At 50.9% G+C, this 69,914-nt stretch overlaps 2 protein-coding genes across 2 annotated transcripts; one reads left to right on the top strand and one right to left on the bottom strand.

Moving 5' to 3' along the window:
• Positions 1–18,918: 18,918 nt before the first annotated feature.
• ZCCHC14 (zinc finger CCHC-type containing 14) lies at positions 18,919–57,741 on the top strand. Its single transcript, XM_049786715.1, has 13 exons — positions 18,919–19,479; positions 39,800–39,923; positions 45,038–45,111; positions 50,205–50,276; positions 51,438–51,547; positions 51,861–51,955; positions 52,025–52,079; positions 52,457–52,736; positions 53,592–53,683; positions 53,772–53,902; positions 54,104–54,241; positions 54,323–55,717; positions 56,833–57,741. The coding sequence occupies exons 1-13, from the start codon at positions 18,919–18,921 to the stop codon at positions 56,886–56,888; spliced, it is 3,183 nt and encodes a 1,060-aa protein (XP_049642672.1). The 3' UTR covers positions 56,889–57,741.
• A 3,798-nt stretch (positions 57,742–61,539) lies between these two features.
• MAP1LC3B (microtubule associated protein 1 light chain 3 beta) lies at positions 61,540–67,643 on the bottom strand. The gene is made up of 4 exons (XM_049786806.1): positions 67,484–67,643; positions 63,900–63,955; positions 62,084–62,190; positions 61,540–61,928 (listed from the first exon to the last, which is right to left on the bottom strand). Exons 1-4 carry the CDS (start codon positions 67,521–67,523, stop codon positions 61,754–61,756), a joined length of 378 nt encoding a protein of 125 aa, XP_049642763.1. The 5' UTR covers positions 67,524–67,643; the 3' UTR covers positions 61,540–61,753.
• Between the last annotated feature and the right edge of the window lie 2,271 nt (positions 67,644–69,914).

Raw genomic sequence — 69,914 nt, 5'->3', positions numbered from 1 at the left:
TGTGACAGGCGCTTTAAAATAGCATCGGACCCTGTCCTGGAGCAGGAGAGGAGGAGGGTGCCATTTCCCTCCCCCCAACAGGCATGTTGAGCCGTACCCTATCTGGAAGGGTACAGCTCCACCAAAGCTGTCTGTGCTCTTTTTATTTTTTTGGTTTTTGGTTTTTGGGCCACACCCAGCGGCGCTCAGGGGTCACTCCTGGCTATCTGCTCAGAAATAGCTCCTGGCAGGCACGGGGGACCATATGGGACTCCCGGATTTGAACCAACCACCTTAGGTCCTGGGTCGGCTGCTTGCAAGGCAAATGCTGCTGTGCTATCTCTCCGACCCTGCTTGTGCTCTTGACCTCTCTCACCCCTGCCCCAAGGTCAGAAGCTTGAAGCCTGCAGCTAGGGGAGTCCAGTTCAGAGGGGAGAGACAGGAGAGACAGCCTCATGTGAGAAACAGCTACAGGTGGGGATCTTGGGGAATCTCCATAATCTGACAGAAGAGCTTGCAGATGTGCTCCTGGTGGGGGGGGGGTGGATTTTAGTTTTTTGGCTACACCTGGCAGTTCCCAGGGTTTACTCCTGGCTCTGTGCTCAGAAATTACTCCTGGATGGGGCCGGAGAGATAGCACAGCGATAGGGCATTTGCCTTGCATGCAAGTGAGACATCCCATATGGTCCCCCAGCCTGCCAGGAACAATTTCTGAGCACAGAGCCAGGAGTAACCCCCCCCCAGCATCTCCGGGTGTGGCTTGAAAACCAATCAATCAATCAATCAAGTTAAAAAAATTATTCCTGGCAGGCTCAAGTGACCATATAAGATGTTGAGAATCAAAGTGGTCAGCTGCCTGTAAGGAAAGTGCCCTCCCTGCTGTTCTATCAGTCTGTCCCCAAGAGGGATTTATTTCTCACACATAACAAGTGTCAAATGCCTGCAGTGTATGCGGCAAATGAGTTCTACAGCAAACCCCACCCCCCACCCCCACACACACAGAGTGCTGCTGGCTGCCAACACAGGGCAAGGTGCCTTCCAAACACTAGTTTTCTGGTCACTAGAGGGAACCCAGGAAGTGACCCCGCTGAGAGCCAAGGCTTCTGTTGAGGCAAAACATTTTGAGCAATGTCCGCTGTGCAGAAGACCCCCTCCAGCTTCCTTTGCCCCAGCCTAGCTTTGAGATTTTGTTGGGGACCAGCTCTCCTGGCCCCAGGCATCTGGCCACTGAGGCCTCCTTGCCAGGTGAGAGGATAAGGATCTATTGATCCCAAGCATGTGCTGGAGTAAATGAGGCGTGAAAGTGCTTTGTCCCAGCATCTCAACCCTTCCAGCTGCCACTGCCAAGCCCTCAGTTCCAGGGGCCTTGGTGGCCTTGGCAAGAGGCCTTGTGACTACCCTTTGGCTATGTCTGCAAAACTCAGTACCCCAGGCTTCTCCACTGTGGAGAGGTGACCCCCAGAGGTTGGCCTCTGGCTACCTTGAAGATTTGTACCATCACTGTCCTCCAGAGCCCATTGGGATATACTTGAGGTCCCACTTGGACCTCACCACCTGGTGGTGCAAACACGCCTCATAGCCACATTGGGGCAGGGACCTCCCCCACCCAGTTTATTTTCTAGGAATAAGAAGGAACCAGTAAAATGATGGCAAGTAAAAGTAAAGGGATCTTCACTCCAAGAAGATTCAGAGATAGAAGCCTTATATATAAAGGCCTTGAGTACAGTTGGCAGCACCGGCCCATATCCTTTCTGTGTTAGCTCCAACTCAGCCTGGATCCACTGAGGGGACAAAGATGAACACACACACACACACACACACACACACACACACACACACACACCTTAAGGGAAAGGATGTGGATACGAACACACCCTAGGTAAAAGTGATTGGCACACATGCTGAGGGAAAGGGTGATAGGCACATACATACCTTGAGGGAAAGGTTGTTGGATACACACACACTGAAATAAAGAATGATGGAAAACACATCCTGAGGGAGGGGTGATGACCATATACATACACACTACACCCTGAGAGAAGAGATAATGGACACACACATACTCTGAGGAAAGGGATGATGGACACAAACACATTGAGGTAAGGATGATGGACACACATACATACCCTGAAGGAAGGAGGGGTGATGGACACACAAATACATAGAGCAGGGCCAGAACAATAAGTAGTACAGCAGTTAGGGCATTTGCCTTGCTCCTGGATGATCTGGATTTGATTTCTGGCATCTTATATAGTGCCGTGAGTCTGCCAGGAGCGATTTCTGAATGCAGAGCCAGGAGTAACCCCTGAGCACTGCCAAGGGTGGCCCCAAAACAATACAACAATAAAAAATACAGAGAGATGGGGCCAGAGCTATAATGTAGTGGTAGTGTGTTTGCCTTGCACACAGTTGACCCACCCAGACTATCCAGGATGGATCTCGGTTCGATCCCCGACGTCCCATATGGCCCCCCAAACCAGGAGCACATAGAGTAAGAGCATCTCTGGGTATGTCCCAGAAACCAAAAAAGAGAAAGAAAAGATAAAGAAAAAAATACAGAGACAAGAGATGCACATATGTACATCAAGGGAAGGGATGATAAACATACAAGGGTGACAGACATATACATGCTGAGATAAATAATAATGAACACACACACTAAAAGAAGGGATGATAGGCTCACACATGCTGAGGTAAGTGATGAACACACATACCTCCTGACATAGGGGTGAAGCCAACATGATAGGATTGGCACTGCCTATGCTGATCTGGTGCCTGTAAGCCGGCCAGTAGTCCAGTGGGCAGGCTCATGTGTGAGAAACCAACACGGTGGAACACAAAGACCACGGAATGCAAATATGGGCCTTTGTGCAGCTGACAGCCCCTTTAAAATTTTTTTTCAGGATGGGGAAATACACAAGCCTTGAGTAGAAATGGTAAAACCCATGGAGCCAAGATATAACACAGGCATAGACTACAAGCGTGAGGCTGTGAATTTAATCCCTGCCACCATCCCACATGGATGAGATTGATCACCCAGCAGCACTGCCATTTTGATCTCCGTGTACCACTACAAATGTATGCTAATCCTACAAATCACCCCAGAAATAATCCAACAAAGTATGTGCAACTGCAACACTGGGCATTGTGACAACAAAGAAAATACATGGGGTTGGGGCTGGAGAGATAGCACAGGGGTGTTTGCCTTGCAAGCAACCGATCCAGGACCTAAGGTGGTTGGTTCAAATCCCAGCATCCCATATGGTCCCCGTGCCTGCCAGGAGCTATTTCTGAGCAGATAGCCAGGAGTAACACCTGAGCGCCGCCGGATCTGGCCCAAAAACCAAAATAAATAAATAAATAAATACATACATACATACATACATACATGGGGTTAAAAATGTGATCATGAAAACCGGGCAAAAAACGAGCAGGCAATTTATTTATTTTATTTTATTATTATTTTTTTTTGTGATTTTTGGGTCACACCCGGCAGTGCTCAGGGGTTATTCCTGGCTCCAGGCTCAGAAATTGCTCCTGGCAGGCATGGGGGACCATATGGGGCTCCGGGATTCGAACGGATGACCTCCTGCATGAAAGGCAAATGCCTTACCTCCATGCTATCTCTCCGGCCCCCTAGCAGGCAATTTATAACACACACACACACACACACACACACATATAAAATGTGGAGCTGGGGGGCCGGAGAGATAGCATGGTGGTAAGGCGTATGCCTTTCATGCAGAAGGTTGGCGGTTCAAATCCTGGCAACCCATATAGTCCCCCGAGCCTGCCAGGAGCGATTTCTGAGCGTAGAGCCAGGAGTAACCCTTGAGCACTGCTGGGTGTGACCCAAAAATCAAAAAAAAAAAAAAAAAAAAAAGAATTCTAAGAATTGAATAGGCATCCTCCATAAAAAAATAAAATAAAATAAAATAAAATAAAATAAAATGTGGGGCTGAACCAATAGTATAGTACAGGGGTGGCAAACAAGTTCGACACATGGGGCCGGGTAGGTGGCGCTGGAGGTAAGGTGTCTGCCTTGCAAGCGCTAGCCAAGGAAGGACCGCAGTTCGATCCCCCGGCGTCCCATATGGTCCCCCCAAGCCAGGGGCGATTTCTGAGCACATAGCCAGGAGTAACCCCTGAGCGTCAAACGGGTGTGGCCCAAAAAAACAAACAAAAAAAAAATGAAAATAAAACAAGTTCGACACAAAGAGCCAAAATTTTAAACTGTGAGAGTCAGAGAGCCACACCACACAGTGATCTGCCAAAACAGACAAACACTCACACAAAAGCATATAATTTTAACACTAATATATTAAACACATATTGCATTTTGCCATTTTGAATGAGGGTCAAAATCTTGCAGTGATGGTGAGGGTGTGCTGCGTCCTCCACACTCAGAACTAACGGCAAGATGTGACACAACATGTGACACATGGGTCCCCCTGCTCGCTGGCCCGTGCAGTTGTTTCCAAGGGATGGGAGATGGGAGGACGCAGCCTGGGGGCAGGACTACGCGCTCAGGAGATCTCTCCTCAGAGGTCCCTCCTTAGAAGCAGCAGAACAAAATTCAAACTTGGCAAAGAGCCACAGTATACAAAATAATGATAAGAGGCAAAGAGCCACATTTATTTTGTCCTGGAGACGCATGTGGCTCAAGAGCCACTTGTTTGCCACCCCTGGTATAGTAGATAGGGAGTTTGCCTTGCTTTATTTGTTTGATCCTTGGCACTCATAAGGTCCCTGAGGCTTGGGTTACACAAACTTCTATGGCCCCTGGACAGTCATAAAGGAGTCTGTCCCATTAAGGGCTGATAAATCAGTTAGGAGAAACCCACCCATAACTGTAATTTAAAGGGCCCCCACCTCAAGTGCGGGAGTAAGGGGTGGCTGCTTCTCCTAGGCTCTGACTATTCCTCCCAACCCCAGTTTCACTGGAAAGTTACTGCTAAACTACTAGAAAAACTGTTTGGTTGGACTGGCTCTTCCTGTTGCTATGTTGCTTCTCCTGCTTTTCTCTTTCTTCTGGTCCTTTTTATTTTTTTTTTGGGCCATACCTGGTGATGTTCAGGGGTTACCCCTGGCTAAGCACTCAGAAATCACTCCTGGCTTGGAGGACCATATGGGACGCCATAGGATCAAACTAGGTTAGCACATGCAAGGAAAGCACCCTACCGCTTGCACCACTGCTCCAGCCCCTTCTCTGGTCCTCTTAATGTTTGACTCCTTACCATGGCCCTAAACTCAGTTCACTTTCCCTTTCCTGGTCTAGGGGTTGGCTGTAAGGCCCTGACTTCCCTACCTTGCCTGTTCCCCTATTAAACCTGGTTTCCTGAAAAACCTGCATTCCCTTCTATACTGACCAAACTTCCACAATTGTAACACCTACCCCAGGTTTGTGGGGTTGTTCTCTTTTTTCTGTCCCCCCACACCCCTATGGAGTGACAATCCCTTGACTAGTGGTTACTCATGCCACATTTTGGGCAATATCCAGGTGGTGGCCTAAAAAATGCAGTTTTGGGGGCCCGGAGAGACAGCACAGCGGTGTTTGCCTTGCTAGCAGCCGATCCAGGACCAAAGGTGGTTGGTTCGAATCCCAGTGTCCCCATATGGTCCCCTGTGCCTGCCAGGAGCTATTTCTGAGCAGACAGCCATGAGTGACCTCTGAGCACTGCCAGGTGTGGCCCCCCAAAAAAATGCAGTTTTGGCAGCGCTCTATAATCTTTGTACAGATAACCTGATCCTCTAACCTGCTTCTGGACTGAATAGGCTTCAAGGGCATTTACACATGTCTGGTAGGAGATAGAACCTACATTCCCGCAAGTCTTCATGTAGCCCATCACATCTTTCTTTTCTTTGATTAGCCATAGAATTAATTGGCAGTCCTCATTTGCATTTTTGAATGCTAGCTGCCTTATTAAGTGTTCCTGGATTTTCTTCTCTTTTATCTGTCTCTGGACTGCATCAGACAGTTTGCCAATGAATTGGTCCATAACCCCTGGAAGACTTTCATAAAATTGTCTTTGAATTTTGCATCTGCATCGATTTTTTTTCCCCCAAGCACCCAGCATTAATTCTCACACATAGATTAAGCTAGTACAAGGTAGGGTAGTCTGCTTTTTAGCTTTTTTGTTTTTGTTTTTGTTTTTGTTTTTTTTGGGCCACACCCAGCAGTGCTCAGGGGTTACTCCTGGTTGTCTGCTCAGAAATAGCTCCTGACAGGCACAGGGGACCATATGGGACACTGGGATTCGAATCAACCACCTTAGGTCCTGGATCAGCTGCTTGCAAGGCAAACACCGCTGTGCTAACTCTCCGGGCCCTTTTTAGCTTTTTCTAATTCACCTTCTCTTAGCAACACATTCAGAATAATTCGGATCCCAGACAGTCTCCTACCAGATAGACCAGGTTGTACAATTTGGCCTTAGCCTCATCATTGTACAACATTCTCCATTGCAGATATTGTGAGGGGCTCAGGCATACTTTGACCATGGTTTGGAAATCTTGTGACATCTAAAAGAGTATTCTAATTCTAACCTGATAGATAATCAGTACAGTATGGAGAAGTGGGCCCATAAGCAGAATAAGCTCTTTCTTCATTCTTTCTTCTTTTCTCCTCCTCCTCCTCTTCCTCCTCCTCCTCCTTCTTCTTTTTTCTTCTTTCTTCCTTCTTCTTCCTCCTCCTCCTCCTCTTCCTTCTCCTCCTCCTCTTCCTCCTCCTCCTCCTTCTTCTTCTTGTTTTAGTTTTTGGGCCCACCTGGCAGCGTTCAGGGGTTACTCCTGGCTCTGTGCTCAGGAATCTCTCCTGGCAGGGTCTGGGGACCATATGGGAAACCAAGAATAGAACCCAGGTTCGTCCTGGGTCGGCCACACTCTAAGGCTATGCTATCCCTCCAGCCCCAGCACAAGCTTTATTTGGTGTGTTTCTTTTTGTTTGTTTTTGATTTTTGGGTCACACCGGCAGCACTCAGGAGTTATTCCTGGCTCTGTGCTCAGAAGTCACTCCTGGTAGGCTCGGGGGATCATATGGGATGCCGGGATTTGACCCGGGGTCTATCCTGTCTTGGCAAAGGCAAAGCAAATGCCTTTCTGCTGTGCTATCACTCCGGCCCAGCACAAGCTTTCTTAAAGTTGCTTAGCAAATTAATTTTTAGTCCTTGGTACAACGGCAATTCTCAAGGCCTAGGTCTAGTAGGTTCTGATTTTACTCTATTCAGGAGAGTATTTTCAAAATCTGAGTCTGAATATACGCCAATTGGCTCACTGTCCGAAGTTCTAGAATTTGTGTCATGCTTGGGAAATGCAGATCTTTCTGGGCTGCCACCAGTTGTGTTAACTATATTGTCTGCTCTAGATTTGATTTGGGACTGGGCCCTGGTTTCAACTGGATAAATTCCTCTCCTTTTTTTTTTTTTTTTTTTTGTGGTTTTTGGGTCACACCCGGCAGTGCTCAGGGGTTATTCCTGGCTCCAGGCTCAGAAATTGCTCCTGGCAGGCACGGGGGACCATATGGGGCGCCGGGATTCGAACCGATGACCTCCTGCATGAAAGGCAAATGCCTTACCTCCATGCTATCTCTCCGGCCCAAATTCCTCTCCTTTCTGTTGGTACTGGCTCTGTGGAATTCTCCTGCGTAATACCCGCCACTAAATTTGATTTAGTTGGTTGAGGAGGAGGTATCTTTGTTCTAGGCATTGGCATAGAGGTTTGCTATGAGGTTTGGTCTGGTCTCCCTTACCAATGGTTTGGCCCAAGAGGGCTTTGCAACCTCCCGTGTGGGACCCCCGACCCGCGGGGGTGTGGAAATGAAGGTTGCTAGTTATTCGCGGGTTTGCCCGAGCAGAACCGACCTGTAAAGAAAAACTTGAGAAGTTAGTAAGAAGGGCCCTCAAGACAACACATGCTGTTCAAAAGGGAAGTTTATTGTTGGGGGATCAGCTTTTAAGGGCTGAAATACGTCAGAGGGTGTTACGGGTTTTTCCACCAATTACATTTACAAGCATTCATTAGCATAAGCTGGGGCAGGTAATAGGGAGGGGCAAAGAGGTAGAGAGCACGTTTTACCTGAAAGCATAAGATTCAAACAGAGTTCTATAAATTTTACTTAGCAAGCATAAATAAAAACATCAGTTGTAATCATAATAACCTTTTGCTAACACAAAGGCAAGTTGCTCTATATTTTTCTTTCTGGCTGGATGTATTGGGCTGCTTTGAATTACTTTAGTATTTGTCTATTTCCTTTGTTCTCAAGGCATGGGCGCCTTTAGTCACGTGGGTGACAAGATTAGGAATTACTGAGGTGTCCTATGTTCTAGGTTTCATCAGCAAGGCTCCCCACAGTTCCCCCTTTTCTGTAACAATAAAAGAAGAAGAGCAAAAAGGGTGGAGTGCCTGTCTTAGGTTACTTTGGTGGGCTTCCAGTTCTGGACATGGCAACAAGAGACCAAATTAAAAGTTTTTGCGCGGGGCCGGAGAGATAGCGTGGAGGTAAAGCGTTTGCCTTTCATGCAGGAGGTCATCGGTTCGAATCCCGGCGTCCCATATGGTCCCCCGTGCCTGCCAGGAGCAATTTCTGAGCCTGGAGCCAGGAATAACCCCTGAGCACTGCCTGGTGTGACCCAAAAAAAAAAAAAAAAAAGTTTTTGCGCGCAAAATATTAGGAATGCCATGTTTGCACCCAGACACTGGCACCAAGCTATCTCCGTCATGAGCATCTCCACAGCCAGGAGCACAGCAAGCAGGGGCATTTAGCCAAATACTCAAAACTCCTTAAAGCTCAGAGGTTTATCCATGGCTTCAAGTCCTTCGGGGTGCATTTAAGAGAGCCACTGATATTGGACCTATACTGAACATTAGGGCAATCTCAGTAACTGGATTCTTAACAAAACTTGTGAGGTGACGGAATGCCTAGGGGCCAAAGGAAAAGGTAGCAAAAAGCCAATGAAAGGACCAAATTAGGCAGCAGCTTGGACAGCCAGGATGAGGTAGAGGACCAATATTTATATCAGGACTCATCTTAATTCCTCTATTTCTATCCTCTAGACTTTCTTCCACAAGTCTAATGCTATTTTTAACTAAGCCGAGTTTATTTTTTTTTAAAAAAGTAACATTCTGGGGCCGGGCGGTGGCGCTGGAGGTAAGGTGCCTGCCTTGCCTGCGCTAGCCTAGGACGGACCTCGGTTCGATCCCCCGGCATCCCATATGGTCCCCCAAGAAGCCAGGAGCAACTTCTGAGCGCATAGCCAGGAGTAACCCCTGAGTGTCACAGGGTGTGGCCCAAAAAAAAAAAAAAGTAACATTCTGCTATAAAGATGACACAAATTTCCCCCTCCCTCAAAAAAAAAATGTCAAATTTAAACCACGGCAGTTTTTCTGCACTATTACTGCTAGGGATTCAACAGTTAAGTAGTGTAAACTTCTTTTAAGTTTGTAAACATTTCTATCAACAGTTATAAGGCATTAACAGATTCTAGAGTATGAACCAATGAATAAATTTCTGTGCTCACACCAATAACACCCAGGCCTCTCAATAAGGCTAGGGTGAAGGCAGTGTCTGATTTTATACTGCAGCAGGAGAGAGACACAAGGTTATATTTAAGAGGTAATAAGGCAATTTTTTGTCTAACAGTTAATTTAGAAATTAAAACAACCAAAACACAGTAGACCTAGGACTAAAGAAACAAATGTAAAACAATGGGGGAGATAAACCAGTGAAACAGGCAAGAAACGTTAAATTGGGGGCAATTATGAACTGAAAGGAGGAATTAACGACAAGAATTTGTTTACAATTTTCAATAGGGGGAATCATATTGGGTACTAAAAGGCAAAGTTCAAGTCCCGCCACTAGTTTTAAAGTTATGCCATGTTGTTGAGGCTTCATACCGCATCGCAGAAAGTTGGTATCGTTGGTGAAGTGAGGCAGTTAAAAGGGGAAGGGAAGGAACCAGAGGTGTTGTCATTGTCTTGCAAGGGAGAGTCAAGTGGAGCAAACAAATTGCGACGGAGGTTGTTAGTGGCAGTGGTGGGCATCCAGGGCATCCAGGCAGAGTACCCAATTCAGCATTGTTAAAGGTGGAGTCAGTCAGAAACAGGTTTGCAGGAATGGCGGTTAGCAGGAGGGGTGACAGGCTCTTTTGAAGTGGATGAAGACAGGACTGCGGGAGGCTGCAGGAAGTCTATAAGAAAACAGCTTGGTAGGAGGCAAAATGGTTACTTGGGGGCTTTTTTTTTTTTTCCAATTTAATTTTTTATATAAAAATTAGGAATTTACTTAGTTTTCTGGCCTGGGTTTACAGGCAGAAAACACTACCAATGTACATTACACTAATTATTTTCGAATACCACGGGAATGTTATTTGACCTCTGTTAGACTTCGGCATAAAAGAAAATTTATAATTAACAATTGCCAATTTTTCAAAAAAATTTGTTTAAACTGAATATAAAGGATCTTTCTTAAACTTCTAGTTATCTTAAAGATAGATGCTTTTCTTTAGCCACAAATTCATATTCTGTAGGCCTTAACTTACACATAGCAGGAAAGCTGGGTGATTGCAAAGTCCAGAAATTCTCCAGGGAAAAGTTATCCCCGATGGCCATTGAGAAATCTGGGGTTTACCATCCCCTACACTTTCTGCCATGCTGTCAGAAGGACAAAACTAGCTTAACACATGATTTTTAGCAGGATTTCACAGTTTCTTAGATGACCAGACTGAGCCAGGTTAAAAAAAATTAATTGAAATTTCAAAAATGGATAAGGCTTTAAAAATTGTATTTATCATGAAATGTAGAAATAACAAATAGACAAATAGAACAAAACAACACTAAACACAACATTGTGGCCACTTTCACTCATTACAACACACACACATGAACAGACAAAAGGATTCATTCAAAACTTGCATTAGAAAAATTGACAAGCGCTTTTAAATATTTAGCCGGCATGTTTGTAAAAAAAAATTGTAATGTAGCTGGAGTGGAACTTTGCTGAAAATAAATTTTAAGGTTTAGCTTTAACACAAAACATTTTTTATTTTAATTTTTTTTCTTAGTTTTTGGGTCACACCCGGCGGTGCTCAGGGGTTACTCCTGGCTGTCTGCTCAGAAATAGCTCCTGGCAGGCACGGGGGACCATATGGGACACCGGGATTCGAACCAACCACCTTTGGTCCTGGATCGGCTGCTTGCAAGGCAAACGCCGCTGTGCTATCTCTCCTGGCCCAACACAAAACATTTTTAAAACAATTCTAATTTGAAGTTTAAAACATGAAGTAAAATGTTAGCAGTTAAAAGATTTTGTTAAGTAAAATGGTTAATGAGCACTATAGAAGGAGTCTCCACTTTGAAGTATGATATCATTTGCTGTAAATGAACAGGTTTTCTTTAAATTAGTTTAACAGGAAAACAGTAAGGCAGCTGCAATAAATAAAGTGTTAAAATTTTTAACAAACAACTGTTCCTACTTTGAAGACTTTAAGTGAATAATTTGTAAAAATTATATACCAAATTAAAAAGGTTAATCACATCATTTTCACATTATTTTTTTTAAATACCTTAAGAATCAAAATAAATTTTCTAATAGAAGTATAAAAGACTCAGATTTTAATACCTGTGTGTACGATTAAATTTTTAAAACACCAAAAGGTTTTTCTTTGGAGGTTGCCTCTTAAAATATTTTTGCAGGTATCATCGGCATTTTGAAAGGATAGCTGTTTATAAATGGGGCGCTCTGGGGAGCTTTGGATCTGGGGCTGCTGCCGCGACACCCTCAGCCGGAGGGGCTGAGGGAGCTCCGGCAGCGAGCTGGAGCTAGCGGGGGAGGGGTGTCCGCCCTGCTCGCTGATAAAGCGGCAGCTGGCCAGGAGGGCGGGGGAGGGGGGGAAAGCAGCAAGTTCGGGGGAGCTGAGGCGACAGCTCGAAGGAAGGGGTAAACCCTGGTTGCTAGAGAGCACATTTTTTTGAGTTTCCTTTGGAGAGATTAAGAAAAGAATTGCCGGGGCCGGAGAGATAGCATGGAGGTAAGGCGTTTGCCTCTCATGCAGGAGGTCATCGGTTCGAATCCCGGCGTCCCATATATGGTCCTCCCGTGCCTGCCAGGAGCAATTTCTGAGCCTGGAGCCAGGAATAACCCCTGAGCACTGCCGGGTGTGACCCAAAAACCACAAAAAAAAAAAAAAAAAAAAAAAAAAAAAGAAAAGAATTGCCTTGGGAGCTGGCACGGTAGGCCATTTTTAAGTTCTCCTGTGCATTTTTCACAATCTGTAAGCTCTTAGGGTTAAGATTTGAGTTAACAATAATGCTTTTGAGCAGATCCAAAAATTTCAACAAGTCTCTTTAACTTTTAATCTTTCTACTTCTTAGTTCCTCTTGTATATAATAATTTTTGCCCCTCTACTCGGGCTGGTCCCCATTTTTACTCTGAGACTGTAATGGGATGGCGGTTTTCACCTAGGCATTAGACTAACTAAATTATGTTGCTTTGATTTACTTTACCTGACGTAATTTAGCTCCGGGACTTGTCGCGTTTTGCCATCCGGTCAGTATTCTGTAACTCGAGCCCCACGTTGGGCGCCACCCTGCAACCTCCCGTGGGGGACCCCCGACCCGCGGGGGTGTGGAAATGAAGGTTGCTAGTTATTCGCGGGTCCCGAGCAGAACCGACCTGTAAAGAAAAACTTGAGAAGTTAGTAAGAAGGGCCCTCAAGACAACACATGCTGTTCAAAAGGGAAGTTTATTGTTGGGGGATCAGCTTTTAAGGGCTGAAATACGTCAGAGGGTGTTACGGGTTTTTCCACCAATTACATTTACAAGCATTCATTAGCATAAGCTGGGGCAGGTAATAGGGAGGGGCAAAGAGGTAGAGAGCACGTTTTACCTGAAAGCATAAGATTCAAACAGAGTTCTATAAATTTTACTTAGCAAGCATAAATAAAAACATCAGTTGTAATCATAATAACCTTTTGCTAACACAAAGGCAAGTTGCTCTATATTTTTCTTTCTGGCTGGATGTATTGGGCTGCTTTGAATTACTTTAGTATTTGTCTATTTCCTTTGTTCTCAAGGCATGGGCGCCTTTAGTCACGTGGGTGACAAGATTAGGAATTACTGAGGTGTCCTATGTTCTAGGTTTCATCAGCTAGGCTCCCCACAGGGCTTGAGGGGGTAATGTTCTTTTATTTTTTTATTTTATTTATTTTTATTTATTTATTTATTTATTTATTTATTTATTTATTTTGGTTTTTGGGCCACACCCAGCGGTGCTCAGGGGTTACTCCTGGCTGTCTGCTCAGAAATAGCTCCTGGCAGGCACGGGGGACCATATGGGACACCAGGATTCGAACCTAGGCATTAGACTAACTAAATTACGTTGCTTTGATTTACTTTACCTGACGTAATTTAGCTCCGGGACTTGTCGCGTTTTGCCATCCGGTCAGTATTCTGTAACTCGAGCCCCACGTTGGGCGCCACCCTGCAACCTCCCGTGGGGGACCCCCGACCCGCGGGGGTGTGGAAATGAAGGTTGCTAATTATTCGCGGGTTTGCCCGAGCAGAACCGACCTGTTAAGAAAAACTTTGGTCCTGGATCAGCTGCTTGCAAGGCAAACACCACTGTGCTATCTCTCCGGGCCCTTATTTTATTTTATTTCTTTTTATTTTTATAGGTGGAGAATGTTCTTTCTTTCTTTCTTTCTTTCTTTCTTTCTTTCTTTCTTTCTTTCTTTTTTTATTTTTTATTTTTTTATTTTTGGGCCACACCCGGCATTGCTCAGGAGTTACTCCTGGCTGTCTGCTCAGAAATAGCTCCTGGCAGGCACAGGGGACCATATGGGACACTGGGATTCGAACCAACCACCTTTGGTCCTGGATCGGCTGCTTGCAAGGCAAATGCCGCTGTGCTAACTCTCCGGGCCCTGTTGGGGAATGTTCTTAATCAATTAGTATTTTGTTCTTTCTTAGCATTATTTGCAGATAAATATGCCTGCAGAACATTCTCCCAATTAATGTATCAATTAATATTTTCTTGATATTATATATTAAGTTGTCCTCATTAACATCCAGGAGATGATTAAAGATTTGATCCATATGGGATCAGGGCCTTGATACGTGAAGGGATCATTGCCTTGATCCACAGGATCAGAATAGATGAGAACCAGCCAAAATATCACCATTCACCTGTTCCAGATGCCAAATGCCAGAGCCCACTGCCAGAGGCCGAGTAGACATAACTCTGACAAGAAAAGGGTTTTTCTGGAGACTGGATTTAATAGGAGATTAGACAAGGTAGGAAGCCAGGGGCTTTACAGCCAATCCTTAGGGAAAGGGAGAGAGAGCTGAGGTTAGAACCAAGGTGAGGGATCAGTAAAAGAAAAGACCAGAGAAGAGGGAAAGGCAGGAGGAGCAATAGGGCAACAGGAATAGTGAATCCAACCAACTGTTCTTCCAGTAGTCTGGCAGCAACCTTCCAGAGAAGCTGTCTGGGAAAAAACAGCCATTTTCCAGGAGGAGCAGCCACCCTACCCCACCTAACACTCAAGCAAGGCACAGGGATTACATATCTTGCATGGGCAACTGTCCCTAAATGACAGTTACAAGAGGTGTCTCCTGATTTCTCAGCTCTTAAAGGCACATACCCCTTTTATGGTTGTCCAGGGGCCATAGACCCAAGCTCCCCACTAGTGATCCCTAAGCACAGAGCCAGAATTGAACTCTGAGCACCAATGAATGTGACTCCAAAACAATAGAGACACACAATGCACCAGAGAGTAGAGGAAAAGTTTCTTGCCTGATATGCAACTGACCTAGATTCATTCCTTAGCAATGCATATGATCCTCTGAGCTCTCTGGGAGTTATCCATAAGTGCAGTCAGGAGTGATTCCTGAGCATGCTGGGTACAGCTCTAATACAAGACTGTCCTACCAGTGACTGCTTGCTCACTTGCATGTGTTCCATCAGCTTCAGCTCCCACAGTGCACCCATTTATCTGGTGAGTGTAGGCAAGTGCAGCATCAATGCACCTCAGAACAGGCTGCAGAGCCTGCAGTGCTTCCAGACACCTTCTGCCTTTGGGGTCCCACCTTGTCACATTAAGCCCATTTTCTGCTTCTACATGAGTGTGGAGACATCAGACCAAATTCTGAGCTCCAGACAACCTTGTCCTGCCTGTCTGCCTGCCTGTCTGAAGTGATTGGGGCTTAGTGTGGGGGTAAAGTCCAGGGCAAGACAAGCTGCCTTTGAAATCTAATCAGGGCATGCAGGGTCCATCTGACTGTACATGAGGAGAGGACCTAGAAAGAGGCGCTTCTCACATGGGCTTATGTTTTATAAGAGATGCAAGGACAAGATCAGGGAACTGAGCTGGTAGAGATCCCAAAATACAGGAGTGTGTCGAAGTTGTACAAGTCACTGTATATAAATGCTCCGAGAACCCCAGAGTGTGGAGCAGCTTGTACATCCAAATTTGGTTGGTAGACTGAGGGGACCTGATTCTGACTGGCGCCAAGAAAGAGCAAACTGGTAAAGCCGCTGGAAATAGTCCCAGCCCCAGACAGCTCCAATCGCTCAAGTTGGCCTAGGTGATACCCTAAAGGTGCATTTCCCACTCAGGCACCTGGCAGGGACAGTGCGCACAGTGAGTGTGTGTGTGTGTGTGTGTGTGTGTGTGTGTGCGCGTGTGCTTGTGTGTGTGTGTGTGTGGTATGTGCAGTGGACAGTGCCTGAGGGTTGGGTCAGTTCCTGTACTGGCCCACAGTGGGATGGGGTCACACGATGGGGTAGGCTCCACAAAACATTGAGTAGGGACCCACTTCCTCAGGTCTCATGTTAGGGCTTCCTACCTTCCGCACAGGAAAGCCAGGGCTGTACTGGCCCACAGTGGGATGGGGTCACACGATGGGGTAGGCTCCACAAAACATTGAGTAGGGACCCACTTCCTCAGGTCTCATGTTAGGGCTTCCTACCTTCCGCACAGGAAAGCCAGGGCTGGAGTGTGACCTGACTAGAAACCACAGCCTGTGATGGCCCAGCATATGAGCTCTAAGTTGTGTGCCCATGGGTCCATTGAGAAGCCCCTGCTGGTGAGCCTGTCCTGCCCTGCTTCACGCGTGGAGGGCCCTGCACCTGAGCTCCCCTGGGCACCACACAATTAGGTGGCCCAGAGCAGCTACTGTCAGCTAGCACCCACACTTCTCCAAGGGACTGGGGTCTCCGGTGAAGCCCTTCAACCCTCCTCCTGTGGTTTGCTTCAACATCCTGGATCTGATGAACTTGGGCAGACAGGTTGGGAGGTGCCCGAGCGGTCCAGCAGAGACTCAGAGGACTTGGAGCCCCCACACATGCTCCAGTGGTGCCCCAAGTCTGTGTTGACCTTTGGGAGACCTTTTTTTTTTATTTTTGGGCCACACCCAGCGGCGTTCAAGGGTTACTCCTGGCTATCTGCTCAGAAATAGCTCCCAGCAGGCACGGGAGACTTTTTGCTACTTTTGTTGCTTTGTGTCGTGGAGGGGATGGGACATGTGAACTTGGGGCCCAATTTGAGCCCTGGTCCTTCAATGACCCTGCAGAGTAGTTATAAGGCGGGACAGCCTGGGGCCTCTAGGTGACCAGAAACTGTTGGGAATTCTCTAGCTCAGCACAGACACTGCACCCCAACAAGTAAGATGGAGACAGTGGGAAAGGGGGGCCTTGATCCAGTGCTGACACTCAGCCATCCCAGCTCCAGGGAACCCCCAAGATCACCTGACTCCGTTGAAGAATAAGGTCACAGCCAAGGTCATGACACTGGCTGGGGGGAACCACAGCACTGTGACCCAGATATTTCCAATGCTGGGACTCAGTTTGCCAACAGAAGATGAAGGTGGACCGATCCCGATTTCCTTCACCTTCTCATTGATTTTTTTTGGGTTTGTTTTGTTTTGGGGGGGCACATCGAGCAATGTTCAGGGGTTGCTCCCTGCTCTGGACTCAAGATCACTCTTGGAGGTGCTCAGGGAATCATAAGGGATGCTAGAGAAGGAACCTGGGTTGTTTGGGAGCAAAGCAAACACCTCACCCGCTGTGCTGTCTCTGGCCCCTGCAGTCAATTTTGGGATATGGCCCTTTGCCTGAATCCCGGGGAAAAGTGAGACCCAAGATAGAACTGGAAGAGCAGCGACCTTCATTCCTATTGCTGGAAAGAGCAAGTTGGCTCTGGGAGAACATGTGGCCGCCTAGCGTGGCCCTGCCTTATGAAAGCTGCTGGGAGGGTGTACCCGGCTTGCGCGCTGAAGAGGGATGTAGCTGGAGGATTATCCTCCCCAACTCGACCCCGCTGCGCTGCAAAGCAGGTCTGGCCGGGGGGCGTCCTGGTACCCAGAAGGATGAACTCATGGAATCAACACATACTCCGCAGCGTGCACCCTGGGGTGCTCGGAATCCGTAGCCCACCGAAGCAGGCAGCCTCGGGGCGCTCTAAGACCTAGGCCCGGGGTGCGGAGCAGAATCGGAGCACGGGTTTCCTGAGGGCCGGAAAGTGTGGGGACCCAAGGTGGGCGAGGCGGGATCGGTGGAAAAGCCCCAACGGGCGGCGCCGCTTTCCTCCTCGCGAGCTCGGCTCCATCTCGGCCGGCGAGCATCGCGTGCGGTTCCCAGGCCCGCGGCCCCTCAGTAGGGCCCGCCCGGCTCCGAGAGGCCCGGAGACAGGGCCAAGGTCACACAGCGCGGGCGCGAGGGACTTGGGGGTGCTGCGGGGAGGGAAAGGGGGGGACCAAGCCCGGCAGCGGACGCTGGGTTTCCAGGTCGGCTTCGCCCGGAACAACGCTGAGGGAACAAAAGCCGGCGGGCGGGATCCGGGCCTGGTTTTGCTCCTTCCCAGCGAGCGCGGGGGAGGCCCCCCCAAAGTCCCCTTTCACCCTTTTCCTCCTTCCTCTCTCCTCGCTCCCCCTTTCCTCGTTCTCTCCTTTCTCCCTCTCTCCCTCCCCCTTCTCCTCTCTCCGGGTCCTCCACATCCTCCTCCCCGCCCCGGAGACCCCCGGAGGGGGCAGCCCCGCTTGATGGACAACCGCGGGGAGGCGGGGCTTCTCCGAGTGACCAATCGGATACGGGTCCTGGGGAGCTTCTAGCCAGTCAGCGCCGGGGCGGCCGAGGCCGGCGCGGCTGTCGCGAGAGGCGGCCGGGGGCCCCGCCCACTTGCGCCTCGTCCCGGCGCCCGTCAGCAGCGCCGCGCACGCTCGAGGATCCGTCCGCCGCGCGAGGAGCGGAGCGGAGCGCGAGGCCCCGCAGATCCCTCCGCCGCCGCCGCGAACGCCACCGCGCTCCCGCCCGCCGCCCGCCCGTGCGTCTTCCGCCGCCGCCCGCTCCTGGCGCCGCTGTGGGCGCCGCGGCCTCCCCGCGGCTAACGGCCGGCCCGGCCGGCTCCGGCGCGGCGGCGGCGGCGGCGGCGCGGCGCGGCGGCATGGCCCGGCCGGCTCCGTCGGGGGGCGGCCCGCTCTGACAGACCCTGAGGCGCGGGGGGACATGGGGGCGGCCGCCTCCCGGGCCACGACGACGACGACGACGACAGCGACGTCGACGACGACGACGACCAGGGCGAGGAGCAGCCGCCTCGGCCGCCGCCGCGCTCCGGCCGCTGCTGGGGACGGGCGCGGGCCCGCAGCCTGCCCGTGAGCGGGGGGCCCGAGGCCGCTCGCCGCCCCCGGCCGCCCCGGCCGCCCCGGGCCCCCCCGGCGCCCCGCGCGCGCCCGCCCGCCGGCCCCTGGCGGGGGTCCCGCCCGCGCCGCCCGCGCCCGCCCCCGGCCCCGGCCCGGCCCGTCGCGCCCGCCCGGCCTCGCTCGGACGCGGCCCGCGCGGCCTCGGCCCCGGCCCCGGCGCCGGCGCGCCCACCCGGCCCGTGCGCCCTCGCCCCCGCGCCCCCCCGCGCCCCCGGCCCCGGCCCGGCGGTGGGCGCGGCGCGGGCGGCAGCATGGTGGAGAAGCGCTGCCCGCTGCAGAGGGACGGCGTGTACCGCTGGTTCGCCGAGCTCCCGTCGCCGCAGCGCGTGGAGTTCCTGTGCGGGCTGCTGGACCTGTGCATCCCGCTCGAGCTGCGCTTCCTGGGCTCGTGCCTCGAGGACCTGGCGCGCAAGGACTACCACTCGCTGCGGGACTCGGAGATCAAGGCCAACAACCCCGCCGACCTGGGCAGCCTCACCAACCTCACGGACGAGGTGGTGCGCAGCAAGCTGCTCGTGTCGCTGGCGCTGCTGGGCTCGGAGCAGCGCGAGGCGGCGGGCGTGCTGTACCGCACGCTCACGCACATCGACTCCATCATCCACAACTACGGGCTGCAGCTCAACGAGGGCCGCACGGGCGATGAGTTCCTGCTGCTCTTCACCATGGCCTCCAACCACCCGGCCTTCAGCTTCCACCAGAAGCAGGTGCTGCGCCAGGAGCTCACGCAGATCCAGAGCAGCCTGAGCGGCGGCGGCGGCGGCGGGCCCCCGGGTGCCAAGGGCGCGCTGCCCACCTGCCCGGCCTGCCATAAGGTGAGTGCGCGTCGGCGCCCCGCGATCCGTGGTCCGCCCGCCTTGTGGACCCCGCACGCCGCGCCGGTGCGGTGCAGATCGCAGCATGCGATGGTTGTGGTGCTTTCTCCAAATCGGGGCTCTCAGGCCTGAGCCTGGCAGGCGGGAAGAAAGCGCGGTCTCCTGAAGGTGGGGAGCCGTCGGGAGGCGCTTCCATGCGTGGCTGCGATGCTGCCTATGTGGGGGTCGGCTTGTGTCCAGGGGAAGCAGGACACACACACAGGTCACGGTCATCCCCTGGAAAGCTGAACCTATGTCGGGAGGCCTCAGAGCTTGGCAAAGCGGGGCGCGGCTCCCACGGCTTCTGGAAGAAGCCGGCGGGGTACGAGGGCTGCTGTCCCTGGGCGCATCCAACCGTGAGCGCTTCCCCGTTTGCTTCTCCAGCTCGGTTTGCTTATACCGTCAGCTCCCGACGAGCCTTTCCACGCCCTTTGTGCGCCCTCGCCTGTGGCTTTGGTCTTCTGTCAGCCGGTGGTTTTGGTGGCTTTGGGTTCTAATCTGCGCTATCTCTCTTCTGAGGCTGGGTTTGCTTTTAAGTGTCTTCTAGAGTCGCCCTAGATTCAGTGCTGTCCCGCGGTCACCTATGCCCACTGTACCCCCCTAGTGTTAGGTGCCACGTCCCCAAGTGCTGGGGCCACTCCTCCCTTTCAGTATTTGGGGCATGGAGCTAAAGCCATTGCAGAAATAGCTTCTGTAGGAGGTTTTCCGGCAAGCTCAGAGTCTGACAGAGAAATGAGGGGCCTGTCTCCCCCCGCCTGCATGGACACTTTCTGACCCTGGTACTTCTCTCCCCTGGAGAGACTGGAGGATGCGTCTGTCCCAGCACACTTGCTGTCTTCCTCAGCTGACACAGTCACCTCACTTGTGAAGTGGTGCTTGCTCTGCTCCTTCCTCAGCCTCCGGGTCTGGCCCCTGGAAATCACTGTCCTGTCAGCACCTTTTCTTCCTTCCTCCCTCCCTCCCTCCCTCCGCTTAACTTTCAGCTTAGACTCTTAATCTTTTAGAGATAAAGAGGGCGATTACTTTGGGTTTTTATTTGCCTTGCTTTGGGGTCCACACCCCAAGTGCTCAGCTCATCCTGCCTTAGTCCTTACAGGTAATGGCATTAGTTTCCTCTGCCCCGTGTGCATTTTTGTTCCAGTCCTCCCAAAGTCCTCCAATGCCTCCGTGCAGTTTTGTTTCAGTTCTCTCATAGTCCTATTCCCCTTTTCAAATACATCTTAGTTCAAGTGTTGCTTTTTCCAACTGTATTTTCTTTTGTTTTTTTTTTTTCTTTGTTTTGGGGCCACACCCAGCTATGCTCAGGATTACTCCTGACTGCACTCAGGATTTACTCATAGTAGTGCTCTGGGGACCATATGGGATGCCAGGGATCAGACCCTGGTCAGCCACATGCAAAGGCAAGCACCCTCTCTGCTGAACTTTTGCTCTGGCTCGAAACTTTACTTTCTGAGGTCATTGTTTATAGTTGCTTTTCCTAAGTCACTTGTTATTTGGAAATTCCAGTTGTTGGGTCCTGAGAGAGTATCTGTCTGCAGCTCATGCTTTTTGCTTGTGGGAGGTCCAGGTTTGATTTCTGGCATAGTATGGTTCCATCAGGACCAATATAGAGCTGGGAAGAGGCCCCCCACCCCAAGAAGCTTCAGGTGTGTCTCATCCCCCCAATTTGGGGGGAGGATTGGGCCACACCCAGTGCTGCTCAGTGGTTACTCCTGGTTCTGTATTCAGGAATACTGGCTGTGTTCAGAGGACCATATAGAATGCTGGGGATTGAATCCATGTTGGCTGCATGCAAGGCAGATGCCCTCCCTACTCTCTTATCTGTGAGCCCCTGTCTCCAAATTCTTAATTGCGTTGTGACTCGTAGAAGCTTAAACATGGAGGAATGTGACCTAGATATTTTTTGTTTTGTTTCTGTTCTTTTTTTTGTTTGTTTGTTTTTGGGCTATACCCAGCAGTGCTCAGAGGGGTTACTCCTGGCTATCTGCTCAGAAATAGCTCCTGGCAGGCACGGGGGACCATATGGGACACCGGGATTCGAACCAACCACCTTAGGTCCTGGGTCGGCTGCTTGCAAGGCAAACACCTCTGTGCTCTCTCTGGCCCCTGACCTGAGGGGGAGGGCACACCTAGCAGTGGCACTCAAGGGTTACTCCTGTTACTCCTGGCTTTGTATTGCCCCTGGCAATTATATGACCATATAGGATGCCAATTTGAACCACCGTCAGTTCTGGGTTGGCCGCGTGCAAGGCAAATGCCCTACTGCTATGCTATATAGCTCAGGCCCCTGACTTAGACATTTTGACTGGACTCAGTGTTGCTGATGGCCCAGGGCTCTGGCTGGGAACATGGCCTGTTGAATGGGATGCCACTGTTAGCTTTGTTCATATATAGTGCTGCACTTTGGGGCTCAGTTTACCCCTTCCTTTCGCTCTTCCTCTTCCCTTTCTCTCCCCCATACCTTCCTCCCTCTTTCCTTCGTTTCCCCTTCTCCTTCTGTATTTGGGTCACTCCTAACAGAACTTGGACTACTCCTAACTTCATGTCTGCGGGTCACTTCCAGGTACTCTTGCTGTTCTTTGGACCATGTGGTGCTGGGGATCTGTTGGGGATGGTTCTGGGGTCTCCAGCAGTGCAAAGGGCACTCAGCCCTAAGAGCATCTTTGCTGTTGCATTTGTCATCTTTCCTTAGTGAAGAGTAAGGTGCTGTGTGCCATGTGCTTTCTCTTTAAAATAATTCTCCCTTTGGGGCTGGAGAGATAGCATGGAGGTAAGGCGTTTGCCTTTCATGCAAGAGGTCATCGGTTCGAATCCCAGCGTCCCATATGGTCCCCCGTGCCTGCCAGGAGCAATTTCTGAGCATGGAGCCAGGAGTAACCCCTGAGCACTGCCGGGAGTGACCCAAAACCACAAAAAAAAAAAAAAAAAAAATTCTCCCTTTACACAGGTCCAGTTCAGTGCTATACTCTGTTGAGTAGATTCAGAGTAGATTCTGACAAGCATCTTCGTTGCCCTTAGAGAAATCCTGTCCGTGCAGTCACTTCCCAGCGCCATGCCCTCTGCATGGTGCCGCTGCCTGCTGCTCTCTGGTACCTGGACATTTCCTGTCCTCAAGTGCACGGGTCACTGTGAAGCTGCTGTCTCATACCTCTGGGCCCCCAGGCAGATGACCCTACTCTTTTGGGGTCTGGGCATCAGATGCTTTGGACTGTTTTTGTGTGGTTTACATCATTTCTCTTATGCTAAGTTGGCTGGCTTCTTGTTGCCCTGTACCCCAACCTGAGTAAATGTCCTTCGAGGTACCAGCTGGGGTCTGCCAGCCTCTTACAGCACTGGAAGCAAGAGGCCGGAAAGGGAGGCAACCCTGGGTATGGGGGCCCACTCCGCTGGGTAAGGGGGACACTTGCTGGGTTTCTGAATCCAGCAAGAGATTGACAGGGGGTGCTGAAGCTTTTATTTATCTGGCTTTTGGTCCATCCCAGCAATGCTCAAGGCTTACTCCAGGCTCTGCAATACAGGTATTACTCACAGCAGGGCTGGGGGAACCAAATGGGGTTCTGGGGATCGAACCTGGGTAGGGTAGGTTATGTGCATAGCAAGTACCCTCCCTGCTGTCTTATGGCTCTGGCCCCAATTCTAAGTACTCGTGCTGGAGAGGTGGGTGGTGGCTGCCTTGGCAGGGTAGGCCCATCAGTTTGTGCCTGAGGCAGCAACAACATGTTTTGTCCAGGGCTTGTTCAAGAGTTTGTCTTGTGCCCTGTGACTGAAGCCCTGGGCATAGATGTCTGTTTACTCTTCAGCCCTGACCTGGGCTCCAGCTGTGGTCCCAGCCTGCCTGTCTCCCTACCATGGGGCTCCACTTTTGCTCTCAGTCCTCCGGGCAGATTGTCTGTTTTCCTACAGAGGTGTGTGCCTATGTCTATTGCTGGACCCCTAGTAAGCCCCCTGGGGAAAAAAAGTCTTGGACGCCTTGGAGATCCTTCACTGAGGTGATCCCATTACACCTTGGGGATTTGCAGGTTTTTACAGACCCACACCAGCCTGTGACATCTTAGGGAAGTTCTCAAGAACCTTTTGGGTTTTAGGTGACGAGGTTTTTGGGGTTTAGGTTTTTAGAAAAATCTCTTGCCTGGACACAAGCCTATCCTTCCTTCTCTTCATCTCAGACAGGTGCTTCCTCCATCCTTCATCTCTCTCTCCTTAGATCTGGTGTCCAAATTCTTGTTTTCTGTCCTTTGCTTAACACCCCCATTTTGACCTCTGTGCCTCTCTCATTTAGTTTCATACAGACCTTTTAGTCATCACTTTTTATCTGGGGCTTAGGATCTCATCCACCTGTACTCGGGATCCTGACTGCTCAGAGATCACTCTTGGCAGTGCTGGGGATCAGACTAATTGCCATTGCAAGGCAAGAGCCTTAACCCCTGTCCTATCACACTGGCCTACTTCCCACCCCTTTTCTTTGTCATCTCTCTATTACCAGCTCCTCCCTGACCAACCAGCAAAGACCTGGTGCCCCATCTTTACAGAGTCTTTTTGCTTTTGTTTCAGGGCCACACTGTGTCAGTGTTGCTGGGTCAGCTGTTGATGCTCAGGCCTTACTTCTGGCCCTCTTTAGGATCACTGCTGTGGTACTCCTGGTGTACCTCATGTGGTGCCTGGATTGAACTGGGATTGGACTGCGTATAAGGCAAATGTTCTGCCTGCTTTCTTCTCTCTGGCCCGAGAGTCCTTTTTGAAGCCTATGTGTGGTATGTTCACCTCCCACTGAGATATACTGTAAACTTTGATCATGTGGTATGGGCATGTTTAAGTGCAGCACCATATCTCTCTTCAGGTGCAAAGAAGGCTTCTTGGCTTCATTATGGAGGGCAGTCCCTTCTGTGCTCTGTCCTTGGGGCTTCCTAGAACTTGGCCCCAACTTCTTCTGGAAAAGCTGTTTGATTGGAAAGCAACACTGACTAAACCCCCCCCCCCTTTATTTTGGTCACATGCAGTGGCACTTAGGGGTTGTTACTCCTAGCTCTGCGCTCAGAAATCAATCCTGGCAGGGGCTAGAGAGATAGCACAGTGGTAGGGCATTTGCCTTGCATGCAAAAGGATGTTGGTTTGAATCCTGGCATCCCATATGGTCCCCCGAGCTTGCCGGGGGCGATTTCTGAGCGTAGAGCAAGAAGTAACCCCTGAGCACGGCTGGTATGACCCCCTCTCCCCCAAAAAAAGAAATCACTCCTGGCAGGCATGGGGAACCACATGGGATGTTGGGATTCGAACCACCATCTCACCTGAATCGGCTGCTTGCAAGGCAATCTCCGTACCACTGTGCTATCTCTCTGCCTCCCCCCTTTTTTAAATTTATTTTTATCTTTTTCGGTTTTTGGGTCACACCCAGTGGTGCTCAGGGGTTACTCCTGGCTCTGTGCTCAGAAATTGTTCCTGGCAGGCAGGGTTGACCATATGGAATGCCGGGATTCGAACTACCATCTGTCTGATCAGCTGCGTGCAAGGCAAACACCCTACTGCTGTTCTATCTCTCTGGCCCCCTGACTTCCTTTAAAAATTTTTCCTTCCAGTAAAATAAAAAGAATGGTGACGTGGAGTGATTGATAATACAGTGGGGGAGGGCGCTAGCCTTGCATGTTGCTGACTAAGGTTTGAATCCTGGCATCCCTTATGTCTCCTAAGCACCACCAGGAGTACTGTATTTTTCCCTGTATAAGACACAACTGACCTAAGATGCACATAGTTTTTAGATGAGAAAAACAAAGAAAAATATTCTTTTTTTTGTTTGTTTTTGTTTTTGGTTTTTGGGCCACACCCGGCGTTGCTCGGGGGTTACTCCTGGCTGTCTGCTCAGAAATAGTTCCTGGCAGGCACGGGGGACCATATGGGACACCGGGATTCGAACCAACCACCTTTGGTTCTGGATCAGCTGCTTGCAAGGCAAACGCCGCTGTGCTATCTCTCCGGGCCCAAAGAAAAATATTCTAAAGCAAATGGTGCAACACAAGATGCCATCAGGAGACTGTGGCTAATAAGAACCAGCCTGTGAAGTTGATGTACGTTTACAATACGCCTATCCACAACTGGTTAAACACATTTACCTGACTTTTTTTTTTTTTGGATTTTGGGTCACACCTGGCAGCGCTCAGGGATTACTCCTGGCTCTATGCTCAGAAATCGCTCCTGGCAGGCTTGGGGGACCATATGGGATGCCAGGATTTGAACCACCATCCTTCTGCATGCAAAGCAAATGTCTTACCTCCATGCTATCTCTCTGGCCTAACTTTTTTTTTTCCTTCGGTTTTTGGCTTTTTTTGGGTCACACCTGGCAGCGCTCAGGGGTTACTCCTGGCTCTATACTTAGTAATGGTCCCCTGTGCCTGCCAGGGACCATATGGGATGCTGGGATTCCAACCACCGTCCTTTGGCATGCAAAATAAACGCCCTACCTCCATGGTATCTCTCTGGCCCCAACTTCTTTTTTTTTTTTTACATCAGAAAACAAAACAAGGGGGCTGGAGCAATAGCTGTAGGGCGCTTGCCCAGGGTGGCTGACCCAGGACAAACCTGGGTTTGATCCCCAGGAGCGATTTCTGAGTGCATAGCCAGAAGTAACCCCTCAACATCACTGGGCGTGGCCCCCAAACCAGAAAACAACAACAAGGGACTGGAGAGATAGCACAGTGGTGGTGCATTTGCTTTGCTTGTGGCTGACTCATCTCATTTGGTTCCCAGCCTGCCAGGGTCAATTTCTGAGTGCAGAACCAGGAGTAACCCTGAGCACCGCTGGGTGTGGCCTGAAAATCAATCAGCAAATAAAGTTTTAAAGAAAGAAAATAAATCAAACCAAAAAAATAAATTAAGAAAACTTTTTTGTTTTTGGGTCACACCCCGTGACGCTCAGGAGTTACTCCTGGCTATGTGCTCAGAATCGCTTCTGGCTTGGGGGGACCCTATGGGACACTGGGGGATCGAATCACAGTTCATCCTAGGCTAGCGCTTGCAAGGCAGATGCCTTTCCTCTAGCGCCACCGCTCCGGCCCCTAAAAAAACATTTTTTTAAAATACTTTTTTGTTAATATATAAAAAAATAGAGTCGCAGCAGCAATCAAATAGTCTTAAACGATGGGGCCAGAGAGATAGCATGGAGGTAAGGTGTTTGCCTCGCATGCAGAAGGACAGTGGTTCGAATCCTGGCATTCCGTATGGTCCCCCGAGCCTGCCAGGAGCAATTTCTGAGCGTAGAGTCAGGAGTAACCCCTGAGCCCTGCCGGGTGTGACCCAAAAACAAAACAAAGCAAAACAAAAAATAGTCTTAAACAAAAGCTCTATATGTGATAGTGAACGTGCGTTAACCTGATTGCTTGTACTATGTGGTATGTCTGCGCAATAAAGAGGGCATAGCACTGCGGATATCAAGTAGGTAGTACCAGTATATGCTCTCCTCCCCTGCACTCAGGTTTCAGCTCCAGGCAGCACTTGCTTCATAAGACACACAAACATTTCCCCCCATCATTTGGGGGGAGGAAAGTAAGTCTTATGGTATGAAAAATACGATAATTCCTGAATGCATAGCCAGGAGTTACCCCTAAGCATTGTAGGGTATGACCACCCCAAAAGTTGGGGTGCTACACTTGGTAGTGTTTAAGGTTTTACTCCTGGCTCTGTGCTTGGGATCTGCTGGGAAAAACCTTGTGTGGTGCTAGGGATCTTGCTATGATTGGCTCCATTCAAAGCAGGTGCCTTACCCCTGTCCTATCTCTCCTGACTCAGCAATCTCTTAAATTAAAAGGAGTAGTTGAGGGATGGAGATATAGTCCAATGGATAGGTTGTTTGCTTTGCATGTGGCAGACCCTGGTTGTATTCCTGGCATCCATATGTTCTGAGCATTTCCAGGGGTAATACCTGAGCTGCTGAGCATCGCTGGGTATGGTCCAAACCATAGTTTGATAGCCAAAACATTGGTTTGATAAAATGAGTGGATGACCATGGGTGTGGTTCTGACGAGCATATGCCTTTTATGTGCGAGGCCTTGGGTTTTATCCTCAGCTTCTGTGCCACAAAAAAGAAAGGAATGTTCAGTGGAAGTCTTTTTTGCACACCCTGCCCCCCAATTCTGGAAGGTGCACAAGCCATTGCAGAATCTTGGGCAAGTCTCCCCCCCCCTTTTTTTTAACCTTGATATTGGTGACTTTTCTTGAATATTGCTCCATAAAAAGGGATCTATCTCTTTAAGAGTGAAGACCCCCTCAGAGACTCCTGTATCTAATTGAGAAGTAGAGGGGGGAAGAGATTAGAACCCTAGCTGAAGTAAGGTTGGGTTATTGGTAGTGTTGCTGTTGTTGCAGTTGATATTGACAGTTGTGTTGTTGGTTGTTGGTTAGAAGCTGGCTGAATTTTCCCACAGCTTTACTCTTAAGGTTTACCCTAGCCACCCTCCTGCCTGTTTTCTCTACTAAACCCCTTCTGAGAAAAACCCCAGGTCTTTGGGGCCGGAGAGATAGTAGAGTAGAGCGTTTGCCTTGCATGCAGCCAACACAGTACAGACTTGGGTTCGATTCCTGGCATCTCATATGGTCCCCCGAGCCTGCCAGGGGCGATTTCTGTGCGTAGAGCCAGGAAGTAACCCCTGAGTGCCTCCGGGTGTGACCCAAAAATCCAACCCCCCCCCAAAAAAAAGAAAACCCCAGGTCTGTCCAGAATCATTCCTGCACGGCAACAAGCAGGAGCCGAATTCAAAAACTTCCATTTCACACTTAGTGACTAAAGTCTCATTCTTGGGTCAGAGTTATAGTACAGTGGGTAAAGCTCTTGCCTTGCCTTGCATACATCTCATTTGGGTTCGAGCCTGACACTCCATATGGTCCCCAACCCTGTAAGGAATGATCTCTGAGCACAGAACCAATAGTAAGCCTTGAGCATTGCTGGGTATGATCCCCTTCCCCCAGACTAAAAAAACAACAGAAAGAAAAAAGTAGTTCCTTATTCTTTCCTTTCTTTGCTCTTTGTAGAATCTTCCAGGCTGACCTTTCACTACAGTCTGCCCATGCTTAGTCCTGAGTGAGTGCTGTGCCAGCTTACAGAGCTGCTTCTTTTCGTGGCTATTTGGGGGCCACACAGTGTTGCTCAGAGGCTTTTCCCAGTTGAGTTGGTACTGTGTGGTGCTGAGCAGAGACCTGCTCTCTGAACCCATGCCCTTTGGGCATCTCCTGCCCTTTCCCCTGTTTGATGGCCATGCTCGAGGGATCATATTTGCAGGGGCTGGCCCTCTTTGGTTACCATCTTGTACCCCCTTGCTGTTGCAAACTCCTTTTTGTCACTCCCAAATGGGACCCTGCACATAACACTGTTTATGTCAAAGGCTGGCCTGGGAATGGTTGTGGCCCAGAGATGCTGCTGAGGCTCAGCTCTGGGGTTCCTATAGTACCCAGAATGCCTCTCTGGCTGAGGGGGCCTGCCTTATGCCCGCTGCCCTCACAGCAGGGACCATTTGTTCTGGGTTGTTCTGTCACCCATCTTTCTCACTCACCTTGGGGGCAGCTGTATCCTTTCCCTGCACTATGGATCTGGGTCCCTAAATCTGTCTGTGGGTCTGGGTTTCAAGGGATGGTCCTTTTGCTGTTGTAGGGCCTGGAAGCATTTTATTTCAGTCTCTGCCTTCAGTTATTCATTTGGTAATTTTTTTGTTTCTTTGTTTTCGCACACCCAGCAGCACTCTGGTTATTTATTACTGGCTCTGTACTCTCTCCTGGCAGACTTGGGGGACCATCTGAGATACCAGGGATTGAACTTGGGTTGGCTGTGTGCAAGGCAAATAAATACCCTCCCTGTTGTGGTATTGCTCTGGCTCTTTCAGTTTTTCTTTCTTTTTTTTTTTTTTTTTTTGGTTTTTGGGCCACACCCTGTGACGCTAAGGGGTTACTCCTGGCTATTCGCTCAGAGGTTGCTCCTGGCTTCTTGGGGGACCATATGGGACGCCGGGGGATCGAACCGCGGTCCGTACTAGGCTAGCGCAGGCAAGGCAGGCACCTTACCTCCAGCGCCACCGCCCGGCCCCTTTCTTTCTTTTTTTTTTTTTCCTTCAGTTTTCACTTGGGCTTCTGCAATGCTTTTGTTGGTTTCTTTTGCTGAGGGCCCTTGTGGTGCTCAGGTGGCCCTGGGGCAAGTTTTGTCCCAGCGATGCTCCTGGCTACTAGGGCCATCAGTGATTCTCAGGTCTGTGGTTTCTTGGGGAGAGGGGGCTGGTAGTGCTCAGGAGTTACTCCTGGCTCTGTGCTCAGAAATTGCTCCTGGCAGGTCTGGGATCTGTCCTGGGTCGGCCACATGCAAGGCAAATGCCCTACCGGTGTGCTATCTCTCTGGCTCCAGGTCTGCGGCTTTTTGAGTCCTGAGTTTGGCCTCTGAGTCTCGACCCTAGTGACTGAGTGTGTGCTATGGCTGTGCATGGTGCCGTGGAGTGCTGTCATCATCCCTCGTGTCTGTGCCTGGTGTGTTCTCTGTGCCACCTTGAAAAGTTGCTGTCATGTGCCTGCACTCCCTGTCTGTGGTGCCCACAGAAACATTTTCCAGTGCCTCCTGGTGGATGCAGGATGCACACAGTCTTGGGCAGGAGGGCAAGTCAGAGGTACAGAGCTAGTGTGCTTTTTCCTACAGGCCGCCCTGCTGTCCCAGAACCGCTTGCTGAAGAAGCTGTCTTCCATATGAGAAGGGGTCTCTGTCTTTCTGTGTCCCCACGTCTTTACATCTGAGGTGTGCTCTGCTTTTTTCAGCTCCCTTGATCAGATCTGATAGTTCTGATGTCTTTACATCTCTTGTGTTTTGCAGGGGTTCAGTCCAGTTTCATGCCCCATTGTTCCCCTTCCTGTTAGTGTGCTGTTCAGGGCTCACACTGAATCCTGTCCTGTGATTACCCAGGGCCTTCCCAGATGCTGGCTTTGAGGGGACCCCCCCCCCCCGCCCCCAGTGTGTCCCTGCACTGCTGTCTCCTCCTCCTGGTCTTTGTTTTCAGTCTCCTGTCTGCCTCATGATCACACTCCTTGGCTTTCTCCTTCTTTCTTTTTTTTTTTCCGTCTCATTTGTGACATTTTTCAGCTGTGACTTCATTGCTCATCGGACCCAGAAAAGCTTGTTGCCTAGCTATCCTCAAGTCCCAGATGAAAGTAGCAGAGGCTCCCTACCCTGACCCGCTCATTCACCTTCTCAGGGGCTGCCCCTCCTGTCCTGCCTTGCAGACACCTTTGGGTATTGGCTGACTTTGCCTTTGGGCCTTTTGCCAGGGAACCAGGGCACAGATCAAAGCTGCCCTGAGGGAAACTCACTGCCCAGCCTTGGTTGGCTTCTCACCTTCCTCTCCAGGGCCAGAGTGCACAAGAAAGCGGAACTGCGTTGCTCTGCTTCAGTCACTTCTGTCCGGTTTGTAGAGCCGAGCTCTGAAAACTGGGTTCCCGGGACTCTGTGATCACTCTGGCCCCTAGTTTATATTTTTAGTGGTGACATCAAATTAATTACAGAAGGGAAAGCATTATAAAATTAAGTCCTAATTATCTGGGGCTTTTACATAAAAGCTTCAATAGGATTGCTAGAAAGAAATTATTATGACCTCAGGTTTCATACTGATTCATGGTGAATCTCATTACAACTTGTGGATGTAAGAACTACTTATTAGAGTCTAGACTAGAAAGAACCATTTTGTAAGAGGAGGGCCCGCACCTGGTGATATTCAGGGGTTACTCCTGCTCTGTACTCAGGAATTACTCCTGGCAGTGGTTTGCAAACTATAGGATGCTGGGGATGGAACCCAGCTCAGTCTCAGTCATGTGGAAGGCAAATACCTCCATACCTGTTACACTATTGTTCTGGCCCCGTAGAAAGAGCCATTTTTGAAAAGGAAAAGGGTTGGGATAATGGTATAGTGGGTAGGGCAGTTGCTTTGCATATTGCTGACCCAGTTTTGATTTCTAGTACCCTGCATGGTCCCTTGTACCCTGCTAGGATTAATTCCTGAATGTAGATCTGGAGTGAACTCAGAGCATCACCAGATGTGACTAAAAAACCAAAGCAAAAAGGAAGAGAATAGGGAGCTACAGAGATAGTGGTACCAAGGGGAGGGCACTTGCCTTATATGTGGCCAGTTATAGGCAATCCCTGGTACCTCAGATGGTCCTTGAGTACCACCAGGAGTAATTCCTGAATAACAAACACTGTGACCTAAAACTAACAACAAACAGAATGAGGGTTAATGAATAGGAATTAATCCTCTGCCCCATCTTTTTGGAGTATTTAAATAAACTTTGAGAGTTTGGTTGTAAAGTGAACAGCCCAGCCAATCCTAACAAGGAGTCACCTTACAAGCAGAAAGCGCCTGTGCTGGGTCTCTATTGCTTGGAACTTGGAAACTGGGAATCTGGAGCTTGAGAGATGTTTCAGCAGCAACCAATCCAGGTTTCATCCATAGCACTGCAGAAGGTTCTCCAAACTTCACCAAGAGTGACCCCAAACAACAACAAAGACACAGGTTGGGGTCGGAGCAATGGCACAAGCGGTAGGGTTTTTGCCTTGTATGTGCTAACCTAGGACAGACTGCAGTTCCATTCCCCCAGCCTCCCATTTGGTCCCCCAAGCCGGGAGCGATTTCTGAGCGCATAGCCAGGAGTAACCCTGAGTGTTACTGGGTGTGGCCCAAAAAGCAAAGGTAAGGGCAGCTTCTGCCTTAGGTGCTTCCTGGAGCAAGGCCTGACTGCCCACCTGCAACTCGCTTGCCAGGAGCCACAGCCCCTAGGCTCCCAGCTTTTCGTGGCTGCTTGGCACCTGCTCCATGATGTTCTCTAGGCACAGCCTCTTCCTCCGCTCTCCCTTATTGTGAGCTGACGCATTGTGGGTTCACATCTGCACTTGAGATGTGCTCGAGTTGCAGGGCTTGCTCACCTTGGGCACACTTTTTAGTGGTCACTCTTGGCCATGTTTAGTGGTTCATGTGTTGCTGGGCATCAGAATTGGGACTCCCACATTCAAAGAATGCATCTCTTCTTGGAGCCATCTCCTGGCCCCAGGTCTTTTTATTGTGTTAAAAGTAATTTTATGGGGCTGGGAAGGTGGCGCTAGAGGTAAGGTGTTTGCCTTGCAAGCGCTAGCGTAGGATGGACTGTGGTTTGATCCCCCGGCATCCCATATGGTCCCCCCAAGCCAGGAGCGACTTCTGAGCTCATAGCCAGGAGTAACCCCTGAGCATCAAATGGGTGTGGCCCAAAAACCAAAAAAAAAAAAAAAAAAAGTAATTTCATGTTTTCCCCAAAATGAGAATGCTGAAACCCATGGGGCTGGAGGTGTGTCTTGACCTTACATGTGGGAGGTCCCAAGTGACTCCTGAGCACACAGTGGTGGTGACAGCAGCTCACTCTGGGCCTATAGTGCCTGTCAGGGAGGAGCACAGCTTTCCTGTCACTTGTTTGAGTCCCTGACAGCTGCAGGATACTAAGCACTGTCGCCTATGAGCGCCTGTGAGTTGGGTCTTGGTGGCCTCTGTCTCCGCTGAGTGTCTGTCTTGCCTTGGCTACCTAGGCTGGTCGCTCTGCATTTCTCCTTCTCCCCTGACAGATGCCCTGTCAGCAGCAGGGTGGCTTTATTGGAGAAAGTGAGGAGAGAGAAGTATTTGTTCTACAGGGAACCCGGGCTGCTCCAGAGTGAACAGTAGGATGCTGTGCTTCTGGGTGAGTTGCTGTTTAGATGAAAAGAGGAAGTCAACCTGCACCCCCCCCCCAGAAGACTGGCATGGGGGGGGGAGCTTGAATCTGCCTGTGTGTTTTCGGGCTGAGCACACAGTGGTGGGTCCCTGGGGTTCTGCTCTGTGGGTGTGGGAGTCCTCTCACTGCTCCAGTTGTGGCTCAGGGTCCAACCATGACCGCATGGTGGTCTTGGGTCTCCTATCACTCTTTGCTATCAGGACAGTGTCTGTAGGGGTCCAGCAGCAGGCTGGTGATTTCCACTGTCTGGATCCTGATCTCACTATCCCTCTTCTTGGACCCTGAGGTGTGGCAACTGTAATCCAGGACACTGGTGGTGCCAGTGGTGGTGCCTCAGTCTCGATGGACAGATTCTTTCTCATTTGCGCCTTTGAAGCTTCAGCTTTGTTGCCTCTAGACCTTTTTTTGTTTTTTGTTTTTGTTTTTGGGCCACATCCGGCGGTGCTCAGGGGTTACTCCTGGCTGTCTGCTCAGAAATAGCTCCTGGCAGGCACGGGGGACCATATGGGACACCGGGATTCGAACCAACCACCTTTGGTCCTGGATCGGCTGCTTGCAAGGCAAACACCGCTGTGCTATCTCTCCGGGCCCTCGTTGGTGCTTTTTTGCTGAGATTTTGAGCAGTAATCTTTTTCTTTATTTTTTCTAGTGAGTTAAGCTCTAGGGAAAGGAAATTGAGAAAGGAAAATTTTTTTTATTGAAAAAAAATTTTTTTATGTGGAAAACAGTTTTTGGTGAGCATTGGTGTTCATTTGGCCTAAGTCAGCAAATAGTTTTAGTTATTAAACTGTCTCTGTTATGGTTTTAGAGACACACAATCACCATTTCAGCAAGATACTTACGTGGCACTTTTCCTTTTGATTTTATGTTATTTTTGTTCTGTTGACTCGGAAGTATTTAACAGTTATTCTTTCCTCCCTCAAGGTGGTCTGCTAGGAGTGTGAAAGTGAGTGAGTGATGGCTAGAGCTGCTGTGGTGCCCTTGTTTGTCCTGTTGTGCTTGTTGTCTGCTGCACTGAAGTCCTCTCCTCCCTGCTCCTGGGAGCCCTTTCAGTGCTTCAGGGCTCTGCTCTGTGGGCCTGTTCACTGGTCTCTACTTTTGTTTGCCCCTTCTGGTAGCGCCCAGCTTGTTTGGCACACCCTTGGTTTTGGCCTCCTTTATGTGTGTCTTAGGTGCCATCTGTGAGGTGATTCTGTGTCATTTTCCTTTGCTTCACTCAGTCCATATTACTGCTGACTGCTTGACTTGAGCTTTCACAACTGCAGTCTTCATTGTGTCCATGGGGCCACCATCCACTGATGTTCAGGGATCACTTCTGGTGGGGATGGGGGTTTCTATGGTATGTTGGGAATTGAACCTTGGTTAGCAGTGTACATAGTGTACATAGTGTCAGCACTTTTCCCACTGTCCTAGCTTCAGTTTTTCTTTCTTGTAATAGTCCCTTTGATGTAGTCCTGTTGTGTTGTGTTTGCTTCTCTGGCCATCTTTTTTTTTTTTTTTTTTTTTTTTTTTGGTTTTTGGTTTTTGGGTCACACCCGGCTGTACTTAGGGGTTACTCCTGGCTGTCTGCTCAGAAATCGCTCCTGGCAGGCACAGGGGACCATATGGGACACCGGGATTTGAACCAACCACCTTTGGTCCTGGGTTGCCTGCTTGCAAGGCAAACACCGCTGTGCTATCTCTCCGGGCCCTTCTCTGGCCATCTTATTGAAGGAGATAGAGATGGAGATTCTGTTTCTGTCTGAGTTTTCTTCAAGGTACTTTTGGAATTCTAGTCTGATTTTGAGGTCTTTGAGTTTACTTTTGTGAATGCCATGAGTTCCGGTTCTTTATTTTCTTAAACATAGCTATCTGTTTTTCCCAACACTGTTTGTAAAGAGTTTTTTCTTTGCTCCACTTTATATTCTTAGCTCTTTTGTTGCAGATTAACTGTCCTTAAATCTGGGGGTTTAACTCTGACTCTCAGTACTGCATTGTTGGTTTCTGGGTTTATAAGGATTCTAGTACTGTGCAGTTCTGATGATCAGAGCTTTAGAGTAGAGTTCAGGATTGGCAAATGCAATGCTTCCTGTCTTCCTTTTTAGTTTGTTTTCTTTCATTTTTGGACTGCTTTGGCTATTAAAGGAGTTTTATGAAGCCATACACATTTTAGTAGTTTATTACAAGGCTTTGAAGAACATCATTGGAATCTAGTACTGTGCAGTTCTGATGATCAGAGCTTTAGAGTAGAGTTCAGGATTGGCAAATGCAATGCTTCCTGTCTTCCTTTTTAGTTTGTTTTCTTTCATTTTTGGACTGCTTTGGCTATTAAAGGAGTTATATGAAGCCATACACATTTTAGTAGTTTATTACAAGGCTTTGAAGAACATCATTGGAATGTTAATGGATATTACACTAAATCTGTATAATATTTTCCTATTTCCTGTGTTCTCTTATATTTCCTTCATTACTGATTTACGATTTTACAGTGTAAATATTTCACCTCCTGGGCCAGAGTGATAGCATGGCGGGTAGGGCATTTGCTTTGCACACGTCTGACTTGGGTTCATCCTCAGCATCCCATATGGTACCCCAAGTTTGCCAGATGTGATTTCTGAGTACAGTCAGGAGTAACCCTTGAGCACCACTGGATGTGGCCCAAAACCAAAAAACAAATAAACAATTTTTTTTTTTGGGCCATACCTGTTTTTTTTTTTTTTCTTTTTTTTGTGGTTTTTGGGTCACACCCGGCAGTGCTCAGGGGTTATTCCTGGCTCCAGGCTCAGAAATTGCTCCTGGCAGGCACGGGAGGACCATATATGGGACGCCGGGATTCGAACCGATGACCTCCTGCATGAGAGGCAAACGCCTTACCTCCATGCTATCTCTCCGGCCCCCATCCATACCTGTGTTTTTTTTTTTTTTTTTTTTTTTGGGCCACACCCGGCGGTGCTCAGGGGTTACTCCTGGCTGTCTGCTCAGAAATAGCTCCTGGCAGGCACGGGGGGGGGTGGGGGGCATATGGGACACTGGGATTCGAACCAACCACCTTTGGTCCTGGATCGGCTGCTTGCAAGGCAAACGCCGCTGTGCTATCTCTCCGGGCCCGGCCATACCTGTTGATGCTCAGGGGTTACTCCTGGCTATGCGCTCAGTAATTGCTCCTGGTTTGGTGAGACCATATGGGACACTGGGGGATCAAACCTCGGTCTGTCCTAGACTGGCACTTGCAAGGTAGATGCCTTACCTCTAGCACCACCACTCCGGTCCCACTAATTTTTTATTAAATAAATTTTCTTTGTTTGTTTGTTTGTTTTTGGCCACACCCAGTGATGCTCAGGGGTTACTCCTGGCTTTGCGCTCATAAATCGCTCCTGACTTGGGGGACCATATGGGACGCTGGGGGATTGAACATGTCTGTCCCAGGCTAGCGCTTGCAAGGCAGATGCCCTACTGCTTGCGCCACCGCTCTAGCCCCTCCCTGTTAAGTTGATCCTAAGTTTTGAAATCTTTTGTTTTAGGGCAATGCTTTGAAGACAATAGTCCTTGGAGTTTCCTTTTTTTTTGTTTTTTGTTTTTTTTTGGAGTTTCCTTTTTTATAGTTCTTTATGTACAGGGATGCAATGACTTTTTGTGCTTTAATTCTGTGACCTGCTGCCTTCCTGTCTGGTTCATTATTTCTCTTCCCACAGAATGAGGGTGCAGGCATGGGTCCCACACTGCATCTATGCCCACACTGGTCATTTTTGGTACCTGTGTGGCTCTCAACATTTCATTGCTGTTAGGTGACTGCCCAGTGTCATTTCCTTTGCCTTCTCCAATAATGAGCACAGTGAGCACTGGTTCTCCATGTGCTGCAGTGAGGACAGTGTCTAGTTAGAAGTGATGCTGCACCCTATGCCCACATGGCAGTGTGGGTCATCCAAGGGCACACATTGCTGAGACTTTCTGAGACACCATTAGGACACTCCTGGGACTCTTCTGCACGCCAGCCCAGACACTAGAGGGCCCTGCACTTTGCCTGCAGTGGAGGTTCATCCTGTGGCAGCATAGCTGAGAGCTGCAGGTACCGTGAAAGGACGGTGGAAGGGTGTCTGTGCCTTGTGCCCAGTATTCACAGGCCCCTGGGACCCATGTTAGCTGAGCTCAGGGCCAGGTGCCTTCCCCAGGTCAGCTGTGGGGCCCCACAACAGAGGGTTCACGCTGCCACCAGAACATGTAAGAGCCTAGCCTGGGGCTCTCGGTGTGTTTTGGGGTATTTGAGTCTAGAACCAGAGCCTGATTCCAGTCAGGCTGCTGCCTTGAATCTGTTTCTCCTTTCCCCCGAACCTGAGTGCCAGTGAGTTTTGGGGATACACTATCCCTATGGAGAGCTGCATGAGTAGCAATCAAAGCCCTTGCCCTTCTGAGTATTGTGAATGCCTCACTAAGAAAAGGATGTCTCTGTGCAGGTGCCAGGGCACTGCCACTGGGAGTTGGCAGGAAAGTTCCTCTGGCCTGTGCCGGGGCAGCAGGAAGGGAGCGGGCTGGGGGGCCCCTGAGTTGGGGGAGCTACAGCTCACTTCCCCTGCTCCAGCTGTGGCGTGGACCCTGGGCGGGTGGCTGGAGCGCCGCCTCGGTGTGAGTCAGAGAGCATTTGAGTTGAGCTGCGTAGGTCACATGGGGCAAATTAAGTCAACCAAAAATAACCCCCAAAACAGCCTTTCTGGGAAAGGCAAGGGAAGAGTGTTCAATGTAAACAGAGGGGCAGAAAACGGACAGGCTGCTTGGGAGAAGTAGCATTGGGGCACACACGAGAAATGTTCTGAGTGCACTGCTGAGGACCCCTGGCTTTTTTATCCAAGCTTGTTACCCCTGTCTGTTTGAGGGGGCTCAGTCAGACTTCCTTCTGGTACCACCCTTGCAGATGGAGCTTCAGGGACACCAACCCTCCTCCCCCCACCCCCCCATGTTTCCTGTTCCCCGGGCGCTTCCTCTGGGCTTTGCTGGGAACTGACCCAAGGTGCTTGCTCCATGCTCCTATTCTAGGGACTCCACACAGCCCTACCTGGGCCAGTGTCCCAGCCCCCAGAGACTTGCAGACCTGGGGGGTGGGCCTGGGCTGGGCTGGGCTCTATCGACTGCCGCAGCTGAGAACGTGGTCCTGCACCAAGCATGGTGGTGCCCTGTACCGCCCTTCCCACATACCTAGTGTGGACTTGGCAGCCACAGAGTGCTGTGGGTTGTCTTGGGAGGGGCTCGAGAGACCCTACCTGGTCCTAGGAGCCTAGCAAGTGTGCTTGTACCAGGGGAGGGAAGTGCCTGGCCAGATGGGGAGTGAGGAAAGTGGCAGGGCCGTGTCTTGCATTGAGTCTCTGCACCTCAGTCCTAGGGGGCACTCGTTTCTGAGTGCTCAAACTATTAGCCAGAACCGAGTGCAGTAATCCAGTGTCTTTGGGAGATGATGATGACTTGATGAGTCAGCCACAGAACTGACTCTGAGGAGGTGATGCTGGCTCAGTTTGGTTTCTGTTAGTTGTTCTACACTCCATTATCGCTGGGTTCACTTGTGTGTGTGGACCTATTGGTACCATGTACTTGGGGAACCCCTATTCTGGGACTCAGAGATGGTGATGTGTACCTGCCTTGGGGTGACAGCTCCCTGAGTGTGCAGGTGCCAGTCACTGAGGAGGCGGCCTGGTGCCTTGAGCCCCAAGGAAAATTGGGACCAGAATCTTCTTCCACATTTGGAGGGCTGGAGAGATATTCTAGCAAAGGGCGTGATTTGCCTTCCGTGCAGCTGATCCATAGCCTTGCTCCTTAGAGTCTAGGGCCCTTTCCATCATTGTGCACAGGCCCAGAGGGAGCCCCTGCACCTTACTTTATCACATGACATGACTTATATCCTGTCCACACCAGCCAGACACTCTAGGCAGCTGCTGGCCTTGTGCCACTGCGTTGTGACTCAGTGCTGCCTCCTGCTCATGCGAGTGCTCCTCACAGTGTGTGTGTGGGGTGGTTTGTCTGGACACGCTCCCGCTCTGTGTCATTGCTGCTGCTCTTGTTCCAGGTCTGCTGAGGGTTTCCAGACATGATCAAGTCTGGTGGTGTGGCTGGCTGTCCAGCTGGAGAAGGAACCATGTGATTGTTCCTTGGACATACAGACACGTGATTGGTGATGGTGCCCCTCTGGCACAGACCCACGTTTTTTCCTGTATTTTTTTTTCCTGTATTTGGATGCTGTGGCCATCTCGTTGCTAGCCAGAGAGGTCAGCAGTCTGTCTGTCAGTCAGGCTCCATACACCATCTGGCATTTGTCCAGAGATATCTGAAGCTGTGACCAGCAAATAACTCAGTGGTTCAGAGCGATAACACAGGGGAAGACATTTGCTTTGCATGCGGCTGACCTGGGTTCGATCCCCAGCATCCTGTATGGTTTCCTGAGTCTATCAGGAGTGATTCCTGAATTCAGAGCCAGGAATAACCCCTGAAAAACACTGCTAAGTGGGACCCAGAAATTTAAAAACAACAAAAAAACTTTGTTGCGAAAGAGACATGGTGATGGTTTTTGTTCCCTCAGGTCGCCCCGAGAACTGAGGCCCCCAGCAGCAGTGGGAGCAGCAACCTGGAGAAGGCATTGCCCACATCGGCACATTCCACAGACGAGGCGCTGCCTAAGAGGCCTGGCGGCAAGCACAGCAAAGGTGCGCGGCTGGTGGGCTGGGCACAAATCCCAGGTCCTGACGTTCTCGGGCTAAGAAGAGGCTAGAAAACCGAACACATGTTGTACAGGTAGAACTTGGGGTTGTCTGGGAGTGATCCCTCTGGATGGCCAGGAAGAACCCTCAGAACCAAACACAAAGGAAAGGTTCCCTGTGCCAGCTCCATGCCTGTATCGTGCATCACAGTCTGCGGTACTTCATCCCACAATGACCTGGGCTCAGCACAGCACTTGTGGGCCAGAGCAGGGCCTTGTTCCTGAGTGCCCTGTAGGCCACATTGATACTTAACTCCTCCAGGGAGAGATGTGCATGGGTCTTGACAGGACTGCTCTTCCAGGAGGGGGAAAGCATGTGGGGGACCCCCATTTGGAGCCTCACTAGCCAACTTCCCCACTTAGTTGGTCTCTGCTCCCTGCTTTGAGTATCTGAACTGAAGTCATTTTGGGCTGGGAGTGCAATGGCCTCTGGGGCATACAGAAGCTGATGGGCCCCTAGTTCTGAACCTGAGCACATGTTGGTCTCATTTCAGTCCTCGAGGAATTCCCATGACCACTCCTCATGGAAGCTTTCTGTACCCACCACTATGACCCTGTGACAAGACCTTGGTGGCCACTCCTGGCAGGTTGCCGTGAGCTCATTGTGGCCCAGCTTGTGCTTGGCCCAGGGAGCATTTTCCAGCTCCTAGATGGATTTATTTGCTGATTGAATTTTGAGGCCTCTTGGTATTCTCATCAGCTGGGCTGGTGATTAAGTTCAAGGGCTAGGGGGAGATGTAAGGGGTGGGGGACTGTGTAGTATTGGGAATTGAACAAGGGCCAGTCGCATGCCAGATGGAAGCCTTACCCCATGTTATCTCAGAATTATCCAGCCCAGGCAATAGTGAAGATATGGAGCATCTCTCTGGGTGGTTGCCAGGTTATCTTTCTGAACAGCATCTGCATCCTCAGCAACACCTCCCTTTTATTTTTTTGGGCCATACCCGGTGCTGCTGAGGGATTATTCCTGGCTCCGTACTTGGATATCACTTTTTTTTTTGGGGGGGGGCACCCCATCAGCACTCAGGGATTACTCCTGGCTCTGTGCTCAGAAATCACTTCCGGCAGGCTCAGGGGACTGTATGGGATTCTAGGGATTGAACCCAGGTTGGCTATGTGCACAGCAAATGTCCTATCAGCTGTGCTATGGCTCCACCTCCTCAGGAATCACTCTTTTTGTTTGTTTGTTTGTTTGGGCCACACCTGGCAGTACTCAGGGGTTATGCCTGACTCTGTGCTCAGAAATCACTCCTGGCTCGGGGGACCATATGAGATACCAGGGATTGAAGCCACGTCTATCCTGGGTCAGCCATGTGCAAGGCTAACACCCTACCACTGTGGCCCTCAGGGATCACTCTTTATGGGCTCAAGGGACCATACAAGGTGCCAGGGATATAACCCTGGTTAACAGTGGAATCTAAAGAGTTAGTACAGTGGGTAAGACAGTTTCCTTGCACTCTGCCAACCTGGATTCGATCCCTGGCATCCCATATGGTCTGACCCCTCCAGGAGTGATCCCTAAACACAGAGCCAGAAAGGAATAAGTCCTGAACACAACTGGGAAAGCCTAAAAAAGGGAAGAAAAAAAAAAAGTACCGTAAGGTTGTGAGAATGATGAGTGACGGGCCTCCTAGTTACTGGTGTGGGCTGAGGATCCCATGTGCCTTGTGAAAAGTGATCTGGGAGATATCCCAAATTAAGGGTAGAAATGCCTGATGATCCTAGCATTCAACCTCTGGGTTTTTGTTTCCAAAGAAAACAGAAGCAGGAATTGGAAAAGACATGCACACCCTGAGCCATGTTAGCATTATTTCCAGTAGCCAATATCTGGAGATATCCCTGGTGGCCAATAGCGGACAAGTGGATGGAGATGGATTAAGATATGGGTTACAGTTTGCTCAGATTTTAGGGAAGACGAGTTTTAGTCGTTTGCAGCATGTTGTGATGAGTGAGTGAAGTCACACTCATGCACTTAGCAGGGCCTGAAGAGGTATGCAATAGGCTCAGCACATGTATTGCTTGCAGGAGGCTGTGTTCAATTCCAAGCACCAATATGTTCCCTTGAGCACTTCCCAGAGTGACACTCTCCCTGTCAATATCTGCCAGGCACCAAATGGGAGTAACACTTGAGCAGAGGTGGCCACAAAATGAGACAAGCAAATAGGTAGACCTAGGGTCAGATGAGATGATGCCAGTCAGACCCCTAGAATTGCTGGGATTTTCATGTGTGACTGAGAGGGACAAACATCAGCCTGACAGTGGTGGCAGATGTTCAGTTGCTGAGGACCTTGCCGTGGTGTGTTCCTGGTTGCTCCTGGGGTGCTGGATTGAGTTGGGCACCCAACTCTGCTCTGGCCCTTTGAACCGTCTCCTCAGTACAGCAATTTTATAATTGTTTCCTGCGTCCCAGGACAGGACATTTATCCTAGAGAAGTGGAGGCTAATAGCAAAGGTTGATTTGTTTGATGTTCAGGGGTTACTCCTGGCTATGCGCTCAGAAGTCGCTCCTGGCTTGGGGGGGACCATATGGGGACGCCGGGGGATTGAACCATGGTCTGTCCTACGCTAGCACTTGCAAGGCAGACACCTTAGCTCTAGCGCCACCTTCCCGGCCCCGGATGATTCAATCTTGAGATATCCAAATGTCTCCAAACAGAACTTACATGATGAGTCTGTATGTATCAAGGGCCATGGTGTCAGACGCATGTACCAGTGTCTGAACCCCTAGATACATTGATGACTGAAAGAAGCAGGTTCTGTAGATACTGTGCTCGTGCTCAGGCCTTGTGGAGGTATTGAGACATTTCCTTCTTAGTGGACCACTGGCCACTGCTGTATTGGTTTCTCTTCAGATTGGAAAGACATGCTGTGTGCCAGGACCAGTCATACGCCCACAGGCCTGCAGCTGGCTTCAGATATGACAGGAATAAGGACCAGGTGAATGTGGTCCTACCTGCTGCGTTGTCCTACTTGGAACTGAGATGACTGGACACATAGTGGAATAAACATTCTCTGGGTGTTCTTGGCAGCGAGCTGTGCCCCAGCATAGTCTCAGGAAATCAGAGCTCCTCTCTTATGTCTTGAGGGCTCCTGAGGAGACTCCGGTGCCCCCATCCTGCTGACACACTGGTGCAGGGCTGGTTGGCTGACTCTGGAAGTGTGCACATGACAACGAATGTTTCTGCTATTGTGGGTCCCATGTGGGCACTGGGACATTGAACAGCGATAACTCTTAAAGGCTGAAAGAATAATTCTGAATTTCCAGGTGAGGCTAGTGTAGGACTTTACTGCTGAAATCCTGCTAGTCTGATCCATTTAAATGAGAAATAAAACACCATCTTGTGTCTTGAGTAAATGGCACCTAAAAGCATTTCCAAGATGGAAAGTTTTCACCCCTGCTGGTGCTGAGGGGTCTCTTCCCAAAATGCTGGGGGACCGTGTCATGCTGGGCATGTAGCCCTGGGAACCAGAATAGAAATTTCATATTGTGGGACCGGAGTGATAGCACAGCAGTAGGGCATTTGCCTTGCACATGGCCAAACCTGGACGAACCCTGGTTCGATTCCCAGCATTCCATATGGTCCCCAAGCCTGCCTGGAGTGATTTCTGAGCACAGAGCCAGGAGTAATCCTGAGCGCTGCTGGGTGTGACCAAAAAACCCAATAAAAGAAAGAAAGAGAAAGAGAGAGGGAAGGGGGGAGGGAGGGAGGGAAGAAGGAAGGAAGGAATCAGAGAAAGAAAGAAATCAGGGAGGGAAGGAAGGGAGGGAGGGATAGAAGGAAAGGAAGGAAGAGAGGGAAAGAAGGAAGGGAAGGAGGGAGGAAGGAAGGAAGGAAGGAATCAATCAGTTTCATACCAGCTCATGTCTGTTGCTTGGATGGCCAGTGGCATGAGACTTGGGCACTTGAACAACACTAGAGAGGGTGCTGGGAAGGCCTGGGAGCTGGTGTGCCATATGAGGAGGGAGGTTATGTGGTGGGAAGAGTAGACTGGGTGCACACACTGTGCTTGCTGGCCCTCTTCCTTCTCTGGTGCCACTGTTGCCCTCAGCGACTTGGACCCTACACCCCCTGAGCCTGTGTGGCTCACAAAAACACAAGTTCCTTGCAGGACTTAACATGTGAATGGGTATTGGCGGTCTCAGAGCTTCTAGGGGAGCTCAAATGCCTTCCAAATGGTGCTCTTGGGAGAGGGCTCGGGGACCTCAGATGGTCAAGTAAAGGGATGTGCTTTGTTTTCTTTTAGATCATTTCTACTGAATCTGGCCCCCCATATAGCCAAAGCATGTCTAGAAGTGAGAGCTATTACCCAGCAAAGGCAGTCATGTGGGGCATCTTTTAGTTTGGGGCTTGGCTGGCTCCTGGCTCTGCACTTAGGGATCACTTGTGGTGGGTGTGAGGGACCAGATGGGATGCTGGGATTGAATCTGGGCAACCTTGTGCAATGTAGGTATCCTCTTCATTGTGCTATCACTCAGGCAGTACATAGGGCTCCTTCCCTCCCCTTTAGTCCCCCTTTTTGCCTGATAAATGGAGCCAGAAACCCCTTGGCTTCAGGACATGGATTTTGGATTAATGTTTGGTACTGCACGCTTTGAAACCTTTCACGGTCATCAGTTTTCTCACAGCTCCTACATTCTGAGGCAGGATGCCCACATGGGCTCACCACCCCCCTGTTTTGGGTCACTGGATGCGCATGTAATACTGAGATTAGGTGTGGTGTCAGGTTTGCCAAAGGGTGCTCTTTTAGCACTGGCATTGGAACTGGTTGCGTCTGATTTCTTGAGAGTGAAGGATCTACACACACACTCCCAACCCCTGCAGAACCCTTGTCTGCATCGTGACAGAGTTGGGACATCAGGCGGAGTGTCCTGCTCCTCGCCCCATGCCCTGCCCAGAAGGGCTGGGACAGTCCTTGGCTCTGTGCTCAGAGTCTTTCTCCCCTCGGCCCTTCTGCCCAGTGCTCACATGGACGTGTTATTTATTTTCTGTCAAGGCGGACTAAGGCAGGTTGCTACATTGCTGCCATTCTGTTCATTGCTGTTGTTTTTTGCTTTTTCAGTGAGTGTTGAAAAGATAGACCTGAAGGGACTGTCCCACACAAAAAATGAAAGAAATGTTGACTGTTCCTTCGAGGTAAGAATTTAAGTTTCTTTCCCTTTCTCTGTCGGCAGGAAGGAGCCCTCCTGGGTATAACATTGATGTTGGTTGTAGTGCCAGGGTAGGGGGATAAACAATGGGCTTGGCTAGGGTCAGGGGCTTCTAGCTTTGGGGGTCCTGTAGATAGTCAGAGCCCTTTCCTCTGTACCCTGTGCCTAGCTGTGCCTGGCTGTGATGCTCAACCAGTGGAATATCACACTGGCCGAGGCCAGGCATAGTGTCAGGCTCACACTGAATCTGTTAGGGGTACTCAGTCAGAATCCACAGGGGAGTTCAGTTTGGCAACTTGGCAGAGAGCCTTGGGACTCAGGTGCCAGGACAGCAACCAAGACTGTGCCTAGGAACCCAGCAAGAAAGGGGGAAATGTTTTCTCTGGCCTTGGAGGGGCTCCATAAATAGGGCAGGGGAGTGTGTGAATGTGAAGAGCCGGGGAGAGAAGATGAAGTGTTGGAAGAACTGCACATACATGTAAAGAGCTGGGGAGCATGTGAGTGTGAGAAAAGAAGTGAAGTGTGTCAAGAGTTTCTGGGCAGGAGAGCTAGCACAGCGGTAGGGCATTTGCCTTGCACGCAGCCGATCCAGGACAGACAGTGGTTCAAATCCTGACATCTCATATGGTCCCCCTTGCCTGCCAGGAGCAACTTCTGAGCGCAGAGCCAGGAGTAACCCCTGAGCACTGCCGGGTGCGGCCCAAAAAACCGGGGGGAAAATAGCCCCTTCAAGTAGGTCCTGTGCATGAAAATGTGGCAGGTCCTGGGTGGAAAGGACATGTGTATCCTGAATGACATGGCAGATTTGTGCAGTTAGAGGATGTGATCGTGGTTACATTCATGGTGCATAGGAACAGTGTTACTGATGATCTCTTCCAACCCTGCCCCTTTCCCCAGTCTGTTCCAAGTATGTCTACTCTGTTTTTTGGGATTCTTGTTGGTGCCCCTGAGGCAGCTGTTGGTCCTGGAGTTGAGGGCATCTTTGCTCAGGTTTGGGTTCTGTGGGGCCACCTTCCAAGTTTGTGGTTTCTGTGTCTCCATGTGGTCCCTGTGCCTATGTTCTCCTATGCTCCATCAAGGGGCCAGGATGCAAGTGGGCATCTTCAGCTCTATCTCCCTGCCCAAAATGGCTCTCTCAGACCTTGGCCAGAGGATTTGGTAGTGCAATCTGCCTTCCCATTCTACACCTGCCGCCTAATTTCGGTGAGATGTGGCCAGAGACAGAGCTCAGTGAGGAGAGGAACTCCCCAGGAGGCTAGTCCATGAGCAGACAGGCCTGTAGATGCCCACCTGACCTAGTCTGCACCGTGCCCTGGCCCCGAGGTGATCAGAATAAGTCCTGACCCTACCTTTCAAAGAAAGAATGAGAGAAAGCAGTGACCAAGGAGTCTTTGTCCTTATCTTCCTGAAGCTCATTTGCGTCCACACTGTGCCTCTGGGTGCTAGCTTAGAAGGCAAATGCTGCATTCCATGGCTAATGCACCACACCCTGGGACAGTTGGCGCCCAAAGGAGAGGAAAAACTATGTTCAGAGGTCTGTGCCCTTGCATACAGCAGGACCTCCCCCCCACCCCCCGCCCCAGGAGTGCTCCCTGAACACCACAGTGTGGACCCAAAATAAAAGACCATGGAGATTGTCTCAGATGACTTATCACCCCCTAATTAGTGTTGGTGCAACCAGAGGGAACTGGATCTACTGGGGGAAAGGAAAGCACATCCTACTGCTCAGGATGTGCCATCTGCATCCCTTCTAGAAAGGCCTGGAGGGACTGGAGAGCACAGCAGTAGGGCGTTTGCCTTGCATATAGCTGACCCAGGAAGGACAGTGGTTCAAATCCTAGCACCCCATATGGTCCCCTGAGCCAGCCAAGAGTGACTTCTGAGCGCTGCCAAAAAAAAGGTCTAGAAACTGCACAGACCATGGAATTCTGCCCATGCTGTCCATAGGGCTCTTGCTGGAGTGGGGCTGCTTCAGTATGGGTTTGTGAAGTTCGTGGAATATGCACAGATTTGCCTTGCTCAGTGGCACCCTCTGTTGAACTGTTTCTGTGGTGCTGTGGTTGTCAACCACATGCAAGGCAAATGCTACGCTTCTGAGTCACCACTGGCTCCAAGCTGCACCCCTTAAAGAGGCAGGTGATTGTTAGTTGGTCATAACCCTCAACCCTCTCCTTTACTCTTTAAACCGTGACTGATAATTGGGCCTGAGCCATAGTACAGTGGATTAAGGTGCTTGCCTTGCACCCCGCTTACCCAATTTCAAGCCCCAGTACCACATATTGGCAGGATTAATTCTTGAGTGCATAGCTAGGGGACAGTCCTGATCGCTCTCACCATAGTCCACCAAAAGCAAAAAAACAAACCAAAAATAAACCCTGATGTATGAAGATTCCATTATGGTGCGTGTGTGCGTACGTGTGTGTGTGTGTGTTTGTGTGTTTGGATCCCACAGTGTTCAGGGCTTACTCCTTGCTCTGCACTCGGGGATCACTCCTGGTGTGACACGAGAACCATATGTGAACCGTTTGCAGTGCTGGGGATTGATTGAACCTGGTCAGCCACTTGCAAGGCAAGAGCCCTCCCTCTATCTCTCCACCCCTTCAATTATCCTTTGCGTTGGAAATGAGTGCCTGGAATTCTGACTGCACTGTGCCCAGTGGCTATGCACTTTAGGGAGTGCCTGGATCTCACGCAGTGCTTGCTGGGAAAGGTGGCGAGGGCATTTTGTCTAGGGGGTAGGACAGGACTGAAGGGATTTCACCAGTCATAGTGCACTGGATCTCAAGTGTGAGTGTTCTTGGGAGCTGGTTCTAGTTTTGTTGTCATGTTGCTAGTCCCTAGTGATTTGAGGAGCTGTGGTCAGATACAGAAAGTAAAGGAGAGAATTGGTTCTTGTGACAGAAGGCCGGGCCACAGCGCCAGCTGGGACATGGTCATCAGAGGCAGGGCTGCAGCTTGAAGGAGGACAAACCTGAGCATCTGGTCCTGAGAATTAAGGAGTCTCTCCCCTGGGAGGGGTCCGCACAGCTGCACTGAGAGTGAATTCTGGGTGCCTGGTCTGTGGCAGTCTGAACAAACATCCTTATTCCTGGAGTCCAGGCTCAGCCACTGAGGAAATTGGTTTTTGTTTGTATTTTGTTTTTGGTGGGGTTGGATTTGGGGGCCACACCCAGCAATGCTCAGGGCTTACTCCTGGTTTCAGGCTCAGTGATCACTCCTGGTAGGCTTGGGGGGGGGGGGGGCGGACCATATGGGATGCTGAAGACCGAAACCAGGCTGACTGTGAGCAAAGCAAGTACCCTCCCTCCCCATGCTATCCTATTGCTCTCGTCCTGAGAAAGAGTTTTTTTTTTTTTTTTTGTGGTTTTTGGGTCACACCCGGCAGTGCTCAGGGGTTTTTCCTGGCTCCGTGCTCAGAAATTGCTCCTGGCATGCACGGGGGACCATATGGGACGCCGGGATTCGAACCGATGACCTTCTGCATGAAAGGTAAATGCTTTACCTCCATGCTATCTCTCCGGCCCCGAGAAAGAGGTTTAAAAGCATAAGTAGTAAACAAAGTATACTCTCGTACATGGGCTGGGAAAGAGGGAAAATGCTGCAGGGTTCTCTGAGACCCAGCAAAGCTCTTACTGCTGCCCTCTCCTACTCTCCCCTCAGTGAAGCTGTGCCGAATCTCTTCTCACCTGATCTAGAATCTGCATCTCAGCGGGTAGGGCGTTTGTCTTGCACGTGACTGACCCAGGACTGACCTGGGTTTGATCCCCAGCATCCCATATGGTCCCCTGAGCCTGTCAGGAGTGATTTCTGAGCAAAGAGCCAGGCGTAACCCCTGAGTGCTGCTGTGTGTGGTGCAAAAACCAAACCAAAGCAACCAAACAAACAAAACGCGAAGGAAAGTCAGGGGTTCTTGGGAGACAGTCTGTGGAACTGTCTACTGGCAGGGAGGGGAGGATGTGCCTGCTTCCTGTGGGCTTTGAGGCCTCCCTTGGTCCTCAGGCTACCATGTCTGTGGTCCAGAGCCTCTCCAGATTGAACTATGTAACACTGCTGCCTGTCCTTGCTCTGGAACCTGCCACCTAGTGGTCTCCTTGGCCGTATTGTATTTAATTTTTTCTGCTTCATCAAAGATTTCCTGTCTCTGTCTCCAATTCTACCCTGCTACCCTGTGGGCTTAAGTTGACCCTTTCTTCTCTGCCTGTGATCTTTCCTCTCCTGGTCTTTATACAGGCCAGCTCCCACCAAAGTAGAAGTGAGATGTACTGGGTCTTTGGCAAGTCCTACATGGGACAGAACGTCCTCTCATGGTTAAGTGTGTGAGCAGGTTGGAAGTGAGTCAGGAGTGAGACTTTGAGGTGCAGAACCCTCCTAGTGCCGGGCTGTGTTGGTGGGAATCTGAGGGTGGTTCTCAATGTGCCATCTGGCAGCCAGAGTCTGAGAGGGGCAGAATGGACACAGGTAAGGCTGAAGGAGCATGGGTGGGGGTGGGGTAGCCAGCCCTTAGGGAGGGTGGTTCCTGCATTTTGTCAGCTCTTAAGAGGAGAAGTGTGTCAGGAGCCTGGTGAGGCTGTGGGCCCTAAAGGAGAGACTGTAGCTCGTGCTCTAGCTTGGTTTGAAAGCATGAAAGAGTCTCCCAAGATTAGGTCAAGCAGACAGGCCCAAGTACCTAGTGTTGCTTTGGGGTAGAGACCCCCTTTGGCAGCTTGCAGGCGGTGGAGGTTGCTTGTTTGCTGGGCTGCTGAAGGGCATCTTGGTAGCTACTAGAGGCTGATGAAGAGGGGCAGATCTAAGGGTACAAGCAGAGGTACAGTATGGAGAGCCTCACAAATTTGGGGTAACTCCTGTTTCAGGGCTTAGCTCTTCTTCAGGGGACACAGCTCTTTCCTCAGGGCATCTGCTTTTCCCTAGCTTCCCAGGGAGCTCCTAGTCACGTAGCTATCAGATTGCAAAGCTTGGACCTATGCTTGAGATAAATGAGTGTCCTCTGAGTTCCTATCCCTTTCCCACCTGCATTGCTTATGTTTTTAAGAAAATATTTTGTTTTTAATAGAGTTTTAAGAGAATGTGTTTATATTCAAGGTCTTGTGGTCTGATTCTTCAATAACATCAGTAACCAAATCTTCCTCTGAAGTAACTGAATTTATCTCAAAGGTAAGGCTCAACGCCTCCTCCCAGAGTTATGCTATTTCTGTGGAGGTCCTTGGGGGCTGTTGGTCCTTAGTCAGGGCTCAAGTCCTGTGCGCCAATCTGATGTCCCTGACCTATCTCATGAACTCTGCTTTCCTAGTAACTCCCACATTGACACAGCTGATGCCCTCTGACCCAGTTTTCACTAATGACTGCTCTATACATAGGCACCTGTACATGGGTACACATGCACACAGCATGTTGCCTTGTACAGTCACATGGCTTCATCTCTGTGCTCTCTGCCATGACTTGGGCTTTGTCTCCACAGACTCTAGAGTTCCCTTCTTGAGTAGGGGTATAGTAGTCACTGGCCTGTATCCACAGCTGGGTTGTGCCCCTCACCTCACCTACATTGCTGCCCTGCAAGTCAGGAAGAGCTGCCTAGGCTTCTTCTGCTCACTTTTGGGTCTTGGATGATGAGTCTACACCACAGTGCCAGTGGGGGGGGGGGTACTAGAGACTGCCCTTAGCTCTGGGGTTTGTGTTCCCTCTCTTCCATTGGGTGTGGGTGTCTGGGTTAGATGGGCTATGGGGGCCACTGTACATTTTGTACTGTGTGCTTCCTTCTTGAGCTGAGTTGTCTGCCAGTCACATTTCAGTCTCTGAGCAGTGCATTGACTGAGACTGAGAGCACATGACCTTTTATTCTTTACCTGACCTGACTGGGAATGCTCATCAGGGCCAAAGTGGGTGAATCAGGCCTCAGCTCCTCTGGGGCCACTAACCTGTGAGCCAAGGACTGGGGACAGTTCCTTTGGGCTCCCTCCCCCACATTCACCTCTCTAGGTAGGCATATTGAAGGACATGCCTAGCGTGGCCACTACCCTCTCCTGCCTTTCCCTTCTCTCTCCTTCCCTCCCTTTTTTCCCCTATCTCACTCTTTGCTTCCTTTTTCTCCCCTTCCCTGATCTTCTCCCTTGGGTATTATATGCAGCCACCACTCTGAGACCCGTTTCCTGGGAGATCCCTGCTTGGGCCTTGAAGATTCCACCTTTTCTCAGTGCAGGCACGAGGACCCTCTCTGTGTCCCATTGTGTCCCTTCCTTGTATAACATCCGGTGCCTCGGTAGGCCATGTGCTCCTGAAGCAGCCTGAATAACCACTCATCTTGCTCACCTCTTGCAGCTCTCTCAGCTCTACCCTGAAGACAGTCTGGAGAAATTCATTCCTTGTGTAGCTGGCACAGACTCTTTCTATGGAGAGCGGAACCACATGGACCTGGAAGTGGACCTGAGGTAACGTGGTCTGGGGCCATTCGGCCCCACCCTGAGGTGTTTGGTGTGGTGTTTGGCATGGCCACCACATGCAGGCCTGATGTTCCCTACAAAGCCCTGCTGTCTGCTGAGGAAGGGGCCCATACCTTGCTGGCCAGCTACGTGTGTCCAGCCCATCGAAGCACAGGGGACCCTCACAACTGTGAGGGCCCCTGCAGGGCTTGTGAGAAGCCAGAAGAGACGGGGTGCCGCCAGGGGAGCAGGACAAGGGGAGTTCGTGGATGCCTCGGCATGGGGATCCCGATGGGGCTCCTGAGGCTCTGCCCGCTCCTAGGTGTCTGGCCTCACTGCCGGCTCATGTCCTGCGGAGCGAGCATGCCAGAGTCTTCTTCAGCACCTCAACTCCTGCCCAACAGCTTCAAAGTCCAAGTGAGTGTTTATGCCGGGCGAGCGGGAGCTGTGGCCCTTCTCCGCATAACAGCCCCTGTTCTCCTCCAGGTCCTGGCACCCCAGCCCTGGCTAAAGTTGGCACAACCTTGGGCACGTCTGGGAGGTAATGCATCTCTCGTGCCTCCCTCTGGAGGTGGAGATTACTGGGGCCAGCAGGGTTCTGGGTCTGGGTGGTCTGACCTTCAACACTGCAGACATCAAGTGCAGGAAGTGCCTCTGGCCACTCACATGGTGTCCGCAGTAAACCTCAATGATGGAGGTGGCCTGTACTTTACAGATAAGACTCAGAAGGTCCAAGCCATGGCCACGGCTCACACAGCATCCTCTACCAGCATGGGCCATGGGCAGGGCAGCCATGGGTAGAAACCAGCAGGCTGTCTACACTGACAGCTAACTGACTTTCTGTAGGTGTGGAACTGGCTAGGGTGGGTATGCTTGGTGTGGGTGGCTAGTCCCAGCACTTACCCTGTCCACCCACAGGCCTGTGTGTGGAGTGGCCGGAATCCCGTCGGCCCAGAGCAGTGCCCAGCATCACTTGCAGCACACAGCCAACACGGCTGCCGTACCCCACTGTTCACATGCCGGGAACCCAGGCACGGCGCTGGCCTACCGGGCACAGATGGATGCCTCGCCTGCCCTCCTCATGCCTCCTGGCCTGCAGCCAGCTCCAACACAGGAGCAGAATGGGATCCTAGATTGGCTCCGAAAGTTGCGTCTGCACAAGTACTACCCGGTCTTCAAGCAGCTCACCATGGAGAAGGTGTGTCTGCCTTGGCTAAAGCACACAGGCCCTTTCCTGTCCCCTGGGTTCCTGACACTGGGCTCACTGCCAGTCCCACTCTGCCTGCTATTCACTGTCCTGACTGACTGCAGAGGAGCGTCCCTCCCTCCAGCAGCTGTGGGGACATGGGATCTGTGTGCTGGCTCAATTGGGCTAGAGATCTCCAGCAGTCAGTGCTCAAAAGGCAGAACATGTGTCCATGGGCAGAAAAGTTCTGCAGGCCCCAGGAAACTCCACCACCTGTTTGTGCAGGTTTGGAGTCCATACCTCCCCTCTAGTGAGCTCAGCCTAGCTGAGCCCTCAAATCCTGGAGTCTTGAAAGATTGAATTGTCCCGATAGAGCCAGATTAGACTAGATGCATTCAGTGTCTTAACCCTGAGTGCTGATTTCCATGAGGTGCCATCAGCCTATGAAACTTGTGTTTTTGGGAGAAAGAGCAGCTTGTGAGGTGAGCGCCTACTCAGGGAATAGGGTGGCTGTTGGGCCCAACGGTCCTCAGGTCTCTGAGGTTGGTGACTAGGAGGGTGGAGAGGAGGAGGGAGAGAAGGGAGAGGAGGAGGGTAATGGAGGAGGAGGGGGCACCCTGCAAGCTGTGGCTACAGAAACTGAGCCCCGAGCTCCCCACACAGCAGGCCCAAGGCTTTAAGGGGCTTGCACAGAGTCAGTGCAAGGTTCAGACTCTATCCCTGGACTGTTGCCGACATCAGGCTCATTATTCACCCAGTGGCCAGCGTCCCCTCCTGGAGAGCAATTTGTTGGTCTTCTCTGCTCTGCTCCACTCCTTTTTGTCAGTGCTCATAATCGTTGGGTCTTGTCTTGTCTGTTCCCTGCAGTTCCTGAGCCTCACTGAAGAAGATCTCAACAAATTTGAGTCCCTCACCATGGGAGCAAAGAAAAAGCTCAAGACTCAGCTGGAGCTGGAGAAGTAAGGGGGCTTCTGGGCAGCTTGAGTGCCAGTGGGAGGGGCAGGCTGCTGGGGTCTCACAAGCCCTTCCTGCATGCTGTTGGCACAGGGAGAAGTCGGAGAAGCGGTGCCTGAACTCTGCTGGCCTGGCCCCGGCCAGCAACAGCGGTGTGGCTCGAGTGCCCCCCACCAGCCATGTGGGCCCCGTACAGGCTATGCGGGGGGGCAGCCCGGCAGCAGGTAAGGTGCCCAGCTTGGGGAGCAGAAAGGATGTTGGAGTCTGGGGGATGCAGGATTTGCTGGGAGATTCAAACATGCATCAGGCCGGCAGGAGAAGCAAGTGCAGAGAAGGGAAACAGGGTCTGGGGGACACCTGGGGCAGAGGCTCACCCAGTGTGGGGGACATCTTGAGGCCCACGTGGTATCTGTCCCCTCCTGCAGCGCTGCGCGTGGAGGTGGAGCCGGCCCCTCGCCAGGCTCGGGAAGGCAGCTCGTCTGAGTGCTCCAGCTCCTCCCCGAGCCCCATGGGTGTGCAGGCCCGGGAAGAGAGCTCAGACAGCGCTGAGGAGAGTGAGAGACGTAAGGCTGCCCGCCAGGCCCTTCTGCTTCCACCCCTTGTCCCCCAACCTGCCCACCGCACTGACCCTGTCCCCTGTGCAGGTGTGGAACTGCCCCTGGATGGCTCCTGCGACAAGGAGAAGCCTGTGATGCTGCTTGGCCACTTTGTTGCGCCCTCTGCCAGGCCCACAGCCCAGGTGCTCCCTGTGCAGAATGAGGCAAATGCCAACCCACCGCCCCACCAGCCCCTGGCACCCCAGATGCTGCCTGCGGCCTCACACATGGCGCCCTTGCGCATGCTGAGCTCCGTGCACAAGGCAGAGCGGGGTGGCACTGACCCTAAACTCCTGCCCTCTGTGCACTCACTGCTGTCTCTTGAGGACAGGGCCAAAGTCTCGGGACCAAGGGGCAGCCTGAAAGTGGACAAGAGCTTCGGCAGTGCTGTGCTGGATGTGCTGCCCACCGCCGCCTCCCACCAGCCCATGCAGGTCCTCTCTGGACTCACTGAGGGCAGCTCTGTGCCCGCCACTGTCTCTTTTGGGCCCCGGGCCAAGGTAATGCCCGCTGCAGCACTGGACAGAGTGTTGAAACCTGCCACGGCGCCTGTGCTGGGGACAGAAGCCAGCAGTGCCACCTCGGGGACAGCCAGCACCGTCTTCCACGTGGCCCGGCCACCTGTTAAGCTGCTGGTATCAGCGTCTGTCCCAGCTGAGTCTGCCCCCTCGAACAGCATGCAGATCAGCGTGCCCCCAGCCATTGTGCCCCCACGGACAGCTCTATACACAGCTGGCACCAAAGCTGCCTTCCCCAGCGTGGGCCCTTTGCAGGGCAGCTTCAGCGCCACGTCCAGCAGCCACACCCCATCGTCTTTCTCCAGCATGGGTACAGCGCCCAGCTGCCCAGTGCCCAGCTCCAGCCCTGCGCTCTCCTCAGCCCCTGATAGCAGCTTCTACAGTGGCAGTGGTGGCTCTTCTGGGAACATTCCTGCCTCCAGCCAGAATCATCACCACCACCACACGCCCACCCCGCAGCAGCCCACACCAGCCCCGGCCCCCGGCTGTGTGGTTTGTACCTCGTGTGGCTGCAGCGGCAGCTGTGGATCTGGTGGCCTCACCGTCAGCTATGCCAACTACTTTCAGCATCCGTTTTCCGGGCCTTCAGTCTTCCCCTTCCCTTTCTTGCCCTTCAGCCCTGTGTGTGGTGGTGGCTATGTGGGCGCGCAGCAGTATAGTAGCGGTGCCTTCCCCACCATGCACTCACCCTACGGCAGCGGCGTGGCACCCGAGCCCGTGCTGGGTGGCCAGTCATCCTTCACTGTGCCACCCATGCGCAGCTTTCTGGTGGGGGCGGCAGGAATGTACCAGGCCCAGGGGCTGGTGGGTACCAGCAACAGCTCTAGCCACAAAAAGAGTGGGAACCTGTCATGTTACAACTGCGGAGCCACAGGCCACCGTGCGCAGGACTGCAAGCAGCCATCCATGGACTTCAACCGGCAAGGTAAAGGCAGCTGGGAACACAGCTCAGAGCACCTCTTGGAAGGTGCCTCCTACAATTTGGTTTTCTCCACAGCCAGGAGGGGCCTCTAAGTTTCCACCCAGCATCGAGCCCCAATCTGCAGCTCGCTCAGTCAGCTCCAGGCTCGGGCTCTCTTTCCTGAAGACTTACCCTAAGACAGTACTTTTCAAATAGTGGGGTGCGACACCCCCCCCCAGGGGGCGCAAGGCCCTGTAAAGGGTGCATTTGACCTCGGCAAACACTGTCATAACAAGCTAAGCCCCCTGTTTATGTCTCTGGAGCTGAGAGTTGCTGTGTCCTGCTTCAAACCCACTTAGAAAAGCTATGCATTGAAAGCGTGCTCACCGTAGCCATTAATCCAGACATCACCTCTGATTAAAAAATCAGTTCAAATTACATGTTTTTGTTTTGCAGGTTAAAGTTTTTTTTTTTTAATAAAGATACTATTTATAGTTGCGGGGGGGGGGGCGCGAAAAATGTTTTCTTCTTCCTAGGGGGTCATGACAAAATAATTGAGAAGCACTGTCCTAAGATAACATTCCACTGGGACTGTGCCCTCCTCCCTCTCTTCTCATTCCTCTTTCTTTCTCTTCCCTTTCCCCTTCTTCCTTCTCTTCTTCCTCCCCTCTTCCTCCTCATTCCCCATTCCCCCTCCCCCGTTATTCCCCCCTCATTTCTCTTCTTCCATCTTCCTGTCCTCTCCCCCTCTTCCTCCCTTCTTCCACTCCTGCCTCATGCTCACTTGTTTCCAGAGGGGCTCCTGGGGGCCCTGCAGCATCTCTCAGAGGCTGTTTCTTATGGATTTGTTTGGGCGGTGTGAGTCCATATGGCACTGCTTGGTTATTGTGCCACCTTGTGTGCCCTGAACTTGGGATCTTGGCATGGGAGCTCAAGCTGTGGTGTGTGGCTGGGTCCCCCCGAGTTCTTCAGAGACTGCTCAGACTTGGTCTTGGCCACACCAGTTTGTGTCCTGCCGTGGTTGGGCCCCACTGACCACCTGAGTTGGAGGGGAGAGATTCATGGTGATGTGGAGCAGCCCCATGTCCTGGTGCTGCTTCTCTAGCCATTTAGACTCCATTTGTTTCTCTTCTCTGCAGGTACTTTCAGGTTGAAGTATGCCCCTCCGGCAGAGAGCCTGGACTCCACAGATTGATCCTTTTCTCTGGAACACTTGGAAGCCACGGGCCCGTGAGGAAGGTGGGATCCAGACCCAAGGGCCAAGCTGTCGCCACACTTCCTCTTCTTATCCCAAAGGTGCTTCACTTCCCTGGACTGGCTGGAGGCCTGGTGTGGGCAAGCGTCCCTCTGGGCACTGCCGGTCCTCAGCCCCCAGAGCTGGATCGTGAGACTTGCCTGGCGGGTGTCTGCAGCTGTGGGGTTTGGCCTGACAATGGGGCCAGCCTCACTCAGTCCCAGGCTCACATAATTCCAGGGCAGCTATGAGACGGGCCCGGGACTGAAAGCGGGAGACCGCTCGGGCCCGCTCTGGGACGGCGCCATTTCGGTTCCGTCTTTTCTAAAGTGGTGAGCGCTCATCTGGGGCTTTTGTGGATGCACCACGAAGCAGCATGAGCCCTCCAGCCCCCTTCTAAGAGTCGGCACCAGCAGACTCCGTGTCTTAGTACAGCAGACATCAGGGCTTCCCTCCTCCCCAAACACTCAAGCAGCTGCAGGTGGGAGACGCTTTCTGCCAATAAAACTCTGCTCCATTGTTCAGTACCAGAGCTACTTGAAACAGCTCTCATTTTAAGGGTCCAAAATTATCCCGAGTCCTCAGAGCTTGGGGTCCCCTTCCCAGCCGGCATCCACAGCGCCTCGTCCTCAACTGAGTGGCACATGTCCCCCACAGCTCTCCAGGACCCCAACGAGTCACAGTGAGACTGTGCCGCTTTCCCCTGACTGCCCTCCTCCCTGGCTGGAGCGGGAATGGTATCTTGTCAGTATCTTGTCAGCTGTGAAGAATCTTCCGTTACAATGACCTGCCAGCTCCAGCAAAGGGGGTAGTCCCCTCCTGGCGAAGGGAGCTTCTTGACCTGGAATGGGGCTTCCGGCTTCAAGGCTAAAGGGAATTTTCTGGTCAAATAATGTTGCTTCAGATGCGAAAGCCTTTGATATTAACATACTGACTGGGAAGGCCTTGCCCAGGGATTTTTCTAGCTGAATGTGTAGAACAAGGAAGTCAAGATTCAGAATATTCTTAAATGGGACAATCAGCCTCCTGCCAAGTTGGTGTCAGAAGAGCCCCCAGAAGGTACTGCAGGGCTTTGATGGGGCTTCAGATTCTGAGCTGTTTCCTGGCTTTTGGAAACCAGAGCAGAAACCTGTTCCTTTGTTTTGTTTTTGTAAAAGGCTTTTTTTAGTGGCGTTTCTTGTTTTTTCAGTCCTTTTATTTCTATGCAATACAGCACTGGCAGGCCTGTGTCTCTGGCTTCCCCACACAGTATTACAGTTAGGGAGGAAGGACAATTTGGGAGTTAAGCATGAGGCAGTGGCTTTGGGGGTGTGTGGCATTGATCAATTTGATAAGATGTCAGACTAAAGTGACACAACTTTGCCTTAAAGAGAACCTGACTGGAACTTGTCGCATGTGTTCAAGGAAGATTTAGAATGTTTGCTGATGTTTACGATTTTAATATTTCTGATGGCCGTTAACAGTGGCCTGGATATGTGCTGAGAGCCAAACTTTTAATTTTTTTTAAACAAAGAAATATTTTAAATAAATCCTATTTCAACAGTGAAATTGTTGAAAACTATCTCAAGATGAGATAGTGGTCAGTATTGGGGAGAGTCACTGCTGTTTCTCTTCTATTCTGAGAAGTATCACTGGTTGGCATTTGCTTCAGCAGCAATGAAGAGGGACTTGTGTGTGGAGTGTGACATTTGGATGGAGACAAAATGTTTGGGGCTGGGGTCTCTCTCGGGCACTGCAGGGCACACACCACACCAGCCCCTCTGCTCCTCCTCATTGGCTCCTGAAACCTCAGGTGGGGTCGGGGCCGCCCCCACACTTAGCCCAGTGGACACACCCATCCTCTCACCCAGCTTTTCATTTCTGGGAATGGGGACGGTGGAATGTACAGACTCCGGTAGGCCAGCACAATATGGGGGGGACTGTGGCCCCTTTTCTTGTATTTGAGCAGACCCTCCATTTTCTACCTATTTCTAGTGTTTATTTCATGGTTTAGTGTTGGGAACCGGAAAGTCTAACTGTTGAGAACTCATTGCTGAAGAGCCAGAAGGCAGCTGTGACATGGGCCAGGGGGTAACTGAGGACCTCGCCTGCCATGGCACAGGTGAGCGCATGCTCCCATATCTGACCAACCTCAGAGAGCTACATGCTTTACTAGCTGAGGCTGGAGGTTCCTGTCGCTGCAGAATGGGGACAGGAGGGGGTCCAGCCCGGGTGGTGATGGTCCCTAGCTCTGCATTGATGGCTCTGGTACCAAACTAGGATGGGTCAGAGCCATGGCGCTTTCTGCGGACAGACTGTTTTTTTAGAAATGAAGGAAAACAGCCGTTCTTGAGCCATTCTTTCATGTCAATTCTACAAGATTGCATGTAACTTTATAAATATTTTTAAGAGATATAGTTTTGTAAATATTTAATATTCTGCTAATTTGATTTTGAATTGTAAATGTCAAGTATTCTGTTTTTGGGGTTTTTATGTTTTATTATACTTTGTTAAAAAGGAAAATTGTACATTTTTAGAATGTTTTTATGAGTAAATTTAATGTACTGAAAATAAAAATGGAAAAAAAAAAAAGCTGGTTCTTGGGTTAGTTGCCTCAGAAAATGAAGCACATTTTCCAAGTCACCCCAAACTGGGCTGGTTTAGCCTCCTTTCAGGTTACTAGAGGCACATCTGGCCTTCAGCTTCATTCTTTTGTGATTTTCTTTTAACGTTTTGAGGCCACATCCTGTGATGCTCATGGTTTACTCCTGTCTTTGCACTGAGTTATCAGTCCTGGCAGTGCTCAGAAGACCATATGGAATGCAGGGGACTGAACCCAGTCAACCTAGGTTGACCACATACATTGCAAACACCCTCTCCACTTTACCAGTGCTCTAGCTCTTACCCAGCTTAATTCTGTTAAGTGCCCTAAGTTTTTTTGGGGGGGCTACACCTGGCAGGTTTGGGGGACCATATGGGAGGCTGGGTATTAAACCCATGTTGCCTGTGTGCAAAGCAAGTGCCCTGCCCACTGTGTTATATATCACTCTGGCCCCCATGCTCTGGGTCTTAATGTAAAGAAAATATCCTTGCTGTGAACAGAAAAGGACATTTTTCTTTTTGGGGGGAATATTTTTGTGTCACACTCAGCTGTGCTCAAGGGTTACTCCTGGCTATGTGCTCAGAAATCACTCCTGGCAGGCCTTGGGGGGGTGGGGCGGGACCACATGGGATGCTGGGATTTGAACCACCATCCATCCTGGGTCGGCTGCATGTAAGGCAAATGCTTTACCGCTGTGCTATCACTCCAACCCCAGAAAAGGACATTTTTCTATCCAGCTCGAGGTTCCCAGAAAGCTCCAGGAGACCTGAGCAGTGTCCACATTTGAGGCCTTTTCTTGTTCAGCCACCTCAGCTGTTGCACTAAGTCAGGTGGAGCAGCGCAAATGCCCTGGCTAGCACCTGAGGCTACTCTCACTGTTTCTGTTTGCCCATCCCAAGCCTCAAATAGTGCAAGGAATTGCCCAAAACCCAACAGCCTTTTTTGTTTTTGTTTTTTTGGGGTCACACCCCGCAGTGCTCAGGGGTTACTTCTGGCTCTAGGCTCAGAAATTGCCCCTGGCAGGCACAGGGGACCATATGGGATGCCGGGATTCGAACCACAGTTCTGCATGAAAGGCAAATGCCCTACCTCCATGCTATCTCTCCAGCCTCAACCCAACAGCCTTGAAATTGCTCAACCTCTCTGGCCCATTCCTCAGCAATTTTTTAATACATATATTTGAGGGTAGAAGGACTGAAGTGCAGAGCATTTGAACAGTAGAGCATTTACTGTGCACACTGCCTACCTGGGGTGGACCCAGGTTCGATCATTGGCATCCCATATAGTCCCCCAAGCCTGCCAGGAGTGATTTCTTTTTTTGGGGGGTGGGGTGGGGGGTTACACCCGGCAGCACTTAGGAGTTACTCCTGGCTCTGCACTCAGAAATTGCTCCTGCCAGGCTAGGGGGACCATATAGGATGCTGGGAATTGAACTGGGACCAGTTCTGTGTTGGCTGTATGCAAGGCAAACGCCCTACTGCTGTGCTATTGCTTGGGCCCGACAGGAGCAATTTCTGAATGCAGAGCTAGGAATAACACCTGAGCGCTGCTGAGTGTGGTACCCCCCAAAGTATAAACCAAAAAAAAAAAATTGGGGGTAAGGGTGCACACTATACTACTTCCAGGCTCGAGGGACAATATGGGATGTGGGGATTAAACCTGGGTTAGTGTATACAGGCCAGTGCAACAGAACTGCTCTGGCCCCTGGCTTGTTTTTCTTTTAGGAACTCCTCATGCTGTAGTTGCCAGAACATCAGCTCTGATAAATCCTACCTAGACTGGATGGGTGGAAGCACGTATATGACCAGAGATCACATGGGTCATAGCCACCTCCTGCTAACTTTTCTGGCCAATGTCACTTACTGGGGACTTGAGGCCTCTGCTTGAAACCATTTCAATGAACCAGCTGCAGAAAGAACTTGGGGTGTAAATCCACTGCAGCAGTTCTTTGAGCTTGCCAGAAGACCCTGGCCCTGTTCTTCCCAACCTGCAAGTCCCATGCCAGGGCACAGAAAGAACTCTTAGGTCTACTTTACTGACAACTGAAATGCAAAGTACTTTATTTTTAAACTTCTAAATTCGAAAACAAGACAGCCCAGGTTAAATAATAAGTCTTCAGAAGCATGATTTGCTCATCTGGAGCCCAGAGACAACTTCTCAAACTCCAGGTGGAAATGCTGCAGCCGGCCCATCTGTGGCAGAGGATATCCCATCTTGGCCTGAGGGTCCAAATGTGCCCCCCTCCTCACACAAGTGACTCAGTCCCGAATGTCTCCTGGGACGCGTACACCATGTACAAGAAGCCGTCGTCATCCTTCTCGCTCTCATATACCTCGGAGATGGGCGTGGACACGCTCACCATGCTGTGTCCGCTCACCAGCAGGAAGAAGGCCTGGTTGGCATTGAGCTGTAAGCGCCGTCTGCGGAGAGGGGTGGGGGGAATGACATGAAGAATAGGAAATAAAAAAAAAAAAAGAAGAATGGAAAATCATAGGCAGTGCTGGGTGAATGAGAATGTGCTCCTAACTGGGGTTGGGGGGAGCCCTGACCCAAGGAAAGGACGAAGACGACTTACCTGATGATCTTGATGAGCTCACTCATGTTCACATGGTCAGGGACGAGGAACTTGGTTTTATCCAATACTGGAAGCTGCTTCTCACCCTTGTACCGCTCTATGATGACCTGCAGGAGCCCCGAGGGGATATGAGCTCAAGTGGGGAACCCTCACTGCCTACCTACCAATGGACACATGGCCATATGATAGGGGTCACCCATAGAGCATGCAGAGACACTTCCAAGGACATCGGCATGGCTCTGTGTCTGTTCCATCCACCACAAAGGAATGGGTTCGGGGAGTGCTGGGGGGTGACCTGCTGCAATCCTGATACAATATGGTACCCAAGAGCTGCCAGATGCAGCTTCAAGTGGCCCTCAAATAAATTAATTTGTTTATGTACCCTACCTAGCACTGTTTAGGGGTCAACCCTGGTAGGCTTGGGAGATCCTATGGATGCTGGGGATTGAACCTGCTGCAAGGCAAGGGCAATAGCCCTCAGGAAAAAAAAAAATCCCATTTTTAGTTTTTGGGCTACACTGGCAGTACTCTGTTTACTCCTGTCTCTGTGCTCAGAAATTACACTGGCAGACTTGGGACCATATGGGATACCAAGATTGAACCCAGGTTGGCTAGCATGCAAGGCAAAAGCTCTCCCCTGCTATATTCTAGCCCCCAAAATTGAAATTTTTTAAAAAATTGGGCCCAACCTGGAGAGATAGCACAGCAGCATTTGCCTTGCAAGCAGCCGACCCAGGACCAAAGGTGGTTGGTTCGAATCCCGGTGTCCTATATGGTCCTCCATGCCTGCCAGGAGCTATTTCTGAGCAGACAGCCAGGACTAACCTCTGAGCACCACCGGGTGTGGCCCCCCCAAAAAAATTGGGCCCAGGGGTTGGAGTGATAGCACAGTGGTAGGACATTTGCCTTATCTGCTGCTGACGTGGGACGGACCCAGGTTTGATCCCTGACATCCCATATAGTCCCCTGAGTCTGCCAGGAGCAATTTCTAAGTGCAGAGCCAGGAGTAACTCCTGAGTGCCACTGGGTGTGGCCCAAAAACAAAAACAAAATTGGGGAATCCAGGGGCTGGAGTGGTACCACAGAAGTAGAACATTTCTTTGCAAGTAAAACGCCACTGGGTTCGACCCAAAAATAAAAAAAATTGGGGTGTTGGGCCCAGAGAGATAGCACAGCGGCGTTTGCCTTGCAAGCAGCTGATCCAGGACCAAAGGTGGTTGGTTCGAATCCCGGTGTCCCATATGGTCCCCCGTGCCTGCCAGGAGCTATTTCTGAGCAGACAGCCAGGAGTAACCCCTGAGCAACACCAGGTGTGGCCCAAAAAAAAAAAAAAAAAAAAAAAAAAAATTGGGGTGTCTAGAGAGACAGGACAGTGGGGAGGGCATTTGCCTTGCATAAGGCTGACCTGAGACTATCTTCCACAGGGCTTCCAAACCCCATCAGGAGTTAGCCCTGAATCTGAATATTGCTTGCTGGGTATGCCTCCAAAACTAAAAATGGATTTTCTTTTCTTTTTGTTTGTTTTGGGTCATACCTGGCAGCACTCGGGACCATATGGGATGCCGGGGATTGAACCCAGGTCTGTCTTGGTTCGGCCACATGCAAGGCAAACTCCCTACCACTATGCTATTGCTCTGGCCCCTAAAAAATGGATTTTCTTTTAATGTGAAAGTGCTCTAAATGAGGAAAATCTCAAGATTTTGGCTTGAAGGCTCCATCCTAGGTCACAGCTGACCCCAAGAGTGAGGAGCAGTATCCTGGGGTTCTGGGAGGCCTGCACAGTGGTGACTGTGCTTGCCTTGGTGCCCACACCTACCGGGATCTTGGTGGGGTGCTGCTCTCGGATGAGCCGGACGTCCTCCACCCTTTGTTCTGCAGAAAGGAGAAGGGGCATCAAGGTGAGACATTCCCGCTGAGCAAACAAACAGTAAAGACTGATAGGCTACAGAGCTCAGCTCTACAGATGAGGCTACTAGCACACTTGGGGACAGGCCTGGAGTAGGGGATGCCATGGAACCAGGCTGTGGGATACATTCAGGGCACTGCCTAGATACCTCCAGCCCATCTTGGTGAGTCTTGCTATAGAAGTTTGTACAGAATCCTTCATAAACCAGAAGTTTGCTCTTCAGGCAATGTTCCTGGATTACTCCAGCGGCAGCCTTTGGTTCTTGCTTAAATGAAGAGCCCAGAGAAAGGAAGGGGTAGAGGGAGTGCCCTATTTTGACTTTTTTTTTTGTTTTGTTTTGTTTTTTTTTTGGTTTTTGGGTCACACGCGGCAACACTCAGGGGTTACTCCTGACAAGCTGGGGGAACCATATGGGATGCTGGGATTCAAACCACCAACCTTCTGCATGTAAGGCAAACGCCCTACCTTCATGCTATCTCTCCAGCCCCCCTATTCTGACTTTTAAAAACTGTCCAAAAAAGAAACAAAAGTTCCAAGTATGAAGCTTGGGGGTGGGGGGTGGGGTGGCCACAGCAGTAGCATAGTAGAGAGCGCGCTTGCCTTGCAGAGCCAACCGTGATTCCATCCCTGGTACCCAAATGGTCCCCTGAGCCCCATCAGGACTGACCCCTGAACTCCGCACAGAGCCAGAACTAAGCCAGAGCTTTGTAGCGTGTGGCCCCCAGACCAAAAATAAAGCACAAATCTGGGACTTACAGTAGTACAAGGGTTAAATAAAAGTGTTTTGCCTTGCACGAGGCTGACCTGGACTCGATCTCTGGCATCACATAGGGTTCCCCAGCCCTGCTAGGCGTGACCACTCAGCATCACTAGGGGAGGCCCCAAAACATAAAGTGTGAAGTCTGTTGCTGTTTAGTTTTCCGAAAATGACTGTACTGTTCCTTCCTTTCCTATAATCACATTTCCAGCAAATACTAGATGGGGAAGAGGGAAAGGATGACAAGCCCAGTTCTTAGCAAGGACACATGGTCGGAAAGGCATGCGCTGCCATCAGTCATACGAGACGTCCAGGCATCCCATCAAAACCTACCAACAAGGTTTCCACATTGACCAAGTTTGCCAGAAAGGTGCTCAGATCAGGAACCTCAGATAAAGAAAGACTGGCAGACTCGTGAGATATGAACTTCCTCTCATATCTGCTAATGCTGTTTGGATTCCAAAAATTCTCATAGTGATCTTCAGAAAAACTAAAATAATTCCTGTCTTCAAAATACAGTTTTGCAAGGCAATCACCCTATTCCCCATATTATCACCCTAGCTCTGATTCTTTCATTTTTAGTTCTTTACCTTATGTAAAGAACTAACATGCACATGAGGTTATGATGTGGTAAAACTTGAGCTAAATCTTTCATGCAAAATACATAAAGTTTTGCCTGTGTAAAAACAAAAACAAAATAGTTTCATTTCTTTTTTTTTTTTTTTTTTTTTTTTTTGGTTTTTGGGTCACACCCGGTGACGCTCAGGGGTTACTCCTGGCTATGTGCTCAGAAGTCGCTCCTGGCTTGGGGGACCATATGGGACACCGGGGAATCGAACCTCGGTCCATCCACGGTTAGCGCAGGCAAGGCAGGCACCTTACCTCTAGCGCCACCACCCGGCCCCACAGTTTCATTTCTATTCCCCTGCCCAGCTCTTATAACCAGCCAGTGACAAGTAAACAGATGCATCTGCCATAAACTTGTGGACTTGGAATGGGGTGAGGGGCAGTAAGTGGGTGTTGGGAGTCCCAGGAGGGCTGAGGGACAGAAGCTCACCAGCTCCTCACTTCCACCAGAGTGTATATCGAGATGTGTGGACTGGGCAGTCCCTGGGCAGTGCTTGCAGAAGCTTCCAGCTCTGTGCTCAGCCTACATAAGTGGTTTCTGGAAAGCCTCTGGCCTCCTCATGCTAGGGGGCGAGAACACACAGTCCCAGGCCTAGTTCCAGTCTGTCGGAGCTCAAAACCCTCCCAAGATGATTCTCCATGCCTACTAGTGGATCTGGTCATTTCCCTTTTTTGGGGTTTCCCTTCATTCTTTCTCAGCCCTTAGAGCTCCCCAGGTTTACCCTAAACAGCTGCAGCTTGTCCCCAGCAGAGAGAGTTGTATGGTTCTGGAGGCTGCTTCTCCATTCCTCAACCCTAGGCCTGAGAGGGCATTTGGCTGACCTGGGCTCCATCCTGTCTGGGCCCCACTAGTACACAGGCAAGTGCAGTTCAAATACAGAAACAATAAAATCCTACTCAGGCATTTTCTTTTGTTGTTTTGGTTTTGGGCCACACCCAGCAGTGCTCTGAGCTCACTCCTGGCTTTGGGCCCTGAGCTCACACCTGGTTCTGTGCTCACTCTTGGTGAGCTTGGGGGGAACTTGGATTCAACATAAGCAAGCACCCTACCTGCTGTCCTGTGACTCCAGCTCCTCACGGACACTTTGGTGGCTGAATTTCTGAGTGTCACTGATGCCAGCAATGTCAGCCCATCTATCCCACCAAGGCTATCCCTCCCAGTGAGGGCTTACCGACAAAAAAAAACACACAAAAACAAAAACTTCCCCAGGGCCGGAGAGATAGCATGGAGGTAAAGACTTTTTGCCTTGCTTGCAGAAGGACGGCGGTTCGAATCCCGGGATCCCATATGTCCCCCGAGCCTGCTTGGAGCGATTGCTGAGCGTAGAGCCAGGAGTAACTCCTGAGCGCTGCTAGGTGTGACCCCAAAACGAAAAAGAAACAAAAAAACAAAAACTTCCCAAGACAAGCAAACCCGGGTAGCATCTGGGGGGGGGGGTGTGTGTGACGGTTCTATGTGAGCCGCTCCTGGGCTGGGAACAGGCCAAGAGTAAGCCTCAGACTTAACATGTCAGGGCCGGCGCCCTCTCCTCCTGAAAGGGGGCGCAGAAACACGAGCCCCGAGGGCGGCCTCCTCCGCTGCCTTGCGCCAGCCAGGCAGGTGCCCACAGGGTGAGGTCCCGACTCGCCACTAGGCGGACCAGGAGGGCCCGAGGCAGCCCGGCCGGGCTCCGCCTCCAACTTCAAGCCCGGCTGCGTGAGGCCCGGACTCAGGCCCCGCACCGGGACGCGTCACGGGGGGGGGGGGCGGCGGTGGTGGTGCACGGACGGCCTTTGGAAAACGGGGGGACAGGAGCTCCAAGGCACGGAGCCCGCACTCCACCCCTGAGCCCCTTCATCGCACCACCGGGCCCCCCGCGAGCCCCGAACCCACCACCACCCACGGCAACCAGCATTCGCTGCTGCGGGGGGAGCGGGGTGCGGGGCCCCTCGCGGTGCAAACCGACAACCGGGACGACGCCGGGGCCCGCACGGCCATGCGGGGCGGGAAGGGGCCGGGTGGGACGGGGCGCACCGCGGGGGTCACCGCGTCCGCTCCGCCCGGCCCGTGGTGTTGACAGGCGTCCCCGGGACCCGCGCCCTCGACTGACCCCCGGCCCCGGCCACGCACCGAAGCTGCGGCGCTGCTTGAAGCTCTTGTCCGACGGCATCGCGCAATAGGCGAACGCGGCGGCGCCTACTCTCGGCGGCGGCTCCGACTGCTGCGGCGGCGGCTCCCCGGGCCTTTGGAGCCCGCAACTCGGTCAGGTGACCCGCGCCGCGCCGCCGGGGGCGGGCCCAGGGCCGGCAGCCGCCGCCATCACGGGCGTGGCGGAAACGGGCGAGCGGCTCCGGGGGCGGGGCGTGCGTTGTGCGCGTGCGCGATGGGAGCGGGGCCGTGCGCGCGTGCGCGGTGGGCCCCGCCCCCGCACAGACACATAAACAACGCTCCGGCTCCCCGACCACAGTCGCCTTAGAGCAGTGCTTTTTCAATTCTTTTCTGTCTTGCCCCCTTAGGAAGAAGAAAACATTTTTCGCGCTCCCCGCGCGACTGTAAATAGTATCTTTTATTTTCTTTGAGGCATAGACAATAGAATATTATTAAGTTCAAAATGCAAGAAAACACCTATTTCAAAATGTAAAGTACGAAACAAGTCAATAATACTGAATATTACAAAGAATAATGTATGAAAAACATCTGTAGGAAAGAGTAAGATGAATTGCATGGTAAGCAATAAAGGAGCAACATTTTGCTGGAGAAGAAATAGTGAAAATATTATGTTAGAAAGTTGAGAACCGGACCCGGAGAGATAGCACAGCGGTGTTTGCCTTGCAAGCAGCCGATCCAGGACCAAAGGTGGTTGGTTCGAATCCCGGTGTCCCATATGGTCCCCGTGCCTGCCAGGAGCTATTTCTGAGCAGACAGCCAGGAGTAACCCCTGAGCACCGCCGGTGTGACCCAAAAACAAAACAAAACAAAACAAAAAAGAAAGTTGAGAACCTGAGAACAAACAACATAGCAGCAAGAGGTAACTGATAAAAGATGAAAATAGTATCTTTATTAAAAAAAAAAAACTTTAACCTACAAAACAAAAATATATAAAATAATTTGAGCCGATTTTTTAATCAGAGGTGATGTCTAGACGAATGGCTACAATGGACACGTTTTGCAATGCATAGCTTTTCGAAGCGGGGTTTGAAGCAGGACACAGCAACACTCAGCTCCCGAGACATATAGAGACAGAAACACAGGGCTTAGCTTGTTATGGCAGTGTTTGCCGAGGTCACTATTCGAGAAGCACTGCCTTAAGGGGATGCTGGGCGGTGGTGGGGAGTGGCGAGCAGGTGGGGGGTGGGCCTGGGGAGGTGCACGGAGTCCCCCGGGGCTCCACTGCTCCTAAGCTTTAAAAGGCTCCTGGGGGCCCAAGCGCTTGCACTGCGGGTAGGGCATTTTGCCTTGCAAGCGGCTGACTCGGGTTCGATCTGGGTCATCCCATATGGTCTCCTGAGTCTGCAGGAGCGATTTCTGAATGCGGAGCCGGGAGTAACCCGAGCTCCAAGGGATGTGACCAAAAACAAACCAAAAGCAAAAACAAACCAAAAAAAAAAAAAAAATTAAAAGTCCCTTGGGCCGAGTAAACCCAGTTCAGACTCGGGGAACAATGTCAATAATGGGAATCTAAGGGGTTCAGCTCTTCCCATCCCCTCTATCCTGTCCCTCTAATACCCCCTCCTTTTCTTCTGATCCCTTTCCACTCCTGGTCCCTTCCCCCTCCGGTTACCACCCGCTTCACTGAAAGACAAAATACCCAAGTGCAGTAAGTGCTTATTAAGTACCTTCCGTGAAAAAGAATTTGGGGAAATCTTTCTCTGTTGCTAAGCATCGACTGGACGAGCAGTCTGTTGCTTAATTGCTGCTTTGCAAGAAATGAGCTTTTTGCTTGCTTGCCCGTAAGTATTCAGACTTGGAGAAGAGGCAAGAGATGGATCTTGGCATCTGAAGTCTGATAAGCTTCCAGCTTTCCTGGTCCCTAAGGCATCCAGAGCGGTATCAGATTAGATCAGGGGTCAGGGAGACACAGATGAGGCAAGATTTCAAGTTTACAGTGGCTTTTCTACTGCAGCAGCTGGAATTTCTGCAAGATCAGGAGCTTTCTGCTCCCACGTGTGCTCAGGAAGCAGAGTGTGTGTCTCACTAGCCTAGTCATACCTGAGAAGGCAGCAAGCAGAGTTGGTGGTCCAATTCAGTCAGTTCCACAGGGTCCTGCCCCTGCACCAACAGAAAAGACCCTAACACAGAGCCTAACACAAGTGGATCAAAAATCAAACTCATTTTGTTTGTTTTGTTGATTTTGTTGTTTGTTTTTGTTTTTTCCTGTGTTTTTATTTTGTTACGTTTTTCTTCTTTTTTTTCTCCTTATTTTATATTTTATTTTATTTTATTTTATTGTTTTTTGGGTCACACCTGGCAGCACTCAGGGGTTACTCCTGGCTCCATGCTCAGAAATCACTCCTGGCAGGCTCGGGAGGCCATATGGGATGTCGGGATTCGAACCAATGAC

This window comes from Suncus etruscus, chromosome 14 (genome assembly GCF_024139225.1).
Source record: "Suncus etruscus isolate mSunEtr1 chromosome 14, mSunEtr1.pri.cur, whole genome shotgun sequence".
Lineage (NCBI taxonomy): Eukaryota > Metazoa > Chordata > Mammalia > Eulipotyphla > Soricidae > Suncus > Suncus etruscus.
This window is presented reverse-complemented; position numbering and strand designations above follow the sequence as displayed.

Coding starts and splice junctions, on each gene's coding strand:
- ZCCHC14 (XM_049786715.1), top strand. CDS start 18,919: ATGGTGGAGAAGCGCTGCCCGCTGCAGAGGGACGGCGTGTACCGCTGG. Junction 51,956..52,024: donor CCAACAGCTTCAAAGTCCAA/GTGAGTGTTTAT, acceptor GTTCTCCTCCAG/GTCCTGGCACCCCAGCCCTG. Junction 52,080..52,456: donor ACCTTGGGCACGTCTGGGAG/GTAATGCATCTC, acceptor GTCCACCCACAG/GCCTGTGTGTGGAGTGGCCG.
- MAP1LC3B (XM_049786806.1), bottom strand. CDS start 67,523: ATGCCGTCGGACAAGAGCTTCAAGCAGCGCCGCAGCTTCG. Junction 63,956..67,483: donor CAAGCAGCGCCGCAGCTTCG/GTGCGTGGCCGG, acceptor TCCTTTCTGCAG/AACAAAGGGTGGAGGACGTC. Junction 62,191..63,899: donor AGCACCCCACCAAGATCCCG/GTAGGTGTGGGC, acceptor GGGCTCCTGCAG/GTCATCATAGAGCGGTACAA.